Source organism: Typha latifolia, chromosome 10, assembly GCF_019914945.1.
Source record: "Typha latifolia isolate L0001 chromosome 10, TyphaL0001v2, whole genome shotgun sequence".
In the NCBI taxonomy this organism is placed as follows: domain Eukaryota; kingdom Viridiplantae; phylum Streptophyta; class Magnoliopsida; order Poales; family Typhaceae; genus Typha; species Typha latifolia.
Genome location: NC_133095.1, coordinates 11,241,027 through 11,310,316, shown reverse-complemented (window position 1 = coordinate 11,310,316; position 69,290 = coordinate 11,241,027). Strand labels below are relative to the sequence as shown.

At 35.8% G+C, this 69,290-nt stretch overlaps 8 protein-coding genes and 2 long non-coding RNA genes across 15 annotated transcripts in view; 5 read left to right on the top strand and 5 right to left on the bottom strand.

Moving 5' to 3' along the window:
- Positions 1-4,488: 4,488 nt before the first annotated feature.
- LOC140795969 (putative 3'(2'),5'-bisphosphate nucleotidase, mitochondrial) lies at positions 4,489-9,031 on the top strand. The gene is made up of 9 exons (XM_073148802.1): positions 4,489-4,639; positions 4,738-4,834; positions 5,011-5,113; positions 5,188-5,420; positions 5,508-5,567; positions 6,307-6,689; positions 7,859-7,937; positions 8,033-8,083; positions 8,651-9,031. The coding sequence occupies exons 1-9, from the start codon at positions 4,566-4,568 to the stop codon at positions 8,798-8,800; spliced, it is 1,230 nt and encodes a 409-aa protein (XP_073004903.1). The 5' UTR covers positions 4,489-4,565; the 3' UTR covers positions 8,801-9,031.
- Positions 9,032-13,568: 4,537 nt separating this feature from the next.
- On the top strand, positions 13,569-15,107 carry LOC140796170 (transcription factor MYB102-like). The gene is made up of 3 exons (XM_073149078.1): positions 13,569-13,811; positions 13,973-14,102; positions 14,204-15,107. Exons 1-3 carry the CDS (start codon positions 13,679-13,681, stop codon positions 14,844-14,846), a joined length of 906 nt encoding a protein of 301 aa, XP_073005179.1. The 5' UTR covers positions 13,569-13,678; the 3' UTR covers positions 14,847-15,107.
- A 1,522-nt stretch (positions 15,108-16,629) lies between these two features.
- LOC140796168 (uncharacterized) lies at positions 16,630-25,434 on the top strand. The gene is made up of 5 exons (XM_073149072.1): positions 16,630-16,929; positions 17,236-18,586; positions 19,041-19,310; positions 20,354-20,509; positions 24,966-25,434. Exons 1-5 carry the CDS (start codon positions 16,901-16,903, stop codon positions 25,068-25,070), a joined length of 1,911 nt encoding a protein of 636 aa, XP_073005173.1. The 5' UTR covers positions 16,630-16,900; the 3' UTR covers positions 25,071-25,434.
- A 1,313-nt stretch (positions 25,435-26,747) lies between these two features.
- Positions 26,748-33,534, bottom strand: LOC140796169 (E3 ubiquitin-protein ligase JMJ24-like). 4 transcript variants are annotated; one of them, XM_073149074.1, is made up of 8 exons: positions 32,636-33,517; positions 32,409-32,536; positions 30,836-30,944; positions 30,586-30,718; positions 30,455-30,518; positions 29,389-30,129; positions 27,164-27,257; positions 26,748-27,021 (listed from the first exon to the last, which is right to left on the bottom strand). In XM_073149074.1, exons 1-6 carry the CDS (start codon positions 33,332-33,334, stop codon positions 29,619-29,621), a joined length of 1,644 nt encoding a protein of 547 aa, XP_073005175.1. In that variant the 5' UTR covers positions 33,335-33,517; the 3' UTR covers positions 26,748-27,021; positions 27,164-27,257; positions 29,389-29,618. The 4 variants fall into 4 exon arrangements, with proteins under 4 accessions (XP_073005175.1, XP_073005178.1, XP_073005174.1 ...); XM_073149077.1 differs by having other exon boundaries at positions 26,748-27,257; positions 32,409-32,533; positions 32,636-33,534; XM_073149073.1 differs by having other exon boundaries at positions 26,748-27,257.
- Positions 33,535-37,808: 4,274 nt separating this feature from the next.
- On the top strand, positions 37,809-43,388 carry LOC140795891 (equilibrative nucleotide transporter 3-like). 3 transcript variants are annotated; one of them, XM_073148689.1, is made up of 10 exons: positions 37,809-38,231; positions 39,133-39,195; positions 39,290-39,394; positions 40,941-41,096; positions 41,206-41,349; positions 41,494-41,599; positions 41,866-42,038; positions 42,128-42,288; positions 42,628-42,886; positions 42,973-43,388. In XM_073148689.1, the coding sequence occupies exons 2-10, from the start codon at positions 39,154-39,156 to the stop codon at positions 43,078-43,080; spliced, it is 1,254 nt and encodes a 417-aa protein (XP_073004790.1). In that variant the 5' UTR covers positions 37,809-38,231; positions 39,133-39,153; the 3' UTR covers positions 43,081-43,388. The 3 variants fall into 3 exon arrangements, with proteins under 3 accessions (XP_073004790.1, XP_073004788.1, XP_073004789.1); XM_073148687.1 differs by having other exon boundaries at positions 37,937-38,231; positions 41,866-42,056; XM_073148688.1 differs by lacking the exon at positions 37,809-38,231 and adding an exon at positions 38,268-38,325 and having other exon boundaries at positions 41,866-42,056.
- A 3,224-nt stretch (positions 43,389-46,612) lies between these two features.
- Positions 46,613-49,096, bottom strand: LOC140797003 (cytochrome b6-f complex iron-sulfur subunit, chloroplastic). Its single transcript, XM_073150240.1, has 5 exons — positions 48,886-49,096; positions 48,437-48,678; positions 47,635-47,752; positions 47,004-47,186; positions 46,613-46,889 (listed from the first exon to the last, which is right to left on the bottom strand). Exons 1-5 carry the CDS (start codon positions 48,925-48,927, stop codon positions 46,788-46,790), a joined length of 687 nt encoding a protein of 228 aa, XP_073006341.1. The 5' UTR covers positions 48,928-49,096; the 3' UTR covers positions 46,613-46,787.
- A 546-nt stretch (positions 49,097-49,642) lies between these two features.
- Positions 49,643-51,186, bottom strand: LOC140797002 (pentatricopeptide repeat-containing protein At1g28690, mitochondrial). The gene has a single exon (XM_073150239.1). The coding sequence runs from the start codon at positions 51,176-51,178 to the stop codon at positions 49,643-49,645; it is 1,536 nt and encodes a 511-aa protein (XP_073006340.1). The 5' UTR covers positions 51,179-51,186.
- Positions 51,187-53,960: 2,774 nt separating this feature from the next.
- On the bottom strand, positions 53,961-60,297 carry LOC140795922 (uncharacterized). Its single transcript, XR_012110392.1, has 5 exons — positions 60,155-60,297; positions 59,186-60,075; positions 57,359-57,454; positions 54,337-55,405; positions 53,961-54,249 (listed from the first exon to the last, which is right to left on the bottom strand). It is a non-coding gene; the product is annotated as an uncharacterized lncRNA (long non-coding RNA).
- LOC140795921 (cyclin-D6-1) lies at positions 59,775-61,309 on the top strand. The gene is made up of 6 exons (XM_073148743.1): positions 59,775-59,918; positions 60,008-60,094; positions 60,202-60,297; positions 60,376-60,577; positions 60,673-60,803; positions 60,904-61,309. The coding sequence occupies exons 1-6, from the start codon at positions 59,775-59,777 to the stop codon at positions 61,063-61,065; spliced, it is 822 nt and encodes a 273-aa protein (XP_073004844.1). The 3' UTR covers positions 61,066-61,309.
- Positions 61,310-66,848: 5,539 nt separating this feature from the next.
- The window catches only part of LOC140797030 (uncharacterized), an 8,178-nt gene continuing 5,736 nt past the window's right edge, over positions 66,849-69,290 (bottom strand). Inside the window, exon 2 of the long non-coding RNA XR_012110570.1 lies at positions 66,849-67,189. This is a non-coding gene — a long non-coding RNA (uncharacterized lncRNA). The remainder of the gene's footprint in view (positions 67,190-69,290) is intronic.

Here is a 69,290-nt window from a genome sequence, read left to right as displayed (position 1 = left end):
ATAGACGAGGCCGTCATAGTCACACTGAGATATACTTGTACTTAAATAATCTATCTCAAAATAAATTATGATATCATCTAAATAAATATATTAACATATCAATATCCAAATTCACAATAATTATCATTAACTACTATATAATTTGGTAGAACCTACACAGACTACGAGAAACCTTCAAGATATAACAAATATAACTAATACAATATGGACAGCATTTCCTATTATACAAACATAGTATAAAATAGTGGAATACAACAACATAAGTCGGTATAACTCAATTTTTATATAAGTTACCTTATATACTATCTCACATTTAGCACATCTCATTTTTGTTCTAAAATGCCTCTTTACGATATCTCAAATCATTATTATGTGCCTCATCTATCAATCTGAAAAAACTCTTTAGGAGATAAGGGATTACTCTCATCCGTCAATCAGAAGATACAAACCACGTATTCCTTTTATCTTTCAATCAGAAGATGCAAACCACGTATTCCTCTCATCTATCAATAAAACGTCAACTCATCACTAGCAATATCCATGAGGTCTCAATTAAGAAATTTGAGATTTGAAAATATTTAGATAGTATGAAGTTAGTCATTTATCCCATTAAAATTTATTAATATGAGGGTTTAACCTAGAGTAACTCATTTTTATTTTTATTAAATAACTAGATTTACATTGTAGATACAATTCTAATACTATAAATATATTATTATTATTATAAATGCTAGTTGTGATATAATAATAAAAGGATCGTTCTTTTTACATAAAAATATTCTAAGTATATAATTATAAAATAAGAATAAAATGCTAAATACATATATAATTATAAATAAAATATATATGTATAGACAAGATCTAATTATAGTTAATTTTGTAATTCTTACTCTTGTTTAACTAATCATATGTAAAGTAGTTATAATCCAACTTTATAAAATAAATGTGTGAGCTTGGTATTTTATTTTATACAAAATAGTGATGTGATTCAGATCGGATCACCTCGAAAGACATTGGGCTTAATGAATTGAGTCTAGTTATCTTATTTACTTATTTAGTTTAGTTAGAGTCTTAGTAGGTTAGAATTTTATTTAATTAGCTAAATCTAGTTCTGCGCAGTTTTAGGAAAATATTCGCAGAATATTCTACAGATGTAGGAATAATATCAAGCCAGTTGGATAAGATCGCCAACCTCCTCCAAATCTACAACTTTGGTATTCACGACTTCTTAGGAGGTTGGCGATTTTATCCAACTGGCTTGATATTATTCGGACGTCTATAAAATATTCTACAAATATTTTTCTGAAATTGCGCAGAGCTAGATTTAGCTAATTAAATAAAATTTGAACTTAATCTCTAACTAAATCAAATAAGCAAATAAGATAATTAGACTCAATCCATCGAGCCCAATGTCTTTCGAGGTGATCTGATATGGTCCGAATCACATCAAATAATATACAATAATAAGATGCTAAAATAATTATATATAATGTAAACATGAATATTAAGATTATTATCAATATAACATATGTATTAATCTAATAATAATGCATAAACTATAGATACAATTATATGCAAATATTTATAATTATTATTAATCAATTATCATGCTAATCATACTTAGCTAATAACTATGTTAAATGAGTATATATGTATATATCTAAAAATAATTAATTATCAAATTAATCTGATTTACATTAATAAAATAAGCTATTAAAATAGAAGTGGAACAAAACCCCACTATTATAGTGCTAGGCTCGACCCAACACTGTCTACTACAGTGTTGGGCCGAGCCCAACATTGTTGCAACAATGGGAAGGAAAACGAAGAATAAGAAGAAAAGGAGAAGAGAAGGAGAAGAGAAGGAAGAAGAAGAAGAAGAAGAAGAAAAGAAGAGGAAGATGAGAGTAGGAAGGGGAAGGCAAGTATCTGGGCCAGTCGGGAGGGGACCTGCTACTAGTGGCTTGCTAGAGATTGACCTCTCGATGGTGGCTCAATTCCGACAAACCCAAGCCAGAAAGAGAAAGAAAAGAGAGGAGAGGAGGATGAGGCTCACCTCAGTGGCGGTTAAGAGGGAGGGTGAAAGAAAGAGCTTGAGAGAGAGAGAGAGAGAGAGGTGGCAGCTGTGCCAAAGGTAGTAGGGGTGCGTGGCATCCCCATGCATCATGCACATGCATGGGCACAAGGTCGACCACTTGGTGGCTAGAACCTACACAGACTACGAGAAACCTTCAAGATATAACAAATATAACTAATACAATATGGACAACATTTTCTATTATACAAACATAATATAAAATAGTGGAATACAATAACATAAGTCGGTATAACTCATTTTTTATGTAAGTTACCTTATATACTATCTCACATTCCTCAAACACTACCCACCTTCTTTCTCCATGAGTATCCACTCATACGGTCGACCTCTACCATCCCAGGGCCGTTCGCCACCCTCAGACGATTGCCACAATGTCGACATTCATATTTTTATCCAATTTCGATCTTCCTCCACTCTTTTAGCTATATGTTTTCAGTCTGACTTTAGAATCACTTCATTCTAAGGCTATTAGATCTGTGATTCTTAAGACTATCACCCGTAAAATGTGTAGAATTTTCCTATGAACGAATCGTTTCAGATTTGGTTTGTACCACAAGATGATAAATGTTCCTTAAAGATAACTTATTTCTTATAATTTCTAATCTTGATTAATAATAAGTTGCTGATTATTTTTTTATAATAGACTTTATGGAGTTTGGAAAGAACAATCTCATCAAAGAAGTACAATTCTTCAAGATTCTATAAAAAAACAGTGGCAATTGAGAGATCCAGCTTGTTTCCTCCTACCATACTCACAGCCACTAATTAAGATGGGATAAGTTCTGACTAATTTTCTAATTGCCAGCGAAATAAGTGAGCTCCAATAAAAATACCATTCATTCACTTAAACCTAACTATTTATAGTTAAAACCAAATTAAAAAAAAATAATTTTCCCATGTATAAATTATTTAAAATGATTCTAGAAGCTATCTAATGTTAGCAAATATCATAGTATAAGAAAAGAAAATATTTTTAATGTAACCAACAAGTACTTTACACTGTAAATTTAAAGAAAAGATATTAGCTATCTAAGCCCCTTTATTTTTAATAGAAGACCTTTAATATAGAGTGAATTTTATTTTTAAGGAAAATTTATATATAACACCCTACCTTTTAGCTAAATTTGCATTTATACCCTACATTTTTATTATTTACAGATTGAGCCCTATGATTTAATTAATATTTGCTGAAAACACTATATGTTAGATTTTAACCGTTTGGGCAGATGGGAATATTCCGTCAAATTTATAATTAATTTTTTTAAATAATGAAAATACCCTTATACTTCTTCTTCCTCTCATTTAGGGCAGAACCCTATAGCTTCTTTCGATCAAGAAAATATAGGATTTTCTCTTCTAACAACTCTATCTTCTCCTCCTCTATCTTGGGTTTGATATTTTCTTTAGATTTAGCTTTAGATTTGAGAAATGGCATAGCTTCGATTTTTAGAAATGACACAGCTTGGGTTTTATTTTTTACAACAATTTCACTGATCAAATCCTAAACCTACATCCTATTTGAAATGTTAAAGTATGGATTTCAGAAATGGCATAGCTATTAGATAATTAATGAACTCAAATTTACTTTTAATGTAGCTCCCAAGAGGATTAATGTCATTATCAATAAGCTCAAATTTGAGTTGCAATGATGTGGGTGAAAACTTTAGTTGCCTTTTTGGTAGGGGTGTATGCAAAATTTGAGTTTCTAATATGAAGAAGAAAAAAAATAGAAGACTTTAAATTAACAATGATCGCATTTAAGGTTTTTTGAAATCTAAGATAGATTTGGGTATTTGTTGGGTTAAGTTTGGTTAGTTTAAGTTAGGTTAGGTTAGGTTAGGATAGGTTAGGTTGAGTTTGGGTTAAATTGTGTATATGTTGGGTAATTTAGACGAATGTATTTTGATAATCATATTAGTATACTTAATTTAACCGTGGGGTTTGGTTAAGTTAAGCTAAAGAACTAACAACAGGGTGTTTTCTACAAATATTAATTGAATTATAGGATTCGATGTGCAAATAGTGAAAACGTAGGGTGTTATTGCAAATTTAGCTAAAAGGCAGGGTGTTACATACAAATTTCTCTATTTTTAAATTAGATGTACACTTTTTTTTATAGTTAAATGTGCACAATTGAGGCTTTTATATTTTAATTATATTTATTTTTCCAATTTAGTATATAAAAATATGTGCATATATTTTCTATAGTTGATGCATATATTGTTATATCATAATAAATATAATTTATATTTACAATACAAGTTAGAATCTATTATTATATTAAAAAATTTAAATGCAATTAAGTTGTAAAAAGCCACGTGTTTACATTTGATATGTTTTAGAAACTAAAATGTTTTATTTTTCCTTTTTGCAAATTGCTCCAATTTTAAAGGTTCAATAAAAAGTTTAGAAAAGCATACGAACTATATAAATGTGAATTATCCCCAAATTGTTTCCATCTCCCGCCATGGCTATTCTTCACTCCTCATCGCACCTCCCCGTCCGCCGGCTCGCCGTTCCTCTCTTCCGCTCCTCAATCAGGTTATCCAATTTCTCTTTTCAATTACTTCCCCAATTCCTCCCCGGAGAACCGAAACCCTTAAAGGTTTTCCTAAGGAATTCCTCTCGATTCCCTTCAGGTCGAGCCTTCCCTTTCCGGCCGAGAAGGCAAGATTCCACCGGGAGCTCGATGCAGCCGTCAACGTCGTCGAGCGCGCCTGCCGCCTCTGCGTCGATGTAAACCTAATTTCCATCCCAACCTTTGCATAACTGATGCCATTTCTCAAAACAAAAGGCATTTTTTTCCCAGCAAACACTAATTCTTGTCCGAATCTCTGAGAAATTTAGCGTACTTACAAAAAAAAAGTATTTTTTCCTATAAATTTAATTCATTTTTCAATTTTCTTAATCAGGTCAAGAAATCCTTGCTCTCGGATGATCGCCGGATTCTTGAAAAGAACGATCAGACTCCCGTGACGGTGGCGGATTTCGGCGTGCAGGCTCTTGTCAGCTTGGGTGACTTATCTTGAAATTGTTAGCTTTAGTTTCAAAATGGTTTTAGTTGATATAATATTGCATTGGGATCGCAGAGCTGAAGAGATTGTTTCCTTCGATACCATTTGTGGCTGAGGAGGACTCCGGGTTTCTGAGGTCAGGTGATAAGGATAATAATAGTAATGTTCTTGTTAATGCGGTATACAGTGCGATAGTTGATAAGGTGAACAATGGCGATGAGCCTTTGACTTCTGATGATGTGTTGGAAGCTATTGATAGAGGAGGGAAAGACGCAGTCTCTTTTGATTCAAAACCTGCTACCTATTGGGTAAGGTGGAATCCTTACTCTGTTTTATCAAATTTTATGTATACTGTTGGATTAAATAGTGACAGGATATAGTATGTTTGTCTGTAGGTTCTTGATCCAATTGATGGCACTCGAGGATTCTTGAAAGGCAGCAATGCACTATATGTGGTAGGGGTCTCTTTCTTTTACTGTATCCAGTTCGGGATTCATGATAGTACAAAATGACTCATTTGAAGCCATTATTTCTATCTTCTGGTTCGCACTCTTGCGTACTACCATTTATTTCAGTTTCACTCTTTGTTGCCAACACATATTTTTAAGGGAAACCTTGATTCCATGATTCTTGAGTTAAACTGATATATTTAAAATTTTAATTATCATTTTGGGAAAGAGACGTGATTTAGTGCATCAGATTACTTTGTACTAGTGAATCCTTTTGTTAGGCATATCAGTCCTGGAATATCTCATATTCAGAAGGTGAAAATCAGCAGAAGAATCCTATCTATATTTTAGCCTAGGCTTTTTCCATTAAAACAACAGTGATAGCTTTGTATGTTGGTTTCTTGCCAATATTCCAGAAAAGCTCTTCTTGACTTGAGTCTTGTGAATGGTGCAGTTTGAAGTATGCTTATGTCACTTGTGATATTAAGAATGCCGCTTAATTGTTCGATCAATTGCATGTTTAATAAATTGAATTTTCTGACTTTATAATGCATGTGATAAGTTTACATTTCATCAAAAGAACATCAGAAAATGTTGCCCGCGTTTCCATCTTATTCAGGAAGAATATGAAAATCAACCTCTTACCATTATATTCTCTTATTACAACTTGGGTAATCATCCAATTGAACTTGTTTCTGTTTTCTTGTTTCCCTTATGATGCTTAAGCTACACTTGTTTTTTCCAGGTGGGCTTGGCTCTCATAGTGAAAGGAGAAATTGCACTAGGTGTAATGGGATGTCCAAACTGGAATAATGATATCCTACCTACCGAGAAATGTGATGATAAAGTTAGTGCCTCTGGCCTAGGGATCATAATGGTTGCCCATGCAGGCTGTGGAACATGGACAAAGAGCTTTTCTCATGTGATGGGTGACATTGTCGGAGCTCAAAATGTCTGGAAAAGATGCTTTGTTGATAGCTGCTCTCTTCTGCACAGGGCACGATTTTGTATTCCAGACAGCCAAACCTGGGAATTAATACCACTATCTGCTCTCTTCAGCTCAACCGTCAACAAAGATGATCATAGAGATGAAAAAGTAATACTTCTTTTGCCAACTTGTTGTGGCAGGTATGTTCTCTCTCTGTTCTTCGAAGACTCCTTGCACTGACATTTTCAGATATGCTTCCATTTCAACTACTGGTTTAGTATGTTTAGCAAGTTAGACTTTAAAGATGCTGTTGCTGCAGTTTTCAGTTTGATAACTCTAACATCTCTTGTCTATTGGAAACAGGTTGTTTATCACCATCAAACTAAAGTTAAAACCTAAATTGTTGAATTAACTTTGAGAGATTTTTTTTCTCGATGATTATGGCTATCTTTGGTCCTCTTTTTAAGTTTTTTCTTGATTTGACTATTTCATGCTAGTGGAGTCATCTCAATGACTTAACTATCTGCCCTTGTGACAATGGTTACTACTGGATTGATGAGAGCTGTATTTTCCAGGACATGACTCTGTTCTTGTTGGAAGAAGCAATGCAATCATCATACAATTATCACGCTCTTATTAACATGGGTGTATTGTGTATTTTGTCTCTTTTGCTGTTAAACTTCCTAATGAGTTGCTTTAACATTTAAGTGCTTATTTCTCATATGTTTTAAAAAGATTTATGCATGAAGAAATTCAAACCATATTCAAAACCCTGCATGAAAGGTCAGATGATCTTTGATATGAAGAGTTTATTTTTTTTCACCAGACCATTGTTAGACTTGCAGATAAATCCATTATCCAATGTAAATTTTTTTTTTGCATAATAAAGATAAGCAATATTATACAAATACACCTTTTTTGCCCAGTGATTTCTATGAGAAGGGAATAAAACTATGAATTTTGTAACCATTCAGTGTTGAAGAAGAAGGTTTGTTTTTTTCGGAAAAGCTTATTGTTTATCCATATAAATGCCATGTGATAGGTGTTTAAGACTGAAGTTATATAGTCTCATTTTGTTTTCTAGTCATTGCTCAGTTTTTTTGGAGTCATTTGTATTATACTGCTCAAGTTAAGATGCTTTGTAGTTTGTACCTTTTGTTCTTATCTTATGTCATATTTTTTATTACGTGACAAATTATCCAACCTGCGTCACCTGACCACATATCTATGGCTGTTTTGCTTGTTCTTTGTTCCATTTGTACTCTTTTTTTTGTGAGATTGTCTGTATGAATCTTGGTCGATAAAAGCTAGATAGTTTGATTTACAAACCTATAGGGGTATAATATCTTCTTGCTATTGCTTCTTGTAGCTTGTGTAAGTATCTAATGGTAGCTTCTGGTAGAGCTTCGGTTTTTATTCTCCGATCAAGGACTCAAACTGTAATCAAGGTACTGACTTCAGATTCCAGTCAACATAGAGTAGTAAAAGTGTGTCCACTAGTGCAGCAACATGAATTGATTGTCTTATTGTTTTCATTACATAGGTCTGGGATCATGCGGTTGGAGTTATATGTGTACACGAAGCAGGAGGGCAGGTATGTCTTCTGTCCATATTGTGTCATCTTTCTACTTTCATCTTTGGTAATCTTTCTCGGTGATTTTCTATGAACTAATTACTAAGTTACTTATCTTACTGGTTATGACCTTTATGAGTTTTGATAGCATCTTCCATTTCATTGGAGGACAAGCTTCAAGGGATTGTTATTCAGTCACAGTAAGTAAAGTAGAAAAGGTGCAACAGTCTACTGCCAAGATTACAACCACGAAAATCAGGAAACATAAAAATATAAACAGGAGGGCAACCTAAACACCATCCTCTGTTGCACTTTAAGGTGTTAGACTAAATAAAAAGAGTGTCAAGCATCTTTTTTTTTACTTAGAAGGTGCATTTTACAGGGTTTTTGTGGTTTATTGTTGTACGCCCATACTTTTTCTTCATTTATTTTGTCTTAGTGTATCGACCCTTTTGAATCCCTACTTTGTCCACTGTACTTACTATGACTAAAATTGGATGTCTTGTTATGTAATTGATTGTAAGGGATGTGCTTCTTTGATATATGCTGAACCTGATTTTGACATGATAATTATTTACAAATCAACAGGTTAGTGATTGGAGTGGAGATCAGCTGGACCTTGCTGCTGACCAAAGAGAGCGGAGAATCATCTTTCCTTCAGGCGGCGTGCTTGTGACAAATGGCATACTACATGAAGAGATTTTGGACATGATCTCGTCAAATTCTTCAGTAGTTTGATATGCATCGCTTCTTGGACGACATACTGATCAAATTCTTAATGAAGTAATTCTTACCTCTTTTTTTAAAGAAAAATAAATCAACTTTTTGTCGTTATTAAACCACATTCCCTAACTTTTGTCTATGTAATGCTGTTAAAGGAGCAAAATAAGTTTGATGAACATATTCCGAAATTAAAATGTTAGAAAAGGCCCTCAAACATGAGAAATATTCAAACTAAGGTGCTTCGCATGTATCTATGTTTATCTTTTTAATGGGTTATTCATTATCTAGGAGCGGAATGTGGTAATTGATTAATTCATGATTGTTTAGTGTTGCTTTGCCTCATTGAGACACAATGCAGTATTGCACTAAGACAGTAAGACAAGGAGTATACTTAATTTTCTCTAGCAAAGCATATAGGTTTGCACATCATCTTCAATTCTTCATCATTGATGGTTGGTCACCAAAAAGGAGCAGAGCAAATGTCTTCCATGAGGTCATTGGAGTGCAAAAATTAGCATATATTAACTTAAAGCTCTTCTCAGAAGGCATCTATGAATCATTAGTTTCTAGAAGTCAAACCATATATATTTTGAAGCTGTGAATAGGAGAAAGCTTCAAAATGAATCTTCTACTCCTATCTGTGGCTCTTCTATAGCTCCACATTTCTTTTCCATAGATTGGACGCTATTGATATCTTTTTTAAATTTCTTTTCGACAAGCATTGCTGATATAAAAAAAAGTCAATATCTGTAGACTTTTTTGAAAACCAGTAACACGAAAGCTTTTAAAAGGTATATTCTTATCCAGTTGCACATTTACACTAGAAAATGACATAAAATTGTCTCCCTTAAAAAAGAAGAATATGCTAACATGCATATTACCTAATCATCCTCTATCAATAATTTCATTAATTTGCAAGACATAATGGTCAAACCATTACATCCAATAATTCCATATATGGCTATAATAACAAACATAATTTATGGGATTAAGATCTCTTGTAATATCCCTGGCCACTAGAGGACATATGCATGTAGTTTTTCAACACATATAAATTAAATGAAGATGATGTCTCAACTGCATAAGATTGGTCCTAGCAAATGCTGAAACAGGCCCATGTTCAATGTATACTCGCAATAAAAGGACACCACATTTAAACATGGCACTATGAATTAATGCACTTTAATTATACTTGGATTAGGGACACTGTATGATTCTCCTATATTTGTGGAAAATTTAATTAGGGTAAGATTGCAGTAATAGATTATTGGCACTAAATCTTTAAAACTTGGGCAAGCCCTATAAATAAACAATCTAAACGCATCAATCAAATTATTAGTGCTCATACGAACAAGTAACACCTGGGATTAAAATGAGTATAAAATCTTCTTATATTAATGACTTATACTAGATGATGGACAGGTTATGCTAATTTAGTTCATTGTAAGAAACTATTCTATGGATGAAGTCAACTTGAAGATGTGATAATCTACTCCATTTGGGCAAGTAATACGCCATCAAATGCTAAGATGATGCCACATAATCTCACTAAATTCTTCGCTGCTAGTCTAAACAACCTTTGCTTTTGCAAATAAAAAAATAGAAAATTATTCATTGTTTTTCAGGGGCACGAAATCTTGTGATATCATGGTCTTCATTAATGCTTTACTAGCAACTATAAGCTGTAACTTTATCTTAGTTAGCAGTGACATAATTAAGCCACCAGTTAGCCATTTGTCTATGCCTCTAATTTTATATTTACAAGTGATGCTTACTCATTATGCAATTGTACAATACTCTATGATAAGAAATTATACTTTTAACCTACAAAATCTTATGCCTGTGTGGAAGGAAACATGTCCTAGTCTTAGAGCATTTTATATTTATATGCCAGATTAGATAATTGTTATATATATAGAGTATCTCTTCCTTTGGTGATTTTTTTAAAGCTAGCCCAAAAGACAACAAAAAGTGTGGTCAATATTGAAGAGTGCCGTGATAAGTTTTTTTTTTTCCACACCATAAACTATCACTCATTTTTATAATGAATCTCTGAACTTTTTTTTAAGTATACACCGACCTTCGGAACTATTAGAAATATCTCTTTTGACCTTTTTTATTAGAGTTATTTTACTTATTTTCATCCATAAGTTATCATATAGTGATCACGTGACAATAATTTGATAAGAATACCCTCGTATGCATGTGACAACTTAATTTTTTTTTTTATGACTACTTTTAGATAGTCAATTAAAACCCTCTCCCTTTCTCCAATGCTATATAACCTCGATTCCCACTATTTTTCTCCCAAAATCTGCTGCATCCCAAGTCTTCTCCCAAATTTTCCAATCTTAAGGTTGACTATCCAGGCAATTATGAGTAGGAACAACTCACAAGAAAAAAAACTAGCAACTTTCCTACAAGCAAAGACTTAGATAAAATTGTTTCCTAATTGGCAAATTTCTCTTCTTCTCTTCAAGCTATAGGATTCCAAGGAAAGTTTCCTCAACCGCTCTCCAAAAATTTCCTTCCCTTAGTACAAAAAGCTAAAGAGTTGCTACTTTTAGCCTCTTCTCATCTAGACCGAATTCGTTTTTTTTTTCTTTGATAATTTCGAGTCTCTTGCTTTTAGGGATTGGGGTCTCGACAGGGATGGGCATGGAGAAGGGGATGTGGGTCTTCTCCTTTCTCCTTGGTTGTTTTGTTTTTGATGGAATTGTTGTAGAGGATCTAGAGGAATAGAGGAAGAGGAAAGGAGGTGCGCTAGTACTCGAGACAAGAGAGGAGGAGATGTTGGGGTGAGATAGAGAGTAGAGGAATAAAGACATTTTGAAACAAATAGAGATTATGGTAGAGGGTAATGAAGAAATTAAAAAATAATTTTTTTAATATTAGCTAAGCCACTTAATTATCCCGTTGTTATTAGTAGATGATAATTTGGCCAAGTTACCAATTTCGTCAATAATGTAAGGGGTTTAAAGTATTTCTGATACTTTAAGGAAGGGTCCGTGTGTATAAAAAGAGTTAAAAAAATCACTATGAAAATGGGCGATAGTAAAAGAGAATTATCCAAAAAGTTTATATAGGTGTAAACAAGTCTAAATGTTTCATTGCCAACTATATTCTTTAAAATATCAAAATTGCCATAAATATTATATGACTCTTTCAGGATTGCCACATTAATTTTTAATAGAATATTCATAGAAGATTATTATTAAAATTAATAAACCCATACAAATAACTAAAATATCTTTCTTTTTTTAAGTTTAGAACTATAATGACAATTTTTATCTTGTATAAAATAAGATATACTTTGTTGTACTATAGTGTTGAATATAATATTAGATAGCTTTTAAACTATTTTTAATAATTTATGCAAAAACAAAAATAATCTATTTTAGATTGAAATTCTTCTATTTTAATCATAATTAGTTAGATTTAATTAATGAGACTAAAATAGCACAATAGTTTACGGTGATAATTATGATATTGTGAAAGTTTTAAGTAGTAATTATGTACGTAAAAAAAATCACAATTAAATTAGGATACGTATAGGAGGAGTCTCCTCTATCTGTGGAAACCTTTTAGTTGTTTACAAACATCCATATCATTAGATTACCAACTTAATACCAGCTTATGTTATGTGGCGTTGGCTCTCCAAAAATAAATTATGAGAATTTAAGAGCTCCGTATCTTAGTTAGGACACCTAAATAGTAACCTTCATGATTGGGACTAGATTAAAGTAGTCTTATGTAGGCCAAGGGATATATAATATAAATATTTGACCAACAATAATTTGTTGGAGTAGATGATAGACTATTCCACAAAATTAGATCTATTGGAGGACAAAGACATATAGTTCCACGTCAGATAAGATGAACCTACGACACGCGTCACAAGGCACTGATGGGAAGTTGACATCATGCTGAGGTTATATGTGTATATAATGGATTTAACGATCGAAATATAGGGATAGAAAAGATGGAAAGCAATCACTCTAACAATCAAGTCAGGCTAGCTGTAATCAATCTTGTCGTCTGAATAGATGGTAGGGCAAAGCATTAGTCAAAATATTTAATCATTTTTTTTTCTAAGTAGTCTGGCTGCATGAGACCGTGAGCTAGCTTCCATACATATAATGTACGTACTGAATCAAAATGTCAATGCCTCAACAGTAGCGAGAGAGGACCACCGAGTTAGGCTTAATGATTTTAACGGTTTAGAATAATATCTCAATCCATATCGTCTTAAAGTTTAGACTAGACTATCTAATATATTAGTTAAGGTTTTATAGAGCCGTAATCTCTCGTTGTCCCTCTTATATTAAGCCTTTCAACTCTCGAATGATTAAAGAAAGAAATTTTTTCCATGGGAGTTGCTATCGGATCGAGTTCGGATCCTGCATGGATGAATCCGCCATGCATGCAGCGAAGCAAGCCGTGGACGTGAACGTAAAAAACCCGCCCAAAAAGTGGGACCCATCCATCATCACAATGCAAGCAAGGTGGCACGACCTGGGTCCACGTCAACTAATTAATGAGAAACGTGGCATGCTACGGATAATAAAATAAATCTGTGTCCTTTATTTACCAGGTGTTTAGTTGTAAAAAAGAAAATTAAGTGGTGAAAAAATAATTTAACGTTGAAATGACGAGAGATAGAGAGAGAACAAAGAGGAGGGAGACACGTAGCGTTTGCGGGAAACAAAGGCCGGTACCAAATCCTGTTGACTTATCTCTCTCTAGAGCCTCTATTAAAGCCATACATCTACTTGGCTAATCTCCAGCTACTGTTCTCTCATTGAGATATCACTCCTTGATATATCTATCGAGTTCTTAATCTGAAAGCAAAATAACAATATTGGGTCTTCTTTTTTTTTTTTTGCATGCAAGATGGGTAGAGCTCCTTGCTGTGATAAGAATGGATTAAAGAAGGGGCCATGGACACAGGAGGAGGACGAGAAGCTCATCTCATACATCCGCAAGCATGGCCAAGGCAACTGGAGAAACCTCCCAAAGAATGCCGGTAAAGTGATTATTATTAATCTAAAGTAATTCTCTTATATAGTAGCTTCTCTATAATTAAGTTCAATTTCTACATATATATATATATATCTATATATGCTCAATTGCACTACATGTTAATTTTTATGATTCATTTGTATATAAGTTTCTCGATTTTAATAGGTCTGGCGAGGTGCGGGAAGAGTTGCCGTCTCCGGTGGACGAACTACCTGAGGCCAGACATCAAAAGAGGAATGTTCTCAGTTGAAGAGGAGACGACCATCATCCAGTTGCATAGTAATCTGGGGAATAAGTAAGTCCACTAATGCTTCAATGAGTCATATATATGCATACATACACAGTTTTACTTTGTTATATATATATATATATATAATATATATGTGTGTGTTACAGGTGGTCAGCAATAGCTGCTCAATTGCCAGGAAGAACAGACAATGAGATCAAGAACTACTGGAACACCCACATCAGGAAGAAGCTGCTAAGGATGGGAATAGATCCTGTAACTCATCAGCCTCGCCTCGATCTCCTCGGCCTCTCATCTTCGCTGCTGAATCCATCTGCATACAACCCAACTAGTACTGATCAATTCAACCTCAGTAGATTGCTAGGTGCTGAGAGTGTAGTCAATTCTGAACTCTTGAGCATAGCCACGAGTCTCTTCTCATCTCAAGTACTATTCTCACAAGATTCATACATAGACCCTTCACTTCAAGATCAAATGCCACAGAATTCTAATCCATATCCTCAAACTTGGCTTCAGAACAACTTGGGTGAGAATTATGTGGCTGATGCAGGTGTTAGCCATTATGACAATTTGGACACAAATTTATTGCAAATGTTGTCGACCAACAACCAGAATTATAACATGGAATCGATCATATCAACGCCTGTGGCGAGTCCGACCAATTTCAACTCCTCATGGACTAGTGCCTGCATTAATCACAGCAGAACTGAGGACGAGAGAGATGGCTATTGCAGAAACCTGCTCAATATCCAAATCCCTGATGACCTTTTGGATGTGAGCGGCTGCATGTAAACAAAGAGGTTGAGAAGAGAGGAACAAGATTAATGAGAAGATCAAGAATGGAAGAATTAAACAATTTGACAGAGAAAAGAAGAAGTGTTTTATGCTTGCTTTTGTTGATGAACGAAAGAGAGAGATTTTGTATAGATTTCTTGTAATAGTTAATTACCAGGTAATAAATGTTAGAAATTTTCTTAATTTCTCGCAGTTTTATGTAATTTTGTATCAATTGTGAACAATGAAAGCTATATCATCCATATCTAAATTATGCAACCATATGGTTCCAAATGGCAACTCTAGTGATCTCACAGTCCAATAATGTTATTAGTTGGTAGCATTATATATATATATATGTATACTTTTTTCTTTGCTCTATATACTAGCTAATAAAGTATCTTATTATATCTATCTCTAGCTAATTTGGGTACTCACAATACTAAAAAAAATAATTTAGATAAGTGAGGTGACATATATAGGTGGTATCAGTAATTAGGAAAGATAGAGGAATTAATTAAAATTAGGATAAAGACAATGGTAACTGTCATGCTCACATGATACGCAAGAATTTCTCAAGTGGAATTCAATGGAAAAAAGAAATAATCCTTCTTCAGTGGTTACTTGCTTTTCTTATTCTCCAATAATATAGGATTGCCTTGTCTGCAGGTAAGGATAAGAAATGGTAAACTAAAATCTTAAGAACTTTTAATTATCTATGTCAGCTAGATCTCCTATGGTTGTGTTTGATTGTAGAAAATGAAAATAGAGAAAGTAATTATGGAAGTAAAAGTACACCTAGATTCTTTGAATTGTTACACATATCCACATAGATTATTTTATTTATTTTCTGTGAAACATTAACTCCCTTCTTAATTATAAACAAAATCTCTAAAAAAAATTCATTCCATTATTTATCCATTAGATCTTTCGTTAAAAAATGAACTGTGAGTGTCAATGTGATCACTTTTAGGCTCCATTGAAGCTATTTTCTTTATTTTAAGTTGAGTGTAAAATAATCATTTAACATTATTTATTAACATGGTTAATGTTTACAACCAAACATCATAGATGGGTGTGCCTAGTTAATTAACTTGGAAAGTTTGTTTTGACTCCTATGACCACATAAGATAGAAGAAAATAAAATGTTAGGGGTTAAGTTATTTTCTCCGAGAAAAGTGAAAACTTAATGGAGTCCCAATTAAATCGAAATTTGAGGTAAGTATTGAATGAATGAATGAATAATTTGTTTTCGTTTAAAAAGAAAAAAAAAATTGAAAGAGAAGGGGAGGAAAAAGAATATGTACACTTCTAAACTCAGAATGCTACAAACAGTGTCAAGGTGAAAAAATAAATTAGATAATATTCAAGCTGACCTGATTTCTAATCAAAAGGGAACCAAAAGAAAAAAAGGAGAAAAAAAAAAATAGGGTTTGCAACTTTCCAATTAACCCGGATTCAAATAGGGATATATAAATTTCACTCAGATATGGATTTGCATGAGATTGAGATACATATATGAATATTTATTTATCCACAAAGATATATAACTTGAATCTAATAATATTAATATATAAATTCCATATCGATAAATTAAATGAATTCATTAGTATTATATAGATCCTCAAACTTTAGATGTAAATTTTGAATTTGTCTAAATTCCATGTCTTAGTATTTAATTTAAGATCAAATTTGTATTCGATTTGTAATTTTGAGTTTAAATATACGTACCGGAAGCAAGCATTCGAATCCAGTCACGAGTTGACCGCTATCCGACCCGTTCTCGCCCCAATCGTAGAACGAGTCAATGTCGGCGTTCTCTCGTGGACTTGTCCGATTACTTGGGCGGCAGGAATGAACCCTCGTGTTACATTTTGTGCCAATTGCCGTGCTGCTCTATAACGCAAAGTTCTCGCCCACCTCAAATTTGCCGGTCGCTGAGCGCCATCCTTTTGTCGGCGACTCAGATCTTGAAACTCTCTGATCATTGGCATCCTGAATCGGTTGTCTTGCGTTCTCTTTGGTTGATTGTGTCATGAACTCTTGGGAAGAGATCGTGTGAGAGAATATCGATGCTCCGGATGTTGGCATTCCACGGAAGGTACTTTCTTGCAATTGGGTTTCCGTTATTATTGCGAGAAATCGCAGAAAGGAAGAATCTTTTCATCAAATTGAGGTTTTCTATGCAAGAAAGGAGTTGGGTTTTCTTTAACCCTTGTGAAATTTGTATAAAAATTGTTCTTTTCGTGTTATTTATTTTGTGTGCAATGGTGTTTCTCTGCCTGTTTGATTTTAAAACTTGAATTATAGGGTCACCTCATCAATCGATTACTGGCTTTCTTGGAATAACTTGGAGCTTTGCTCAAATTTGTGCTATCTTGTGAAAATGGCAGTAATTTTTATGCAGGTTATTGGCGTTTGGAGCTAATAGGAGGGCTGCCTACTTTTCCCAATCTAATCACAAAGCAATAGGCTACTCACAAGTAAGGGATCATGGCTCAGCTGTCAAGAATAGAATACCTTCGTTCTTGCACAGAATGTTTTCGCATTACAAGAATCACACTAAAGGGAATGGGAATGGGATATGTAAAAGAACCAATATTAAGGATGATGTGCACCAGAATAAGTATTCCAGGAGCTTCTGCAGTCCTTCAGTGAGTAGTTCATCGATGACCCATCATGGTCAATTGGCTTGGAAGAGGTTGAGTCATGTACGTTCTTACAGCGGCGCAAGTTTCACACCCTTGAGTAGGATAGCTTGTGCTGTGAGCTTGTCATTTACGAGATTCCAGTTAGTCCCTGGAATTTTTGCTTTAGCTTTTGGCAAGCTAGCATGGAATCAGAGAGCCCTGGCAGATGGGCAGTGTTTGCTGACAGGAGATGATCTCTACATGAAAGCACAAGATGGCCATCTTCTCATCTCATCCATCATTTTTTCAATCTTAGAGGGCATCGTTTTGATATTCAGAACACTATACTTGACAATCCTGTTCTTTCCTGCCACTGCATTGGCTCCATTTGCAGAGAGTTTTGGTACTGAATTTAGAAAGACATGGCTCCACCTCGTCCATCATACAATTGAAAAGGCAGGCCCAGCATTTATAAAATGGGGTCAGTGGGCAGCGACACGTCCAGATCTCTTCCCAAGTGATTTGTGTGTGGAGCTTGCAAAGCTTCATAGCACCGCACCAGCACATGGCTTTGCCTATACTAAGACTGCCATTGAGAAAGCATTTGGGCGTAAACTTAATGAAATATTTGATACCTTTGAGGAGATACCTGTAGCATCTGGTAGCATCGCCCAAGTACATCGAGCTTCTTTGAGACATCAATATCGTGGTCAGCTGTTGAGCAAGCCCATTGATGTTGCAGTGAAGGTTAGGCATCCTGGTGTGGGTGAATCAATAAAGAGAGATTTTGTAATTATCAATCTTGCTGCAAAAGTTTCTAGCTTCATTCCTGGATTGAGCTGGTTAAGGCTGGATGAAAGTGTACGACAGTTTGCTGTTTTTATGATGTCTCAAGTCGATCTTTCAAGGGAAGCTTCTCATCTGAGTCGTTTTATCTACAACTTTCGTGGATGGAAGCGTGTGTCTTTCCCAAAGCCCCTATACCCCCTTGTGCATCCTTCTGTTCTTGTGGAGACATTTGAGCATGGGGAAAGTGTTTCTCATTATATTGAGGAAATCGAAGGAAGTACTAGGATGAAAAGAGACCTTGCCCATGTTGGTACTCATGCACTTTTGAAGATGCTTCTGGTATGTGTCTATTAAGTTGTATTTTACTGTTAAATATCTGTATTAACCAAAGTAATTTTTTGATTGGATCTATAATTGTTACTATAGTTAAATGAAACTATCATGTACTCATTGTCATTGAACTTCCAAATCTAAAAGACTATTACTTGGGATGTAGATTCTGACCTAGTAGGTTTTGTGGGTGAAAAAGTACCACATTTCAGGTTGAAAAAGTACCACTCGTTAGCTAAATTTCAATAGTTAATATGTCTATTATGAACACATTTCAGGTTGAAGTTGGTTTGTCAATATCTAGACCAGACTTGAAGAGCCATATTTGCATTTTAAGAAAATGACACTTATAAAGTATAGATAAAAGCTGTTCACCTTCACCTGATATACAATGTCAATGTGAATTTTCCAATAGGCATATGCCCTATAGTTCTCAGTCTTCTTTTCTTTTGTGTTGTTTTAGGAGGACAATTTTATTCATGCAGATCTTCATCCTGGAAACATCCTCGTTCGAATACCAGAGAGCAAGCATTCAAGGAAAAAGTTCTTCAGAGACAGGCCTCACATCATCTTTCTTGATGTAGGCATGACAGCAGAGCTCTCTAAAAGTGACCGTGTTAATTTACGGGAATTCTTCAAGGCTGTAGCTATTCGAGATGGCCGTACAGCTGCAGAATGTACGTTAAGATTATCTAAACAACAGAATTGTCCAAATCCAAAGGCCTTTATTGAGGTAAACTTTGCCTTGTAATGTAATATATATTTACCATCAATTATAGGCTTTATTCTTTTACCGCTATGTTAGGAGTTCTTGTACTGTGCCATAGATACCAATCCTTCATTAGGTATGTATTATTGTTCAATAGTCTGTTGATGGAATGGCACATTTACTATGCCATCTTGTATTATAAATGGTAAAGCCTTGCATTCTGATTGCTGTGCACTGCTTTGTAGTGATATGCAAGAGTACAATATAGAATGTGTCCTTGAAATTTCTTGTCCAAATTTACTTTTAAATAATTTAGTTAATGTAAGCTAAACAATATTTTGCTTGAAATGTTTCAACCATGAATTCACATAACATTTAGTAGTTGCAATGTTAAATTTGTACAAAATGTATGTGACTTTCAATTACTACAAGCATAAACACTAGATAGATAAATTATTATGTATTTATGAAGTTCATAGATTAAACTTCTATGGTATCTGTCTTTTCTCAAATTTTTGGAGAAAAGAGCACCTTTCAGTTTGGTGGAACCAAGTTTTTCCCAAACATTTGAATTGAAGCACAAGAGCAACAAGCATGCAACAATCTAGTCTAAAAACATTAGTTGGTTAAATTGCACTATTAAGTGAAAAATGAAAATATGACTAGCAATCGCATGATAAATCTATTACTGTATAAAATTGAAATAAAGGAGAACAATAAACATTGCGGTGCATCTAATTCTAGTCAAATGTGCTTCATATCTGGAAAGCTTTCCTCGCTTTCTCTCTCTAGTCTTGCAGTAGCACAACATCATACAAGTGAGAAAACCCAAAATGTTGCTTAATAAAAAATTTATTGAAGGAGGCTTTAGTTTTTCATCCATCCAGTTTCCACCAAGACAGGTCAATGCAAGCCCATATATAACTGAGGACACAGCATGTTTCAATGGAAACTGTTTTGTGATGATAAAGTCCTATACTTTGTTGACCCATATACAATTTTAATCTTTTTACTAATATTCTTCTTTTCTTTTGATGAAATTAATATCTTCTCTTTGCTATGGGCAGGAGTTGGATAAGACATTCACATTCTGGGGAACTCCTGAAGGTGACAGCTTTCATCCTGTTGAATGCATGCACCAGTTGCTTGAACAAGTTCGGCGCCATAAAGTTAATGTTGATGGGAATGTTTGTACTGTGTTGGTGACCATTTTGGTTCTTGAGGTAAACAGTTTTGTCTTATACAGTTACCTTTTCTTTTTCATTAATAATTTATTGTACTTATTACTACTTGTGGTCAAATATTTGATGCTAATTCCTCATTTCTTCTCCATATATGCATCATAGTTCTAAACCAAATATTTCACTCTGAAAATTTGGCCTGCAGATACTGGTTCCCCATCTAATTTTGTTTCTTTGCATGACAAGTTCTTGTGATATTTTGTCAATTGCATTGAAGTAGTTGATGCAAATTTCTTTGCGACATCTAAAACTTGAACTAGTACCAGCATCTGACAAATTACTGTAGTTACTTACTAGAAGTTACTCCTATATGATTGGGTATATATGTTTGCTTAAAGAATTAATTCATCAGTTCTGTGTCTAAGCATGTCTATGTTTCTATTATGAGTAAATTATTGTATTTTGATTATTGCATGGGTGCTCCAAATCCAAATTTTTATGGTCCGCAAAGTAGTAGTCTTTTTAATTCATGGTAAATGATGTATAAATTTTCTTATAAATGTAGAAATTGATAATAAGAAAATGTGGTTACAAATTGTATATCGTTTAGTATTGGTTTACACTTCATGCATATTGCTTGTACTTTGATGTTTAATTATTATTGATGCTATATTCTTTGACTGGAAGACAAGACTAAGGGTTATGACAATTTTTAATGGAAGCTCTAGTGTGACATCATTTTGTAATTAGCTTTTTTTTTTTGCTTTATTATACTATTGGTCTAATATACAGTGGATGTCCGCACCATTTTGCTTGGCTATTGAATTGGTTATTGGACTAAGTAGTCAATTCAGGCTAGGTTAGGTTAGGTTAGTGGGTCACCTCAACTTTTTGGGAAACCTAAAGAAAACTCTTAGATTTCTTCTCAACTTTTGGACTTCCTAATATAACTTCTTAACTTCTCAATCTTGCAACCTCTCAAAAAAAACATTTGGAATAACTTACCGGCATAACTCCTTATTTTCTCAACCTTTGGACCTCTAGAAAAAAAAAAAAAACCTCTGGTCTTCCTCTCTTCTTTTATAAACCCTATGCAGCCTCGAGAGGGGGATCATTTTGAAAGAAAAAAAAATCCTCTAGTCTTGCTCTCCTCTTTATAAATCCTATGCAGCCTCGAGGTGGGGGGATGATCTTTGAAAGATTATCAAACACTTTTCTTATCCACAGATATCTCTTATCTACTCTTTATTCTATACTACTCCCTCTCACAACCTTTGTGGGTTTCAATCCTTTATTTTCTCTTTACAAATCTCCCATAATGCTTGTGGGTTTCTTGTTAGTCTACCTTATCACTCTGCTTTATTTTTATGTATTTGATACTGTCTTGAGGAATTTCCTACAATAGAATGAAGGTTATTGGTGCTCATGGTTGAAGGGGAAAGCAAAATTTAAGGATAAACACTATTCTTCACATTGGGTGAGATTCAACAATATTCTACAACTGTTTATATACCTTATTCCAATCCTATATCCTGCAGCTATCTATGAGTTCTTGAAGCCTAGACCTATCTTTAGCCCGCTCTTAATTGAAGTAATCTTGCGTATATTTTAATAGAAGGCTTTATGATTATTTACTACTTCAATTCTCTGTATTGCTAAATTCTTTTAGCCTATATGTTCTCCAACATTAGTTCACAATTTTTAGATTGCATTAAGCTCAAGACTAAACAATGCCTCGAGCAACCCTTGATTTGGCCATACTTATACTCTGTTGCCAACATTTCTAAGATTGTTTACTCAACAGCTATTCTACTTCTCCAGTTGTAAAACACTAAAACCTGTAAATGTAACTCCAACATAGAGTGTGGGTAGAATAGATTAAGGGTATTATGAATCTATTATCAGAAGTCCTCAATACTAGATACAAACTGATTTTCAGTAACAAATTGTTGTGGGTTACTAATTAAAAAAAATTCTCTGGTATGATAGTCCAATAAGCATGATCCCTGCCTCAAATCCTGCCAATTCTGATAAATGGCCCATATTATTATGAAGGACAGACAGCTCACATATTTATTCAACTACTCTGGCAAACCCATTTTCCTTTTTAACTTTATGTCACTAGAAGATTAGGTTCTAAATGAAGAAGGGATGACACAGGCAAGGGGAAATAAGAATGTAAATGAAGTCTGATAGAAAATGTTTAAGTATTTATCTGATGGATAGTTGGCTAGAACTTCACAGCAGCTATTGTGGAACCTAATAACCAGATATTTTTCAAGTGAAAAGGTACTATATATCCTGGTTTCAAAGATATTATTGTGTTATGAAGTAAGACCATAACTGTCAAAGCTTGTTCTATAGGTTTGTATATAACTATATATGCACAAGAACTAGTAGAACTACATTTCTTTCACCTGATTGTTTAGTAAGCTCACTAGCAGATCCTACATTAGACTATTGCCATATTGCATGTTGGTAGCGTTCATCCACAATTCTGAATTTACGCCTTGTTCTCCCTTTCTGCTATTATCAAAAGATGCAAGAGAGGTTTCAAATATTATTTTTTCAGCAAAGTGTAAAATATCGGGATCGGGATCAGGATCAGAGATTGATCACCCCCCAAAAAAAAAATGTACATATCCACCATTTTGGCCACCACTATTGACTTTCAATAATGAACTATCTTTTAATTACATAAAAATTCTAAACTTTAAAAGTTAATAATAGGAAAACAGATAATTATATAACTTTCGCATAAAATATAAAAATAAGAATATTACTCTCAATCTCTCTCCATCTCTCCTACCCACTCTCTCTCTTTAACAAATAAAAGATTCCTCTCCCACTTTCTTTCTCTCTCCTTCCTATCTACCATGTCTCCATTTGTCTTTTCTTTCTCTCGGACTCTCTCATTCCCTCCCTCCCTCCTCCCTCGCTCTCTCACAGCAGCTACTCTTGCTCTCACCATTGCTCTCCTCTCCCTCTCACCCTTGCTCTCACTCTCTCTCTCTCTCCCTCTCTTTCTTGGCTACTGTACAGCAAAGATAGCCCTGCACCTGCTGCGACAATGAGGAGAAATAGAGTGATGAAGGGAAAGGGGAGGGGAGTGAGGCAGATAGAGAAAAAAAGAAACCCTGCCCAAAAAAGAGAGAAAAAGAAACACCTCATCGGAGAATTACTCACTGAAGGCCTCTCTATCAAAAAATTATATGTCATCGCTCACCATTGCTTGTCGTCATCGTCATCATACCGAGAGGTAATGAAGCATCAAAAGAGAAAGAGACAAAAGGGTTTTGAGTGTAACAGAGGAGGGAAACTTATTAATTAGGTTTTGAATCTTGGGATGTCAACGAGCTGAGCCTGAGTGAGTCGGCTCTCTAAAGATGTTTAGGCTTGGCTCAGCTCAACTCGAGTAGAGCTCGAGCCGAGCCATATCGAGTTCAAGCAGAGCCCGAGCTTGATTAAAGGAGGAAGAGGAGGGGGCGACAGGGACGACGGCTTGCCGAGGCCAGAGGAGGATGAGGAGGCTGGACGAGAGGGGAAGGCGGCAGCTTGGCGAGTTCGGAGGAGGATGAAGATGCTAGATGAGGAGGAGAATGCGGCGGCGGCTTGTCAATGGAGGACGAGGAGGCCGGATGAGGTGATGGAGGAGGAGGAATATGAGGAGACCGACACTGAGCTAATGACAATAGAGGAGGAGGCCGGAGTAGCCTATCGATAGAGGAGGAAGAGGAAAGGAGGAGATTGACCGATGGGTTTGTTGGGCTATTTTTATTAGACTTAGGGTTAGGGTTAGGGTTAGTATAATTAAAGACCTAATGGTAGCATTAAATAAAGATCTAATTGTTAATTTATATTATATATATAATATTAATAAATATTAAATATTATATTTAAGCCGAGCCTGAGCGAGCCGGCTCCGGCTGTCTCAACTCGAAATTTAAATTGAGCTTTTAAATAAAGCTCAGGCTCGACTCAGCTCAAGCCAAATTGAGCCGAGCTCGAACCGCTCGTTTATTTTGACACCCCTATTTGGATCTGGGTCAGATCCGACCCATTAATAAGTTAATACTAAACTGGTTTCAGCTTGTTTTGGCCGAAACAGGTCTGAAAATCCCAATCTGTTTCGCCCGAAACAGGTCTGAAAATCTCAATCCGTTTTGGCCGATCCGGGTCGAGATCAGCCGAAAATGGGATTCTTGCTTTCCAATGTTTTAGTATTATATTCTGTTATGTCTTGGTTGGTGCAGTATAATGCATATTTGACAGTTTCTCCATATGCAGTTTAAATTGAGAAATTCTGTAACTTCTGGTTTCTTTTTTCTCCTCAACAGTTTTAATTCCACTAATAGTATTATAAGCATGTCAATGTTTTTTTTCTTATCGATAAGCTGAACAGCTGATACTAGCATTGAATTTGAAGCACCCAATAAGTTTCTGCATATATGCAAAAGAATGTACTTTGGGTTAAATTCTGATTCGTGTTCTTTTGTAGGGCTGGCAAAGCAAGCTAGACCCGAACTTCGACATCATGCATACTCTGAAGAGTCTATTAGTCGGAAAGGACATGGCGCAACCTATTGACTGGGTTTTTTCCTAGAAAATTTTGACTTGCAAAGTAAATATCTGCAGATGGATTAATATAGCATTTTCCACGGACTAAATTCAGTTTAGAGATGTATCTTCATCCTCTTTGGCAATCCTATACGTGGTTCTTTTACAGATATTTGTATAATAGAGTTCTGTACAACGAACGGTAGTGTTTTCTTCTTTTTTCTTTCATTCTTTCTTTTCTTTTTGAAAGAAAGGTGGTAGCCACCTGTTTCATTCAGAGTGCTTTCTGATTTAGAAGAAATAGATGTCATCTCGTTTTGAAGTTGTATGAAAGTCTTTGATCATTTTTGAGTGCTGGTAAACAGACAGGAACCGAAGATATTCATGATTTCCAGCCTTCTGCCTGTGTAGATATCTTTTGGCGCCGCCTTGGGAAATTTTTTTAAATGCAATGTTTTGCAGCTATTAAGCATGATTATTAAAGTCAATGTGGTAGTTCATGTTAACTTTGATTCAGCAACTCTTTTGTGGTATACGTAGGTAGTAACTTAGTTTGATTTGTGAATTGTTATCCTATCATGAAAGCCAGATCTAGGCATCATCTTAATAATGGTCCCTTGGAAATTTTATCTCTCTATTGGACGTTCTTTTCAGGCGAAATAGTTTCAGATCTTGTTACTATTTAATCCTTTATCTTATTGCCTACCTAAAAGTCCATTAACTATTGAGGACACATCATTCAAGACTGAGTGGGAATTTGACATATCATGGACTCGGCAAACGTCACTGTCCACTGGGAGATTTCTATCTACTACTTACTACTGCACTGTTCTTGTTTTCTCTCCCCTTTCAAATTATTTGCAACAAGCCACCAGAGTAAGAATATTTATTTTGGTTCAATAGGAATTAATCAAAGAGTAGGTTTCGTGCGACGTGGCTAAGTATGGACGGAAAAGATCTGACCACCTGAGTATAATTCAAGAAATAAAAAGAAAGATCTGACTATCTGAGCAGGCAAACTCAACGCACAGACCAAATAAATATATTTGCTTTGAAACTAATTTTGACAACAGGTACTAGTACTACTTTTGACAATTTTAACAGGTACTAGCAATTAGAAGCTTTACTCATTTAATATTGCTAGCATGTCCAAGCTAGCTATTAACAAGACAAAAAATAGGTTTGCTGCCTGGCGAATATCAAATAATAATTACCTAGAATTGAGAAACCAAGGCAATCATTACAAGTATCACTCAAAGAAATCAAGTTCATGTACTTATTAGTATATTGGTATTTACCAATCAGTTGCATTGCTTTAACCTGCTCCACTATGAAAACTCTCTATAAAAGATGGACACAAAATCCACTAGGTTTTTACAACTACACTGCTTAAAATCGCAACAGGAATTGAAACTATGCTTTACTAACTTAATTTAGCCTTTCAGGAGAAAAAAGTACATTTATTTAGATAATGTTACCAGCAGAAAAATCGCCTACTTTCCTCTTCTAAGATGATCCTAATAGCAAAAACCCAAAACAGATAAATTCTGTTACATGCTAGTAACTGGCATTTTTTACACTGCGAATTAAATGTACTATTGCTACCAATATGCATATCATGTATATCAACATGGATGAACTTCTTGACCTTGAAAGGCACAACCTCTTCAATAAATAAAATCTGAAACAACGATAAAGCTAGCTAGAATATTTCAAGAGATCATTTTCAAGAATTCAGTAGATCCGAATTTATTTCTTACTGAAAATGTACTGTTTACAAATTAGGCCTGCACGAGTTAGTCTGCAATGGATTAGTTTCTTCCCAAAAAAAGTGAGTGAAATCAGTTGAAAAAGAAAAGAAGGGACAACGACATGAGTTAAGGCAATGGTGTAAGAAAGCATGTTTAATAAATGAGAATTACACATGAACAACAAACGGAGAATATCCACTAAGAATGGCATAATCCTCACAGCCACTTTCCTCAAGTTTGTAAGACCTGAAGCAACACAAATCATAAGATGAAGGTTAAGTATGTCTACTCAGATATGTTTCTCACCAGTAAATCAGCTAATATCTACTTGTCAACTTGAAACAAAATTTGCTCCTTGAGGGCAGTTACTCTGACAAATCTTAACAACCTCTATTGTGAGAACGAGGATAATCAGAAGGTAGCAAGAGCAAATAATATGATGAAGATAATTTAGACTTCGTAACAAAGATTCCAACGGTTACCTGAGAAAGATTTACACAATGGAAGATCAGATAGTAACAAGAGTTGCTATAGCAAATTGACAAATAAAATGCAAGTACCAGCTGCCAGGACATATCATTAAGCATATATTTAGTTGTGAAAACTACCTATATCATTAAGCCAGCTTACAGACAATAATATGGAATGTAATTGACAGAAAACTGGAAGACAGCTTCATAAGTGATAAATAGCCTAGACCATATACTGATGAAACCCTGTAAAGGATTGATTCTTGCATATTTTAGAAGTTATTGCTTCAAAAGTTTGGTTGCACGATATAATGCTCAGCAGAAAAGCCTATATGATATTTGAAAAGGAAAGAGTGGCCAATGTACATGCAAGCGACTGCATTACAAGACAGTGACTCATGTCTAATATGCATATATACACACACAACCACCACACACATAAAGACATGAACACATTACACATGCATATCCATGCGCATATGAATTCTTGTGCACAGATGCATTGCATGCAAATACATGCACACTTGCACTCCCACTCACATAAATTGATATTCTTCTAAAGAAAGGAGATTTCCCTGAAAGAATGGCCATTTGGTCTAAAATCTGCTGATCCTATCAATGATACAGAGACAAAGTAAAGCAAAAAACTTATTAAGATAATGGTGATTGGTCTTAATAGCATTTCTGCTCACAGCAATCCTCAATGTAATTGGCATAATAATCAAGTTGCTAAAGGGTGGAAACGTGCAAATGACCATGAGAGACACAAGAGGTTATGTAGTTGGTGTTCTTGAATAAGAAAGCATAAGACAAAAGCAAATGAATCACTGTAAAGTGTAAAGCATAAAAATATATTTTATATTGTAAGATAAAATGTAATCATAAGAGGAAAGCAAATGAATCAATGTAAAGTGTAAAGCATAAAATTATTTTTATATTGTAAGAAACAATGTAATCATAAGAGGAAAGTGAATGAATCACTGTAAAGTGTAAAGCATAAAAATATCTTTTACATTGTAAGAAACAATATCGAAACTCAAGTGAGAAAATACATCAAAAAAGTAGCTGATGAGTGACACCAAAGCTAGATCTGGATAATGGACAACAGAGAAAAGAAAAGGATGATTCTGCTAAGGTTAAGATAATGTTTGATGGCAGTTAACATGATTAAATGAAGCTTAGTCATTCCATTAGCTAACCTGATGGATCAAATCCTGATGTACATTAGTTTAACAAGGGAATTAGTGGTTGCATTTAGGTACTAGGTGGGTTCCTAAGAGGCATTCAGAGGCAAGGCAGTTGGAATGAATCATCGACACTTCACTATTCTGTTGTGTCCATTATTGATATACCAAGAGACAAATCATACAGACTTCACAGCACATGCAGATACATGGATGTTCCTTTCAAGTATGAATTATAATGCTTCCCCAAATAGGAGAGTGATAACAATCAAAATGTTGTCTCCTTGGCTGCTTTGGTGAGAGAGGTTATGATGTTCATTAGTAATAAGTAACCCTTGAAGATAAGTTAAATTGAAGAGATATTACTATATCTTTATCTTCAGTGACATACAACCATTATTTTTGCAGTAAATTTTGATAAGAGAGGATGACTAGATTGAGTTCCTTAAAAAGACAACCCTAAACATTTGGGATCCATGAAATGCAGCACATACAAGATCTCAAACCAGAAATGTAAATATGAGAGAACTCAGAGAAGTAATTAACAAACTCCTTAGTTTGCAGTACTTAGTCAATGATCATATTGAAGCATGAACACTCTGTAGGCAAGTGGTCAACTACATTTATGCTCTTCGAATTTCTCAGAAAAAAAAAAGAAACTAAATTCTGTTGCCACAAGAAACTTATGCACTTAATACAAGATTGTCAAACTGCTGAAGTGTTTGTCTGCCTTTCATGTAACGAAAGCCGGTAAACTTAAGGTTGTAGAAGAAGAAACAAAATGGAAAAACATTTAAAGCAAGTGAAGGGCAATTGCTAATAATTAGTTCTAACATTAATTCCAGCTTACAGTGGGTAGCAGAAACTACAAAACCTATTTGGATTAAAAGAACAGGGAGGAGAAATTTGCTTTAATAAGTCATGGTCAAGACTTATGATAACTAGATGTTGATACTAACCTCCTCTTAGACCAGGCAATCAGTAGCTTCTGCTGCTTTTGCAACATTATTGCACTGAAGATCGCAAGATATAGATTGCACACGACTATTTGTTCGAGGTGAACATTAGATATGCCTCAGTCAACACTAATAAGTATCACATGCAGCTTTATTCCAATAATTTAGAATTGTTTCAGGTCTTCATGGGGAGCACATTCAAGTCTAGGAAAGCCTGTGTCAGCACTGAAATCTCATTTGGCTAGTGCTTCTTGAGGACTAATAGTACACTGCCCATATCTGTCATTATTATCAATCTGAGAGGAGCAGTGAAATGAACCATCAATCCTTTCAGGATAATTATAGCACAAAGCCCTTTGTTCCATACCTATATTGAGTTCTTCAGACCAACCATCTGGAAACAAATATATCAAACTCAGAAGACAGGCACCACAACCACCAAATTCTTTGGGTGGACAAAAGATGTTTTCACTGTTCTTAGCTTTCCATTCAGGTAACATCAGTGAAGGAGACAAAAATGAATTATCAGGAACCAGTGCAGTCGAAAGTTTCTGTCTCATCCTGTTAAGTACAGTACCAGCATGTTTATAGGGTTTTTTCTCATCACAGTGTTTGGAACTTTTTATGTCAACCTTATCAAGCATGTTTCCTCCACGTATTCTCTGACAACAGCTTAAGCAAAGCTTATAAGAGCATTTTGAGCAGCTTCTCAGAAAATCGAGAACCACTTTCTTGCAATAATTGCTGTTTCCAAATAGAGTTTGGTAAAGCACAATCAGAAGCCAGGATATGAGTTTATTAAGTGACACAAAATTTTGCCATATGCAAACATTTTTGGAGATAATCAACAGATCAACTAAGAAAAAACAAATATTATTAGAATACAAGAAAAATCTTAATGAAAAGTCAGGTGGTTATTATAACTTGCTGAGCTGTTTCTTATGATTGTCAGTGTTCAAACACTGGTAAGAAATACAAAGGATAAATAAAGTAACAACAGCCAAGCAACTTATTGCTAAAGGGTTTAACTTTAGTTCATAACATGTTGGCACTAATTATCAGAGTTTACCAGTAAAGTAGCTCTCTCCGGCCATTTTCTGCCACTTTAACACGAACACCAGATAATTTTGTTCCTAAAATAGAAAAACATTTAGCTAAAAGATTGATAAAAGGGGATGAATGCTCAATTAGCATATAAACCTTGTCTTTTTGCTTCTATTTCCAGTTCATCAATCTGTTCCTGGTTGATCTTCTTCAGTACTGGTAGCAGCTGATAGAAGAAATAATCGGCATATTTGATTCTGATAAGCTTAGCTTGACTATTTTCTACTTCCTGAAGATTAAACAAAAGTAGATGAACATAAATTTGCAGATACAACCAAGAAAAGATATTTTGAAGCAGATGGAGGACATTCTTATTTGCGATGGAAAGACCTAATAATAAGCCCACCTTACACACAGCATCCTTTTCTTCACTCAGCAGGCATGTTTTACACTTGCAACAGCCACGACAAGCTGGACAAAGCATCTTTATTTCCATTTTAGACATGTCAGAATACCTAAATCATATTAAAAGTTAGAAACAGTGACCTAGAAAAGAATACTTATTTCACCTTAACTCGTTAAGCATGGATATAAATCTAAATCTCACGAACTCAATTAAAAGAGGATAATTAATATATGAAGTTGCAATATACTAAAGGACGAGGCATCACTTGGTGTAACAGAAAGGCTTTCCTCTTGCATCTTAGGTCATGGATTTAAGTCTAGAAACGGCCTCAAAAAATGAGTGAGGTTGGAAACATTTTCCATCTCAGACAACATATATTTTTCCATCCTAGACCACATGTAGGAGGGCATCCTGTGCACTGGGATGCCAATTATACTGAAAAAATGGGTTATAATAAGTAAATAGAGAAGATGACTTAAAGTTGTGATAAGAGTAGACAATTCTTAGTAGGATTACTTAAGTATATTTAGGTAGTACAAGTACTTGTAGGGAGCTTCACTTAGACTAATTAAAATAAATAAATACAAAAAAGATTGATAAAAAAATAGAGATTCTGGATCCGAAAGTTCTAAGCAATATCAAATTTGATGTTATAACTCTTAAGATACACTCTGGTTTGTAACAGTCCTAATTGACTCCAAGAAACTTAATATGGGAACGAATAGTGAAGATCGAACCATTCTGGCGAAGCATGATTTAAAGTTATGATAAGTGTTGTGACCTTGGCACATTACTTCAGAATATATTCAAGGAGGTAAATGTGTCTAGAGTATTGAACTTACAGACTAGTTAAAAACAAGAAACAACAAGCACAGATTGGATGAAGGAATTGAGACACGAGATCAGAATTCAGAAGTCCAAGAGTGCTTTTAAGGATCTAAAAATGCAAGCAACCATTACCATCATCACTTAAGCCATTTCCCACCAACTTGCGCAAACTCCAGCAGATTGAAGTTCTTAAGATGTGAAACTGACACGAGAGATAATAATTTAAGCCCATGCAATCCAGGGGCAGCTTTGAATTTCTCTTCACATTTTAAAGAGTTGAGACCAGAAGAGAAGAAGATACAAATCATTGTAGGGAAATTAGCCCACTTCTATCATTCTATGTAAGAGCATACTAGAACAGACTCAAAGTGTCTCACACCCTCATTATGGGTAGAAGAGAAAAAAGGGAAAACAAAAGGATTCATGAGTTTTACCCCTATGGAACTTGCTGGAGTCTCTTGTATCTTTAACCATTGTGCTGTTTTACCCTGCAGGTCCAGATAACATATACTATCCAAAATCTACCAATGCTGATCTTTTTCTCAAGGATATGAAATGTAGAGCCAAAGGGAGAAATCATAAGACAGCGTATTTGAACTTCCTAAGCAAGTGAAAATCATTCCAAAAATCCCATCTTGATAAATATTGCTATAACCCTCAAGCAAGAAAAATCCAACATCTAGCACTGTGAGTATTCGCATTCAAAAAAGTGCAAATGAAACGGGTCGTTTAAAGGAAAACCTACCATTTCTTGATGCACTTGGAGCAGAAGCTCTCCTTCCGGCAACTCGAACATAGAACAATGCGCCCTGTCTTACTCTCCCCACACCTATGGCAAGTCCTCTTCCCCGCTCCTCTACCACGAGGAAACTTCTATTCCAACGGAAAAGGGAACAAATTTAGCAAACATTTACCAAAGGAACTCACAGATTTACTAATACACGAAGTAACAGGGAGAGAAAAGTTTGAAACCGTGATTGTTCCAACTGGTAATGGCTCTACATTCTTGGATCGAATGCACCTTCTTAAGACCGGCTCAAACCCTAGCTTCCGGTCCAGAGGCGAAACAGAACCGGCTTCTTGAATCGGATCGCTTCTCGCCTTAGCCGGCGAGGAGATGGTCATCATCCCGTTCGGAAGCTCTCGCGTCATCCCGGCCGCCGCTGATGTCATCTTCCTCTCTTTTTCCCCTCTCTTTTCCGCTGCTGTCTCCTCCTTTCTCCGCCGCTTCCTCACCGTTGGATCGACCGACGATTTGACCTTGACCTGGTTGAGGCGAGCCCTCTCGTAGTGGTACTCACAGAAGCTAACCCCAGGCATGGATCGCTCCGAGCACCGCCATTTCCGGCCGTCAGCCCTCCGGCACCGGAGGTGGTCCGGAACCGGTGACTTCTTCACCCGCCGGATCTTCGCCGGCGTCATCAGTTCTTCCTCCTTCTGAGTCTTCTCCCTCCTTCGCCGCTTCGCCGGCGGCTGCGGTGGGGGAGGTGGAGGCGGTGTCGGCGGAGGAGATTTGATCTTTGCTTGGTTCCGCTGGAGGAGGTGTAAGTGGTGTTGGCAGAAGGTGAACCCTGGCATGGCGCGGTCGGAACACCGCCATCGCCGGCCGTCGGTCCTCCGGCACCGGACCTCGTCGGGCGCGCACTCGCCGGAGAGCCGCCGTCGCGGCATTACTTTCTCCCGAACCACTCTAGTCTAGAGAGAGAGAGAGAGAGAGAGAGAGAGAGAGAGAGAGAGAGGGGGGGGAAGGAAAGGGGAGGGGAGGAGAGGGGAGGGTGTGATTGTGTGAAAGTGGGAAGAGACGAAATAAAGGTATTCCCAAATATTTTGGTAGAGAGAGAGAGAGAGAGGGATAGTAGTTTGGTGAGGGTGGTGATATTTTCCTTAACTATCCCTATTAAAAAAATAAAAATAAAAAACAAAACCATCCCTGGTAATGGGGTCCATTGGCATTAACATCCATATTCCAGTTTCGCAATTTAATTGCGGTGGATATCCAGATCCACTAACCCGCTATAACCATACAGGTGGGACCCAATTCTTCTTTTAAGGTCATTTTATATTTATAATTAATTGAATCCATCTATGTAGTAACTGTATATTAAAAACTTAATATCAGGGCATTTTTAAGGCATTAAAGTAAAAAAAAGAATATATATATATATATTCTTATGATAAATTGTGAATAATAATAAAATACAATAAATATGTTTAGACGCATAGAGAGGCTAACTGTTCAAGCCCAAGCCAAACACTTTTCAAATTAAATTTCAATAATATAATAAAATAATATAGATGTCTTTAATTAAGAATATTTTATAAAAACTACAATAAAGATAAATTCTCATTTTTATTTAAATTATTTCAATTTTAATAATATCTATGCAAAAGATAAAAGAGTTTCAAAAAAATATAGATATAAAAACTTTTTAAAGAGCATACATGTAAATATAAAATTTGACCACCTTTGTCTCATTTCGTAGGGGTCATAAGAGCATATTTAAAAGCAATATTAAATTTTCATCAAAGAAAAATGCAAAAGTAATACTACATTATGCTATGTGGTATCAGATAAGTAAATAAATTAATCATACTGCAATAGAAAACGTAGAGCTTTGTTTAGTAGCTTAATTAGCACGCACTAATAAGTAATGAGTAGTAGAGATCACCTATGTTTCCTCGTCCTATCCACTATTGCCACATCATCGTATGTCTCATGTATCATCAGTTTTTATCTTGCCACGTCAGCAAATAAAAATCTAGATGAATCACAAATTAAAATATTAATTTAATCAGTTATTTTTAAAATAATAAAGCTTATAACCTGCTCTTCTAGGAAAGGAGACGAATAATTTTCAGTTAGATAATTAGTTTTTAAATAGATACTTTAAACAAATTATGAAATTCTTTTGGAGATAATTAATAAAAAATATTTAGAGTGAAAAAAAATAAATATTATATGTGTTAAATACATATAAATTTAGTAAAATTAATCTCTATAAATAATATAGAACACATCATTAGCAATAATATCAATATTTACTATTTAAATAAGTAAATTATAAATTATTTTAAAATATGCGGATAAACTGATATCCGATATCTGTATCTATATCTGAAAAATTATATCTGATCAATTTTTGTATCAATATTCGAGTTTTTCTACCCATAACTGATATCCGCTGTTAATCCATGTTTTACCTATACCTACAAAGAGTGTATACATTAGGTATAGTTATATTATGTATTTATTTTGCTCATCTTATGATTTAGGAATATTTGCATATAACATCATTCCTTTTAACGTAATTGCAGTTTACACCCTTATATTTTTATTATTTATAAATCGAGCCCTATGATTTAGTAATTATGCGTAAAAAAACACCCTGAGTTAGATTTGGACTAACAGCGTGAGAATATTCCTTTAAGTGTAGATATTTTATTTCTAAGATGACTAAATTTCCTTATTTTTAAAATAACTAAAATGCCCTTAGTATGACTTAGTTGAGGATATTTTCTTAAGTTTCTTAGTATAGTTAACTTAACTCAGAGGTTTAGTTAAGTTTAACTAAGTGATCTAACGGTAGGATATTTTCTATATATATTTGCTAAATCATGGCACTCTATTTATAAATAGTGAAAATATAAGGTGTAAACCATAATTTAAAAAAAAAAATACGGTGTTATATGCAAATTTCCCTATAATTTATGTTTTTTTTATTTACATTCACTATCTTGTGATTTTTAGGTTGCTAAGAGATCTTATCATAAAAAAAATATATGGTGTTATTACTCTTATCATAAGATTTCTTGAGGAGTGCATTGTTTTCAAGATTGGCTGCAAAAATATCGACAAGTGTGTCCCTTTAATATCTAACCTATTTAAAATGTTTTTAAAGTTTGGAAATTTTATTAACAGTACCCACCATGAGTTACTTTTAACTAAACAAGACCCAATAAAATAAATAGAGAATTTCTACTTCCGAAACTAAAAGATTAAAAGAATCCAAAATATAGTTTAATTCATCTATACTGTAATTAGGAATGCTAACTTTAAAGTATTTTCGAGGCATTAAAGTAAATATAAATATCCATATGGTAAAGTATAAATAATAATAATAATAATACATAGTGTGTTTATAAAACATAGTTGGACTGTTTGGTTGAGAGTATAGATGCAATATCTAATCTAAAATTATTATTTTTTATGGTGCATTAAATTTGAAAATTAATATTTTGAAAAGTTAATTAGACTCAGATGTAGTCTTTTGGTATCTACTTGGATCAAATGGATACAAAAAGACTATATCTATCCATCCCAATTTAACTCGTTTTTCTTCTCATTTCTTTTCTATAATTTTTATTTAACACTATGGTATTATTTTGAGTAACTATATTAAATAAATTACTAAATACCCTGACCGCCCTCTCCCATCATTTTTATCCTTCCACCATCTTCTTTTATCTTCTCTAACCACCTCTTGTCATCATCATTGCCATCACCTTCCCTTGTCTCCCCCTTCCTCTTCTTCCTCCTCCTCCTCCTTGTCTTCTTCCTCTTCCTACTCGTCCTCCTCTTCTACCTATCCTTACTCCGACTAGTGGTTCATCAAAAAAGATAAAACGAGCTGAGCATCTCAAATGCCTCCAATTTGAGAATCAGAAACTTCAGCTTGGGCGTGATAATGTGATGAGAATGATGGAGAAAAATGGGAAGGAAAAGGCGAAGGAGACATGGGTAATTAAATTTTTTTATAAATTATTTAGTATATTATAATAAAATATTTCTTTGCCAGTGTCGTTCAAGTTAACCTAGGGTGTTAAATAAAAATTATATAAAAAAATAAGAGTCAGATTATAAAATCTTTAAAGACAAGGTGCGAATCACGAAATAGGTAGAACATAATGTGTGATTTATAAAATTCTCTATAAAATATAACTAATAAAATATGTGTTTAACAAATAAGGCATTATGAAATACAACCAACTTATTTAACTAGATATATCTAGAGAAGCATGCATATCTTAATACACATGTATTTCTAGATACAAGAAGCTAAACAATATTATGTTTTTGCTAAATTTTCCCAATAGTCTGATTAGGATACGCTCTTTCTTCTAAAACATTTTATAGGTCGGGTTGCGGGTGAGCATAATGGTTGAGCTTTCGGGTCAAGCTAGGTAGCCAAAGGGATGCCCGTATCACTTGTTACTAAATCGGGCTTGCTTACCCATTCATTTTGAGCAAGTTTGGGCCTTACTTTGAGCCTTTTGCATTAAAAAAACAAAAATAGGAACCTGGTCAAATATATTCTTTTTAATATAATAATAATAATAATAATAATAATAATAATAATAATAATAATAATACAAAGAAGGTGGAGTTTGACTAATTTTATCCTCATTTGGTACTAGGGTCAAAACCATCTCTCAAAGAAATATTAAAATATACTGTGCGACATCAATCAAGTAAATAAATTAATTATAATACCAAACAAAAAAATAGAGCATCGTTAACTAGCTTTAGCTACTTACCCACTATAAACAACTTATTATATATGTCATAATTGATTGAGATCACCCATATCTCCTCGTTCTATCCAATGTTCACCACTTTATCATATGTCTCATCTATACATTATAATATCATTTAAAAAAAATTATTTTTAGTGAAAGTGTTTTTATATTCCTAATAGATTATATACATATTATAGTTAATTTGTATATATTTTTTCGGCACAAAGTGGCTAGAGTTGCATTAGTGCTTTCTTGTGGACTAAAACAATGCCGTTATCCTCAGAAAGCTTTTCTAGTCTGTGCCTCCATTGACAACTATGGAAAGAAGGAATGATGTCTGTTTTAATAGCAGGAAGGTCTAATGGTTTAAAAACTATCACTTTGGAGAATGTTTGGGTCGAGAGACAAGACTGCTTTGGTGATTATTAATCTATAGATTTCAGTCCTTGAAAAACAAAGAAGTGCATTAAGTTTGAGAGACAAAATAGAATAATTCAAGAATTAGCACGTAAAAAAAAGAAGGAAAAAGAGAGGAGATTCCCCAATAATTACTGGCCCATTAATGGGATAAGCAATCCTCCAACCAAGTTGGGCTAATAAATTTGGCGTTTCTCTCGTGAATCGGATCGGGCGCCGCTATCAAAAGATCGCCTCTTTCGTCTTTCCAGTGCTCTACTCTTTATTGGTTCTTTGACCTGCAACCTTCGCCACCCAATACTTTCTATTTAAATGCCTCCGTTTTCTCATCCCCAAATCCTAATTCAAAAGGCATCGCCTTTTTAATCTCATCATCGGTCAGAGAAAAGAAAAAGAGAATTAAGGATTAAAGAAAGATTCCTGAATCCCACATCATTCATTGCAACCCCCACGGAATCTTCACCTCCCCTCCTTTCCATACGATCCAAAAGTATGCTCCTCCTTTTCCACTAGCGAAAGCTTTGGCTTTTCCCACTTGGGTCTTTCGATTTTGTCCTTTTGGAACGGGTTGGGTTCTTAGTGTTCTTCGTGCTATCTCGCGGTGGTCGAGGTTGAGATATATTGGCTCTTCTCTGTGAGTATCCCCTCTGTTCTTGGTAGACTCTGTTCTGTGGGTAAAGATTGTTTCTTTTTTGTCGCTGTTTTGGTGAATTCATGCTTCTTGTGAAGTAAGACATCATTAGACGTAGTGATGCGTTTGAAAAGATAAAAATGCTCTCTCTTTTTTTTTTTTTTCTTTTTCTTTGGTTCTGTATTTTGAATCATTGTCAGAAGGCTATCAGGTTGTTCGTGATATTGATTGGCGACGTAAGGGAAGATCAAAACAAATTTGCTTTTGCTTTTTTACTTGCTGTGGTTCCCTCTCTGGTCCATCGATTATCTTCATGGGTTTTCAATTCCAGTTTCAGCGAGAGTAGAAGTCATTATACCCATTTTAAGTCCTGGTCTTAGGCTACTTAAAGAAGATTTAGATGGGTCCTAGGTTATTTTTCCATTTTGTGATCTGCGAAATCTTCACTATTCTTTCTTTCATGATAAACAACCTTTGATTGCCGAACCTGGCTCTTGCTTTCTCAATCGTTGAGAAAGGGAAGACTAACCAGACAGAGAAGGGTCGGGCACTTGAAATGAATAGGTGTCCAGATTTTTTATGCTTCAGATTTTATTCATCTGACCATATAGGATTTGTTTCAGAGTTCCGTGATTAAAATGTTTCCTTTCCTTTTTCTCTATAAGTTATATACTATCAGATGTTACCGAGCTCGTTAGAATTGCAGTATGTTATCTTTGAGATAACAAAGTCTGTTTTGGAGGGTGAGTCGTGGATGAAATTGTTGATCTATCCAATGTCACAACTCAGAAGTTGGTTGGCTGATGGTGTCTATTATTCCATTTTAATTATACTCACAAACTATGCATTGTTATTTTATTCTACTTCAGGTTTGTTTTTTGACAAAATGTTCTGATTACTTCAGGTTTGTTAAGGCGAACTAGTGATGAGTTACCAGTTAGACACTGGGGAAGTAGTTCGACATGAGGTTTTAATCTATCTGTTCGCCAACATATGTAGTTAATTCATTATTTTATGCAGTTCCTCTTAGAAATTACCATCTGTTTTATGCAATTAAACAGGGGAAGTTCTTTGCGATGATCGTCTGCTGGCTTCTAGGAAATGGATGCCTTTTCTCATGGAATAGCATGTTAACCATTGAAGATTATTATGTCTACCTGTTCCCTGTATGTGCTTGGTTACCATCTTTTTACTCACTTTGCAGAATTATCATTATTTGACTATATTTTAATCGCTTTTCTCCATACAAGTTCTTCTGATATGTGCTAGCTGCAGCAGAAAGTTTTCATTTTTATCTTCCCCTAAAACATTGAGACAATGAGTTTTCCGCTGATGAGGCTTTTTTATTCTGTCATGGACTGTTGTAGGTTTTTCTTTTCCAACTAGTATCAGGCTTCCTCCCATTGGGAAAAAGTTATTTTCAGGGATAAAGAACTGTATATATGTCCAAGAAATGTTTTGACAAAATATTGTCTCCTCTAATTGGACTTTGACATATTCATTTCTGAAACTGTTTTCACTTTGACTAATGACAACCTGAATGCTCTATCCCCATAGGTATTATGTTAAGACTCAAGAATATCTGAATGCTAGATGCCACGGCTGATAACTTCCATATTTTGTTAGGTGCTTTTTGGAAACTGGGATACTATCCTTTTTTTTTTTTAAACTTTAGATGATTATATTACTGTGGATTTGATGCATCGAGTAGTTTTTAAATATTTTATATCCATTTCCTGTTGTTGTGAAATCACATTTAGTATTGGGTTTGCCTATCACTTCTTCCACATTAAACCCTCAAAGCTGCAATCTACCTATTTGGCATTTAGTTAATCTACTGTGCTTGGGGCTACTTTTGGTCCTCTTCAAATGACATTACATAGTCACATGTAGAAATTTCTAAGTTTGCTAACTAAAGCATTTTGGATGATAGTCAAATAGTGCATTACTAAGTCTGCTTCCTTGATAATTGTCAATATTGGAAGTTTTTCATCTTAACTTACCTAGGTTCATGGAGCTAATAATAAGATAACGATAAAATATTCTAGAGAGATTTCCTTTTTGCCTATATTTTCTGGAATATACATTTGTCTATGTACAAAGTTAGTAGTGCCTTGAATTGCAAAGAAATATGAAGAATCATGTCTTGTGGATTAAATCATATGATTTTGAAACTTGTTAATTCATAACAATTAGTTATCTGTTACTGCAATCTATATTTAGTTTCTGATTCAAATGCATTTTAGTTTATATGTTTCTCAGTCCTCTCAGCGGTCATCCTCTAGGATTAATTGCTATTTTGAGTTTGTTATGTACAAATACTGGGAACTCTAATTGACAATACAGGTTGCTATCTAGGTGACCAACTCTTTAATCAATAATCAGACATAGAGGTTGTCACCTATCTCAGCTAGCATATGAATATGTCCGACTGAAATCACATCATTTAAAAATTGTCCTTATGAAGTAGAGCTACTGTTAATTTTCTTATACAGCCATTGATAAACAAATAGCCGATGTTCTTAATGCAGGACTGCCCAACTAAAGTATTTACTTTTGTTTGTCAACCTTTTTCCCTCGGATATAAATGTGTTTAAGTGAAATTACTTCTATTCAAAGCAGAAATTGTTTTTATGAAATAGAGTATAGCTACCATTAATTATCTTATGCAACCTTTAATGAATAAATTGGTGATGTTTCTTCTTACTGCAGAAGTACCACCCAACTAGAGTACTTACTCTTGTATATCAACCTTTTGCCCTTGGAACTATTGCTATATTAGCATATCGTGAAGCAAAGATTAACACTAGAGTCCGCAACCTAACTGGCTACACTCTCTTCTTCTTAGCCTCATTGGCATTAATAATTGTAAGTGTAATTTTCCTCCTTATGACTTGTTCTGAATTTTCCTAATCTCTTTAAATACCTTAACAAATTTAATTAAATCAATCAAGTCCGTGCTGTGGCTATATTGCAGTTGGATGTCGCTACTTCTGGAAGAGGAGGAATTGGAGTCTTTGTTGGTGTATGCATCGTCAGCGGGGCATTTGGAATAGCTGATGCTCATGTTCAAGGGGGCATGGTTGGTGATCTCTCCTTAATGTGTCCAGAGTTTATTCAGGTACTTTTTTGGTGGTCTACTAATCTTTTACTTTTTATTTTATTAGTTTTCTGCATCTGTAAGCTAACCCTTTTTGGTTTAGCCTGGCAGTACCTTTAGTAGTAATTTTGCTTTTGTCCTCCGTTTTTTCTTGTCTATCTGCAGTCCTTCTTGGCTGGCTTAGCTGCATCAGGTGCACTCACCTCTGCTTTGAGGTTGATTACAAAAGCAGCTTTTGAGAATTCCCAAGATGGTCTGCGCAAGGGAGCCAGTATGTGAAACATATTATGCTAATATACACATAGGTTATATATTTGTTGATTACCTTACTATATGCTTGATACTTAAGAAATGAAATAAAATCTTCTGTGGTGTCATATCGACTATTACTATGTCACGAAATGTATGTTGATTGGATTACAATATTCAAATGTGTTCATATCTTCATCTAACTTTCTGTTATGGTAATAAGATTTAGCAAATTTTTTAGAATCATTTTGAACTCTGTAGTAAGTCACTTTGCATTACTTCCTGCAGTGATGTTCTTTTCAATATCATCATTTTTTGAGCTGCTATGCGTTCTTCTATATGCACTCATCTTCCCCAAGCTACCAATTGTCAAATACTACCGCTCAAAAGCCGCTTCTGAAGGATCTATGACAGTTGCTGCTGACCTTGCTGCAGGCGGCATCCAAAGAAGTCAAGATGGAGTCAGTTTCTCCCTGATGGTTGTGCAGTTTTTATAAACAGTGTTTTTTTTTTAGAATTGGTTCCTAATTTTTTTTTCTAAATAGTACAGGCTGAGGAGGATCCAAAACTTCCAGAACGTTTAACCAACAAACAATTGTTTTTAGAGAACATAGACTATGCGATTGATGTGTTTCTGATATATATTTTAACACTATCTATTTTCCCTGGATTTTTGTCTGAAGATACGGGGTCCCACAGCTTGGGCTCATGGTTAGCTCTCATTTCTTGCATTCCTCATTTTATCAACATGATTTAGTTTCTGATAATCGATAGGGAATGTATTGTTTAAACATAATGATAGATCTTGCTGATGTCTTGGTGTGCAGATTGATAAATGATCTTGTTGTATCTCACTGCACAGATGATCGTTATTGTTGAATTCATTAGTAACTCATAATTGCATTGAAGCTTCTGGGTGTATAATATAGCATTACTATAATTCTGCACTGTCTTTCGCTTAATTAATCTTACATGAATAATATGGTAGAAGGAGCTATACTATTTCAAAACTATTGATGTTCTATGTTCTGGATTTTGTGTGCCATTCAGGTACGCGCTTGTCTTGATTGCGATGTATAATGTGTGGGATCTCATTGGGAGATATATACCTCTCATAGAACGGCTCAAGTTGACATCTCGAAAGGGCCTCATGGTTGTGACCCTTTCACGTTTCTTGCTCATTCCAGCATTCTATTTCACCGCTAAATACGGAGACCAGGGATGGATGATTATGTTGACATCAATCCTAGGATTGAGCAATGGTTATCTTACTGTCTGCATTCTTACTGCAGCACCAAAAGGATACAAGGTAAGTGACTATCTTGATCATTTAAATTTCACAGGCCACCTTTACAGTCTGAAATCTGAACAATGAATTGTGTTTGCTTGTTTCAGGGACCTGAGCAAAATGCTCTAGGAAATTTGCTTGTGATGTGCCTTTTAGCAGGTATATTCTCAGGCGTCACGCTTGATTGGCTGTGGCTGATCGGCAAAGGCTGGTGATGCTGAATGAGTAGCCATTCTTCGAGACCATTTGCGAATTTTGTTTAGATTTTCTCTTCGCAGGTAAATTGTGCTTATGTTATTGTGTTGCCTAGTTCTTCTTGATCCTTAACTCTTCTTCTGATACAATTTGATAGAAAGTATCAAATCTACGCTCGCTGAACAGCAGCATTATTTGCTGGAATAACAGAGCTGTAACCTTGTGAAGTGTTGTCAATAGTTCAAGTCTGAATAATTGAAGTTGAGCAAATTCAAGTTTCAACAAAATATTTATGTCAATGAATTAGTATTTCATCTCTCTCATGAAACTTTTCTTTTCTTTTTCTTCTCAAATCTGCATAACAATGGATGTCTGAAGTTACTTATTAGCATCATTTTTTTAATTAGTGGTGTAACCACTGTAATAGAATAAAAGGCCCGAATTATACCTGTTTTTTTACGGAGACCTTCCAAACTTTTTTAGGTTACAATGTTACCCATAAATTTTGGGGTTAAGTAAAACAGGTAAAGCCAGGGACGAAAAAATACATAATGATCAACTATATCTATAAGTAATATATCACAATATTATTAATTTTTAAAAATGAATTAAAATATTAAATATTTTATCATCTTCTCTCTCCGTGCTCTTTTTTCTTTCTCTCTCTTTACTTAAAGACGTTAAAAGTTTTCTAATATTTAGAGATGAACATTATAATCTAAAAATATTTAGGGGGTTTTCATAAAAATCGGGTATCATTCAGGAGTGTGAGTGTAATTAACCATTGAATAAAATAAAGAAAAAGCTATAAAAAGTACCCTATATTTTATTTTTATTATTATTTCCTCCCTGCTATATATATATATATATATATTATCCTTTGACCGCTGTGTTTTGCGTAAACTACCTCCAAAACACTTTATTGTTAGATATATTAAGATAACTATATATCTGAAATGAATGTAATACTATTGAATAAGTTAAAAAAATAAATGGAGAATTAGATTTTAGTCAAACAAGGGAGGTAATTTTAGGTTTTACTTATTTATTATTTTTAAAAATAATAGAAATATTTTCTATTCGGTTAACTTAACTGCTGTTGGAGTAGTAAATTTAATTGCAGGATCTGACTGTAGAATATATACGATAATAAAACCAAAAGACATAGTATTTTTTATTAAATTTCTCCAAGTTAAATTATGCTACATGAACCTACTTTTTTCTTTTTTGTGGAGAAATATGCGACATGAAATAACTAACAAATAATAACTATAATCTCATATAAAAAATTAACTATCGCATTATTTTGTTGTAGTTTTCTCAAACAAGCTACAGGCACGTCAGAACGCACGATAATTTCACAGGCGAGGTAGGCCCCACAACCACGCACACAGATTGCCGTCCATCTCTCGCGACAGCTGGACCTCTTCCTACCCACTTGCGACCTTGTTGTCAAATAGAAGGGTCCCCTTTTAACTATTTAAAATTATCAAATAGGTCCTTCTATTTGATAAGTTTTACATTCCTAGCAGGGAAATAAACTCTATTCCAGGAAGTCAGAATGTGGAACTCAAAATTGAATTAATTTGTACTTTAACTTAATTTAAGCCATTACTGCATCCTATTAAATTATCTATAGATATTGGGATTAGTATTTAATAATTTTTTTTTATATTATAATACTATGTTCATATAGTTTAAGCTCATTATTACAAAAATTATAATCTTATCTCCATGTCACAATGTCCCACGCATGACAGAAGCAGCTTTTGTATCCTTCAATCATTATCAAATAGATTAATAATTCCTATTTGTTTTAGATGATAAGCTATTTCTCACCAACTTGATCATATCATCGTCCAATCATCATACATGGCATGTATGCCACGCTATGTTACTACCATTCATTATCTTTTAAGTTATTTACTGATATACCCCTACGTCATTCTTATAATATTCGCAAATCTTCGTTCGCGCGTGAGTATTGTCCGAAGAAGGATATCTATTATCTTTAGGGAGATTTGCAATTAACACACTATTTTATTTTTTCTCAATTTATGAAAAGAGGAAGGTTCTATTTGTAAATAGAGAAAATTCAGGGTCTGAGTCGAAAATTTCTCTTACCAACCCCACCCCCCTTAACATCCGCATGTTCGTAATATCTCTCTCTCTCTCTCTCTCTCTCTCTCTCTCTCTCATCATTCCACAGAGCCCACAGGCCACAGGGGGTATCCTCTGGAATCCCCTCCTCCGCCTCGGTGCGATGACCACTGCCTCCGCCGCGCACGTGCGCCTCATGTGCAGCTTTGGCGGCCGCATCGTGCCGCGTCCTCACGACCGCCAGCTTCGCTACGTCGGCGGGGAGACCCGCATCGTCTCCGTCCCCCGAGACGTCTCCTTCTCCTCCCTCCTCTCTCTTCTTGCGCGGCTCTCCCCGACACTATTCAACTCCCCCAACGCTCCCCCAGCGCTCAAGTACCAGCTCCCCCACGAGGACCTCGACGCCCTCATCTCCCTCACCTCCGATGACGACGTCGAGATCATGATGGAGGAGCTCGATCGCCTTTCATCCTCCTCCTCCTCCACCACCATCACCAGATCCCCCCGCCTCCGCCTCTTCCTCTTCTCCCCCGCCGCCGCTCCCTTCGCCCGCGACGGCGACCAGTGGTTCCTCGATGCCCTTAATGGCACCGGATCCATCGATCGCGGCCGATCCGAGGCCTCCTCCGTCGTCTCCTCCGAGGTCCCCGACTACCTCTTCGGCCTTGACGCCGTCTCCGACGACCGCACCTCGCAGCCGGCGCACGATAGCGCGGACCGCATGGACCTGAACCGGCTCGATCTCCCCGTCGAGCGAATCGGACCGGGTTATGTTGCGGATGATCCGAACCCGGTTTACTACGTGGCCCAGCCGGTCCCGGTTTACTACGTACCGGCTCCGGTCCAATACTTGCAGCCCTATGGAGGAAGCCACGTGCCGGTCGGACTTGGCGGCCCCGTCTACGAGCCACCGGTAGGTGGAGGTGCAATGAGGGATCCGGGCTCTGCGTACGTATACCCGGCGGGTGGCGGCGGGGAGTACGTTTGGGCGGGGGAGGGAGTCACCGGCAATGACCGGTTTGGGAACGAGGCTAAGTGATTGGGATTTTGTTATTAATGCAAAAGATGTCCTGGAGAGTAATCGTGAATTGTGATTTATAATATGATCTTGGTTTTGTCTGAAATTAATAGGAATTTTCTGGCATTCACTTTTAAATATTTGTACATCGATTCCTATGGATATATTTGCAAAACTCATCTCCTTAGATGTATATGGTCAAAAATGTTTTTGTAGAGATTTATTTGCAAAGGAGGAAAAAGAAGCAGATATTTTTGCCAAAATTATAATATGCTCAGGATAATACTTATCAACTAACCAGAGCTTGTTGTTTATAAATATTTGCAAAAAGAACACCTTTATGATAAAAGGAATTGAATGAAGAATAAGAAGATGAGTGAAGATTTACTAGTTCATACATAAACCACTAGAATAACTCATATACTGATAGTATATACCAGGAAACTCAATTTGATTCCTCATAGCATATGTAATGAGAAAGTAGCAACTGTTTCTTTCATACAAAGTTATACAACTTCCAGTGTAGTAATAACATGAAACCAGGCTCTTCCAGGACGAGAGGAACAAAGCTGTGAACTGGACATGGATGTTGAACTTGTAATGGGAGTTTTAAGACCACCATGGTGCATCACCTGTTCTGAAATCAGTTTCAACCCAGGGTACAAATAGCACCTTGCCATCGTCAATGTCAGCATGAGCTAAAGCCAAGGACTGTTTAGATAGTAAAGGGGTCAATTAGCGCATTACAAAAAGGGCAAAAGATTACAAGATAATGGTGACTTAACAAGCTAAACAAAAGAAGGCAAAATAAACTGAAGGCCTTACCAGAGGTGCAGGTCCCCTCACAACCCTTCCTTGATTGTTGTATTGTGATCCATGACAAGGGCAGATAAATTTGTTCTCAGCAGCATTCCATGGTACGACACAACCAAGATGTGTGCAGACAGCATTGATTCCAAATGTTGCGAGAGTTCTGTCGCTCTCCACAACTAGATAGGTAGGATCTCCCTGCAGGAGTTAAGAAATTCCATCTATCAAGAAGAGTAAATCTTAAGTTCCCTTGAGAAAATAACGACAAAACTCGAAAGATGATTAGAATTCTGTACTTGAGCTTAATAGCAACATCAGTGGTTTTGATTGACTAAAACTTTCAATGGTATCCACAACTAGATTTTGCAATGATGGTTAAAAATGCAGAAAGATGCACATAGCATTGTAGTTGTACAATCTCATGTTTTAGTTAAACGAGCTTGTAGTAGCATAAAAGACAAGATAGTGGATTTCATGAGATTGTAGGCTACAGGGATATTTTGGAGCTCATTTTTCGGATTTTATACTATTACTTGAGATGCTCATGTTCTTCCCGTTATTGACCCGACAATCATATATTAGCACTGGTATCCAATAAACCATAGCAAAATGGGAAAAAAAAAATGTAACTGTATAGATAGTCTACCTTCAATCCTTGAGTAAGTGTTCTATCATTAGGTCCATGAGCCTTAAGCCATTCGGCTGCAACAACGTCATTTCCTAGTGCATCTTTTGCATAAGTTCCACTACCAGCTCCTCCCGTACTGTAGAGAATATTATCACACACTAAGCATAAGTATCGGGACTGAAATTATGAGATTATAAGCAGTGGATGTAACCAAGATCAGGGTACTACATGATTACATAATAATATTTCCAAGTTTAATTATATTCGCTGTGTATGAGGAAGTCTGTACATGATTCATCATGAATGGACACACACATATCCGCGTGCACGCGCACACATGCATGGAAGCATAGATATATATAAAAGGAGGGGAGAGCGAGAGATCATTCACCACCACTACTGTCTCTAAAATAGAATGAAAACAAAAGTGCAAATAATATGCAAATAAGACCTAATTTACATAATTAACAAAAAAACTTAATCTATCAGTAATAGCAATTAACAGCGCATTTTCACTTTCGACATGGGGGATATTCTTCCAAATGGGGAATTAAGTTAGATTTCTACATGAATCAATGGCAGATCTGATAAAAATTGTAACCAATCTACAGGAAAATTTTGAAACATATTGAGCCTCATATAAGATCCCACAAGTTTAAACAGATCAAAGATCAAGTGTTAGCAGGAATCTAATTCTTTAATTTGTGAAAATTCTATATTATATAATGCTAGGAGTGAAGAGCATAAACAAATCAACTAGCATAACACACAAGTACCCAAATCTACAAGCAAAAAGACAAGAAAAGTTCATTGTTCTAACCCTGGAGGAACAAAGAAGGAGGCATAGGGGACCAACATCCCTGCAGTGGGCAGAGACAGAGCTCCCAGCAGCAGAAGATTCATAAGCTCCCTCTTTCCCATATCGGGCACCCGGTCCGCTGGAATACTAGTTGCCTGGCAAGTAATCCTCCCTCTCTTTTCCTTTCCAAGTCCCAGACCTTTGATTGTCTTCCCCATAAGAGCTCGGGAAGGTGAAAATAAGCCATTTTTACCAGCACAAAGCTGCCAAACATAGAACAATCACAATAAGAATTCGACAGATTAAGCATCGAATTCCCTTCCAAAATAATATCTTTCATGTATTTCTCCCCATTTTAAAGCTAGAGAATGCTTAAAACTGTCAACTTGCAGAAGAATAGAGCTACTAATACTAGAAGAAGGGGAGTAGAAGAAGATTGAAGAAGAAAAGATGGGATCTTTCACACTTACCTGAGAAGGGTTGGCAGCGGTGGAGAGAGCTGCGGAAGCCATGGTGGTGAAATGGAGCTGCTTACCTCTTCCACAAGCTTAGAGATGAGTTTCTTTTAAACTGTGAGGTGGAGGGATGGGATAATTGGGTTGGATGGAGGATTTCGCTTGACGGGAAGTGATTGGGCTCAGACAGCCACACGTTTGAGATTGTGGAAGCTATTTGCCACGTCACCACCAGGGAGTTGGGGTTACCAATTTGCGTTTGGCAATGACTCTCGACCCAGTTGGATTCAAACCCAATGACTCGACCCAATTTAACCTGTGGGCTATTGTATTTTGCAGTCCTTCTAGACAAAAATTTTTATAGATAAGAAAAGGGAATGGATTACCACAAAAACAGAAAGAGAACATTTTCCAATATTTTCAAAATAGATACAATAACCATTTTGGATGTGACAACTATTAAATCCAAGCAAAACAAATCTAAGAGTTGTTTTAGAATGGCAAATTGATTAATGAGTGGAATCTAAACAATTACCTGTGGACATCTTGGCAACCAACTTTGATAAATTACAGAGGACCTCTTGTTGATCTTCCCTACTCCTGAAGCAAAAATTTGGTGATCCCATTAGTCCACACCAATCTTCTATCATATTGTAACTGATTCATTGGGTTTATTCTGCATTACCTACATCAATGATCTTGAGCTCATTTGCTTCAAGCGTACTACTTTCATGCAGAAAATATTTATCTATCCTTTCCCAGCAGTTTTACCTCAAATTGAATTGCCAATTTCTGTTCCAACCCAGCTATGACCAGTATTTTTGGAGACTCCTCTCTCCTTCATCAACTCCCTCACTTCATGGACACCTTCCCATTTCCCAGCTGCTGCAAGAGTGTTAGAGAAAGCCATGTAAGCCCCTGGTCTTCCATCTCTGCTCAACTCAAACACCTCTTTAGCTGCAGTGTTTGCCATCTCCACATTGCCATGAAGCCTTGATGCTCCAAGGAGTGCTGCCCATACATCGATGTTCGCCTTCTCAGGCATCCTTTTGATGAAGTTGTAAGCCTCTTCTAGATTTCCCATTCGCCCCAAGAGGTCTACCATGCAAGCATAGTGTTCCATTCGCAGCTTAAGCGCGTAATCCATCTCCATGCTTTGGAAAATCTCCTGGCCTTTTGACACTAATCCAGCATGCCCACAAGCTGATAAAGCACTCAAGAATGTTGCATGATTGGGCTTAACATTCTGAAAACTCTTCATCTCGTTAAAAAGTTTGATAGCATCGTGTGGAAATCCATTTTTCCCATACCCATCAATCATTGACGTCCAAGAAATGACATTCCTCTCCGCCATGCGGTCAAAGATCTTTCTTCCATCCTCAACTCTTCCACACTTGGAATACATGTCGATGAGTGCAGTCTCAGATTTTATGTGAGAAGAGAGATTGGTCTTGACGGTTTGGCAGTGCACCTGCTCTCCAATCTCCAGTGATGACAAGAGAGAGCAAGCTCCAAGCACACTAACAGTAGTTGAAATTGTAGGTCGAAAACTTAGCCTCTGCATCATCTTATAGACTTCAAGTGAATTTCCAGCAGTGTCCAACGTTCTGCTGTACCCTTCAATCATAGCATTAAAAACAACTGTATCCTTGTCTACCATCTTATCAAAAATTTCTTCAGCATCTCTAAATAACCCTTCATTCATATACCCAACGATCAAGGCAGTCGAACACACGAGACTCTTCTCTGGCATCATAGAAAAGACACTCCTGGCATAGCCCACCTTGACATTCTTCACATACGAGTCGATCAACACAGCGAAGAGCACATCATCTGGCTCAAACACCAATTTGACAATGTGGGCGTGAACCTGTCTCGCTAGATTTAGGGAAACCAGCACTGCAGACAACTTCAGGACCATCGACAAGGTGAAACCATCTGGTCTTCCATTAGAAAATGTGAGTTGTCGGACAAATTCCAGCGATTCTTCAGCGAGTCCTGCTTTGACATAGCCAGCAAGTATGTAGTTATAAGCGGAAAGAGTTGGGGTCGGCATTCTATCGAACACATTGCGCGCATTGAGCAAGGAGCCGCATTTAAGGTGGAGGATGAGGAGCTTGATTGATACGTTGGTATTAGGCTCGAAACCGGACTTGAGGATTTGAGCATGGAGGGTTTGGCCTCTGGAGGGGGAATTGGAGTCGATGAAGTGCTGAAGAATTGAAGGTAGACTATGGAAGATATGGGGGTAGTTCGGGAAGTAGTTGGTTCTGGTTGGGAGGGAGAGGTGCTTTAGAATTCGCACCATCTTTCATCTTCTCGTTTGGGATCGAAGTATTTCAACTTTCAAATTCATATATTGATTTATGAAAAATTATCCAACATGATTATTTATCCGAAAATTCAAAGTGATTTATAAATATTTTTCTTATTATTATCTTACTAAGAAAATGTTTCAATTACTTGTAACGTATTTTTCACTTCCATCTATTGGAAATTATCAATGCTATTTTTATTAAACACCTAACATTTATAATTTCTTATTTACTTATATACCAGTCTAAAGTTGATATTAGCATGTAGGTCCCTCAAATATATGCATAACATATTCTAAAGTTCATAAGGTCTTTTTTTTTTGCATAACATATACAAATGAGGCAGCATATATGCAAATAAGGGATTATTTAAGGTTATACATGCACAAAAAAAAAAAAACTTTTTCATGAATTTATATTACTAGGTGAACCGGGCCTGAACGATCTCATATAGGCTTTGCTTTGGCCCACCAAACCCAAGTTCGAGCCCAAACGGATCAGTATATAATATAAGCCATGGGATCCAAATAGATTGTCCAAGGAATTGAATCCGTGAATGTTTTTAATTTTTAATTTTTAATTAGAATTTAATGATGTTCTAGTTAAATAGATATTGTTGGAATCTTATATAATATTTATATGAGCCCCCTTTAACCAGCACTATTTATTAACCAAATAATTTCTGATTTTAAGGGTAGCTTTGGTTATCTCAAATGAACGAAATAATGTTATTTTTAATGTGTTTTTTTTTTCGTGTAATTTAAAGAAACTTCATCTATGCACTTGAACACAAAATTTTACTTTATAGATGTCATAATAATATAATATAGCTTTTCAAGTAATAAGTCAGGCTCGTCTCCACATCAGCGCACCATGATTCCTGAACTTTTGGTGAGAAAGAAAAAGAGAGGAAGGATTCATATTTTTTTTTTGCTCAATGTTGGTTTTTCATTTAGAGTTGTGTTATGGTGGCTTGATAAATAACATGAGTAGGAAAATATGGCGATGATCTTTTAACACAAGTCCATACTTAGGGTTTTACTTCGTTTATATTTGTCATTGTCTTACCCTTAGGCTCATTACCTTTATATATATATATATACCCTTGTATTCAGGTAGGCAGAGATTCAAATCGAAGAACTAATCTCTTCAGAAAGTGAGAGTACGAGTGCGTCATCTTTCCTTCTTAAAACTTAGGCGAGATCCTGGGTACCCTTTTGAGAGTATAATTTGGTGTGACGATAAACTTATCCCAAATGCCATGGATTCAAAATTTAACAACAATTTAATCATAAAATAATGGTACGAATGAATCTTGATGCATCACAACCTGTTATTGGATTACCCTGAGTTTGGATTGGGTCAAATTTAGATCGGATTATAATAATATAAATATGAACATAATTTATTTATTAGATGAGTTAAAATTTCTAAATACGAATATGATTCATTTATCGTGACATATTTTTTTCTTAATTTTATAAACGAGTGATTTAGGTGATAAATATATTACTTGGGTGATAAATAAGTTATTCAAATGATAAATACGTTATTTGGGTGATAAATAAATTATTCAAGACTATGTCATAAATGTATTGGTGGTTTGGATCATAAACAAGTTATATTAATCATAATAGGATTATCATGTCATAAATATGCTGATGGGTTAGGTCGCAAATGAATGCGACTTGATTGGGTTAGATAAACCCATTTATAATCCGAATCCGATTGAACTAACCTCAAACATATTTAAAAGTCGAAAGCCGTAAAACACTAAAGAACTAATGAACTTGTTTTTTATACTAATGACCTAAAGCGATGCCACCTCTATATTAGAGTATGTCTTGTTCTCATGCCACTCTAGTTTTCAAGTTTTGAATTTTGATAAACTATTTGGCAAAAAAAAAAAAAAAGGAACTATTTCATGGGCCTGTTTCAGCCCTACAGATCTTTTGGGCCTCTCCAAGATCCCCTTTCTCTCTCTCTTCCTCTCTCTCTCTCTCTCAGCCTCATTCATTAGTATGGCAGCCATATGGGGACCAATTGATGGTGTAGACAAAAGGTGTAGGACAATAATTATGCTATCTGCATGGGGAGAAAGGCGTGAGAGCTTGCACCCCCCATGCACTCATATGCCAACCTCTAATAGACTTAGCCATGATCACCTTGCCTTCAACTCCTACACTAATAATAACACCACCACCACCATTTGTATCATTCCCAGCGTGCATACCCCCTTTGCCTTTTTATTTGACTGCCAGATCTTGCCCTGCCACCAATTCATCTGCCAAACCCCTAAGCCCATCCATCCCTCAGAGGTGATCAGGAGGATGATGTTAATAAAACCCACACACAAAAGAAGGAGAAAAGAATTACACAAGGGACATAAAGACTTAAAGGAGGAGGAAAAGTTAAAGACCCCCTCCCTCCCTCCCTTCCCATCCCAATGAGTGGAGATGGAGAGTTCCTCTTCCTTGCCCTTTGGCCCCTAGGCCACAATTAGCTTTAGTCTTTCTCTTGCATCCATGCAGTAGAGAATCCATAAAAGAAGTGAGATGCAAAGGAGGAATTGGTTGAGGTGCCTTCTTTCTTTTTCTTTTGTTTTTTAACCCCATTCCATCTTCTAATAGTATTAATAGATGCAATAAAATAAGTGGAGTTGGACAAAACCATGGCAATGCTAAGAGGAACAAGCTCTAGTGTAAGAAGATTATACTTATCGATTGAGAAAAAATAGATGGAATAAAATTCAGAAATAAAGAAGTAGACAACAAGAACAAAAATATTGCTATGTAGTTCCATCAAAGTGACATACTTAGTGCACATAATTGATTATGTTATCAAGTGATAAACAAACAATCAAACAAACAAATGATTGCGAACCTTTACCTTGGCAAATTTTTTTTTGGAAAAGATTAGACAGCCGTGAATGTGATTAAGCTAAGGAAGCTTTTGGAATGTTCTCTGGGGTCTCCTGTGTCTACCCTTGGCACAACAGTACTTGATGGAAATCACAGATGGGTCACCCCATGGAATGCTTCTACACCAACACGTAATTAGTATCCTGTAAAACATTCTCACGGGTATAATCATAGTCTATCATTAATTAGACAAAGCCCTGCAGTTTTTGAAGTCTTTCATATGAACTTACCCCCACTGGATGGGTCCAAACTCCAAAGTTCAATTTCTGAAACTAGAGATTGCTATTGCTTTCACTCCAGAAGTCCAGATAGATGTATTTGCAAACATCTCTATCTGTTTCAATGAGAGAAACTAACAAAAGGTAGAAAAAAATTAGCATGTACCCATCAAATAATCAATCTAAAATTCTAAACTTTTGTTCAAGGTGACAATTTGTACTTGACTTTTTCAAAATTTAGATAATTGACCCCCTATAATTGAATTTGATACTCGTTTGACATGACATGTATGTCAGGTTAAGCTAGCTCATTTGGCACATGCTTTTCTCATAGCCCAGCACGTTATGAACTGCATTTTGATACCATTCGAAACGGTACATGTCATGGTTTAACAGTAACCATAAGCAAAACACAAGGTTAATTACTACTAATGCAAATGCATGAAGCTAGCATATGAATCTAGACAATTATCTAAGGGTTGAGATGGGCAGATGTCAAAGTACTCATCTTTCAATAGGTTGTTCCTTTGGTGGCAAACCTAAAGACTTAAATCAAAAGTCCTGAGAACAAAGCAACATGTGGCACTCCTTTATTCGCCACAATGACCCCTGGCTGCCTCTTTTAGGCATCCTTCCAAAGCAACCTCCCTCACATGGGATGGCTCCTAGTAACCAGCCTTGCTATAGAAGAGGGAGAATGTCTCAAACCAAGCTCTTTTTGCAAGGAAAATCTCTGATGATTTGGGTGACATCCCTTTTGCTCACTCTTGTAGATCCGAATTGGATGCGTGTGATTAGAAGCCATGTTTGCAGTCCCCTTTCCCCACCCAGCCCCCTCCATGGATAGCTTTCCACAGCTGAGGAGAAAAGATTTTGCAGGGATGTGGCATAGGATTTTGCAGGTGAGATCTGCACCAGAAGCCAAAGGGGCTGGGCAATTAGAACAGATCCACTTGTCCTTGTGTCCTGGATCAATGGAACATGACAAAAGAGATGCCCAATGGCCTGTGACAATACAATAGATGGATGCATTCCCATGTTCCACTCGTAAACCACACTGTTTCTTGTTTTCTTCAATAAGCTGGCAATGCATAACCAAACACTGTAAGTCCAGTCAAGAAATTCAAGAAGAAAAACAGCTTCCGTAGGCAAATTCTCTTTCTTGCTTCGGATTTGAACAAAAGAAACTCATGACATGTGCAAGCTCAAGTTGTTAATTGATTCATCTATTCTAAAAGCTTAAGCCCATATTGAATGATAATTTTCTTTTTAATATTCTAACAAATATGCCTCACTTCTAGTTCAAATATTTTAAAAGTCTGATCTAACAAATAAATTAGAATTAAATGGATAGAGATTTTATATTTTAAATAACAGGTAGACGGTAGACCTGATGAAAGTTTTATTCTTTTGCACTATAACATAGATGGGCAAGAGATAACATAGATTAGACGACCATGGTTAGCTGATCGATTTGTAGATTGATCAGCAACTACTCAAGCAATCACTCTTAAGCCTGAGAAGGGTTTGAAAATATTTGAGAGCCTCAAATTAGATAAATCCTAATCGTAGGAAACTTCTACATCAGATGCATGGCATATTTCTACTGATCATATTGAGTACGAAGTCATTTAATCCTATCAATGTTGGTCTAAGTTTTACACAAGGAAGTTGTAGCACAATATTCACAATAATAAGGAAAAGGGGAGAAAAAACATTCTATTCTAAACTCTCATGCTTGGGCCCTAGCTCTGCTATGTTTTGGCATAGACTCTTCTAACCCTCCGCTAGAGATTTCTCCTCACCATTGCCTGCGAGCATTTCCCCTCCCTTCTCCTAGTCTGAGTGGCTAGGAGAGGAAAGTGGCCTTCCTTTTTTTTCTTTCCCATTTCTTCTTGTCCTCTCTCCCTTATAATGTGTTATGAACTAGATTTGGAATGATTTGTTTATAAGAAAATTCTAAAACTTTTATAAATGATACTCTTGTAAGTCACGGATCTAACGGCTTTGGAATGAGATAATTTCGATGTCGGAGTGAAAAAATATTAATAAAATAGTGAAGGAAGGTCCAAACTAAACGAGAATTCTAATGTTGCAACGATCATTGGAGGGTGGCAGATGACCGTGGGAGTTGTGGAGGTTAGTCGTATGAGTATGTAGCTCGTGGAGGAAGATAGTGGCTAGGATTTGAAAGTAATATTAGAGTTTTTATGCTAGATCTACTATTAGAAAAATACACAACTATAATGTTAGTTTTCTATAGATTATGACTAAACTGCTTCAAGATACAATTCATATTGAGAGGAAGCTAAAAATATCTAGCCAATAAAGCGTGTCATGGGTGCTTTCTCTTTCATATCTTATATGTCTGCCTAAAGACTTGATGCTTATTTTTCTTATATCAATGATAGAGGGGTTCTTTAAAATATTTTCTCTTTTCTTTTGTGTATCAAACTTATAAAAACATGATTGAAATCGATAAACTTATCCGCCTAAGTTATTCATTAAAGAAAAAAGAAGTAAAGGAGATGAAAAGCATTCCTTTGTTCTTTTTTTTTTTTTCCTCTCTTTCTTGAGATTAATAAAAAGAAAAAGCTGAAGAGTGACTAGAGTTGCATAAGAGTTATATGCTAGCACTACAAATCGCAACTTCAACTCATAAGGCATTATAAAACTCAACTCCCCCAAGTAGCACATTTAATGTGAGGTTATTGTGAATCAACAGTAAATTCAAGCCGTACGCAACAAGCACAGTGGTTTGGATCAAGACAGGGAGAACAACACTATAACAATTAACAAGAAACAGTACGTACTCCAAAAGTTACCTAGATATATAATTACACACGGACTTAGGCAAGTGTTAGGAGACTAAGGCTTGGTAAACTTAAACTAGTAGGCTGCTTCCTAGTGTGGAAACGCTCTCTAGGAAATAGGCTTGGGAAAATGCAATTGCTAAGTTTTCCATGGTTAGTTTACGGAGCTCAAAAATTGGCACATAAATTTTCACGACTAGAAATTTTAGTTAAAAACTTACGAGGTGCTCCCATGTGAAAGGATCTCCAAATGCCAGTAGAGACTGTAGAGTACTTCCATGGCTTACCTCACTGCTTAATCCGTATGCATCTCTGTGCTGGAAATTAAAAGAAAATCACAAAATTAATATCTACTTTATTGTATAAATTAGAGAAAAAGCTAACAACTTTGCATATATGTTAGTTCACAAAGCTCATGACTCTGGTTGTAGAGCTATCCTCTGTAAATCTTTCTGAAATGATTTACACTGTCTTTTTTTTTAATCTCTTGTCAATATACCTATCTCTTCTCTTCTCTCTCTCTCCTCTCTAGTGGTTCCTCTTTTTACTATACCTGAGAGACCCATGAAGAAACTCAATGACTGCCCGGTCTTTCCTTGCTCTCCTTTCCACTCTCATTGCGCTGCCACTCCTCAGCCACACCATGTCCATGACTAAGTAAATAGTTTTGAACCCTTGTCGCATCCAACGAGCACCTTCTTCTATACCAAACTTGTTACTGATGGTGAATTTGCATTACTCATGTAGTGGGTTCAATTTTTTGGGTGAAATTAATGTAGTGTTCAAATTAGTGGTGAAGTTATATGGCTTAGGTTTGAATTATTACTTGCCGGCTTACAAGATTGATTGCAAGCTTATAAGCCTGTAAGCCTACAAATCAGCTTAAATACAAGTTTTTAAACTCGTTTAAAAACATGCAAACTATAAATAAGTTTAAAACACAATTGCTTGCTGACTTATAAGAGCAGCTGCAGGCTCGTAAGCTCGTAGATCATCTTAAATATAAACCTTTAAACTAGCATAAAAATACACAAGAAAAAATAAAACTCATAAAAGGCACTTTTTTGAGATAATTTATAGTTATTGAAGGTTAATTTTAATAAGAATATTTTTGATACTAACATTTTTAAAAAAGCCAACAGGTATTTTAGTTCTTTTATATCCTTAATTTCTCTCTAAAATTAGTATTTTAGAAGTAATAATTATACTCTTACCCTAGTTCACAATCAGACATCCAATTTTCTTTAATTAATTTAAGATATTTTTAAAAAATAAGTCTAGCTAATCACATTCAAGTACTATACTCATTCCAAATGGATCTAAAGTAATATATTAAGCCACTTTGGAAACAATTAATTCTCAAAAGCAGCAATTTTATATGCATAGCTAACAACTTAAAAACAATACATAACAACACTGAAAAAATATCCAAGAATCACTTAACTTTGATGACAAATCACTTTAATCTAAATAAAATTTTACTTATTTCTCTTCTCTAAAATTTTTTCGCCTCACCTATTTATTAAAGATGACGGACTATAGTTTACTCCCTCATGATTTTGATCAATTTCAACTTATAATTATATAATTTACACTTAAGCACTTAGCCCTTGTGTAGTTCAGATTAAATTACAACCATTAGATTTTTTATTCAAAACTAACATTCAAATGACAACATTTTCTATAAAAACTAAAGATTAAAATGACAAAATTTTGTGTACCATCATTAGCACTAATATTTTCATCATACGCAAATTGTTAAATAGCCAAAATACCACTATCATCATCAAATCAGACTATCGAGGAATAATAAGTTTTTTTTATATCTCTTTATTAACAATTGATTAACACTTATAACTTAAGATATATGTAAACTATACTTGACCCAATTAAATAACATTGTAAACTAACCCAATTTGCAGAATAAGTCAAGCTCTCTCTTTGACAAAAATATTTTACAAAGGGAAGGAAAGGATAAGGATTAAGGATGCATAGCAGTTGTAGAAACAAGGGTATTCCAGTAAAAGTGCAGTTCGCGAGGTACTTACCGTTGGCGGTCCAGGGAGTCAAAACGGAAAGCGTTTCGAAAACGGAATCCAATTTCACGCGCGTCGGATAACAACGATAACCGCCATCTTCTCTTCTCCTCTTCTCTACCGCCTGACTCAAGTACAGACACTCGGATTCGGATCTTGACTTACGGCCCAAGATCCGCTCCGTATGACGCCACTGCCACCTCTGACACCTGCGACATCTCAATGCCTCCTCTCTCTCTCTCTCCCTCTCTCTCAAATCACACAACGCTCTGCTGCTGTTTCTTCTTGCTCTTCTAATATAATCTTAAAAAAGATCTCGAAAGACCAAAGTTTTATACCATTTAAACTCGCATTGGGAGACCCCTAAAGGCAAAAGGATGCTCTGCTCTAAGGACTGTGGAGTGAAGTAGAAGTCTCTTCTCTCAGATCTTTATAAAGCAATCCAATCCCCATCTCCTTTCTCCTCTCTCTCTCTCTTTCTCTCTCTCTCTCTCTCTCCACAACAATGGCTTTCCCTCTCATCTCCTTCTCCTCTACCTGAGCTCCATCTTTCTTAACCCTTGTCATTTCTGGAAGCGTAGATAGAGAAAGAGTGATATCAATGGACTTCGATCTCGAGAACCCTTTCACCAGCTCCGATGACTCGATCACGGCGCTCTTCGCGGCGGAGTCCGACCACTGCCTCGTCGTCGGCGATGGCGCCGATCTCCCCATTCGCCGCGATGCCGTAGCCTTGATCCTCCAGGTAATCGAAGGGAAGAAATCCGAACACCATTATGTAACAATCAAATCGATTTGATTTATTTCTCGCCCTGTTCCATTGGATCTGCACAGGCTCAGTTTAGCTGCGGTCTGGATCCCTTCGTGACCTACCTTGCCATCAACTACGTCGATCGGTTCCTCTGCAAGCAAGAAATCCCGGTAAATTTTGCTCACAATGGCAAAAGAAAAAAAAATGTTACGATCTAATCGAGTTTTCACCATCCAAATCGGGCATAACAATTCGATCTTCCGTTGCACTGTAACAGAGGGGAAAGCCATGGGTGGTTCGCCTCCTCGCCGTCTCCTGTCTCTCCCTCGCCTCCAAGATGAAGCGCGCCGGCTTCTGCCTCGCCGATTTCCAGGTCGCTACTTCGATCCCTTGATCTCTATCCCATTTTTATTTATTTTTACTATTTTTCTAATTTTTGATCCGTTTCCAGGGAGACGAGGGTTTAATCTTCGACTCCCAGACGATCCATCGCATGGAGCTTCTCGTGCTCGGCGCTCTCGACTGGAGGATGCGATCCATCACTCCTTTCTCCTTCCTCCGCTTCTTCCTCGGCTTCTTCTCCCCTCCCCAACCCCATCTCCTCCACGCCCTCAAGTCTCGCGCCTCGGAGATCGTGTTCAAGGCCCAAAGCGGTACCAAAACCCCTACAACACTATATCGTTTCCTCGAATTTTTGGCGATTTTTTCAGCAACTCTTGTCGAATAATCTGTTTGAAAATTGGAACAGAGATAAAGATGCTCGAATTCGAGCCTTCGTTGATCGCCGCGTCGGCTCTCCTCTCCGCCGCCTACGAGCTCTTTCCGATCCAATTCCCCGCCTTCCGCTCCAAAATCTCCTCCTGTGAATTTGTAAATAAAGTAAACATTTCTATTTTCGCTTCTTCCTCATCCGTTGTTTGAAATTTTAAATTACTAATTTTGGTGCGTTTTTGGGGGGGTTGTTTTGGTCATTGCGAAGGAGAGGTTCTTCCAGTGCTGCAATGCGATCGGGGAGATGGCGATGGGCTGCTGCTTCGATCCGACGGCCGAGATGGTCTCCAGCACCGACACCCCGGTAACTGTATTCGGCCTCCACTCCACGAGTTCCGAGAGCGAGAGGACCGTCGGATCCACCGATTGAAACAAAAAACGAAATGAGATCCGACGGTGGAAAAATGGTTGGTTCCTCTTTTTGTTCTTTTCTTTTCTTTTCCTTTTCTTTTTAATTTCCTATCGCGGGATATGGTCATATGGAGGCCAAGAGCTAAAAGGGGCCAAAAGTAGTTATGGTGGCTATTTTCTCTTTATTGTCATGCAATATATGAGTTATATGATAATAAATAAATTTAAAAAGGAGCGAAAAAGAAAATTACTTTTGTTTCTAATACATCGTATACGACCTACAGTATTTGTTTTTTGAGTTAGTATGATTTTAGTTATAAATTATCTTAATATAAGGTCCTAAGCGAAAATTTCTCGAGTTCGTTACTTATTAGTGAGAAAAAGGACGCATGGGGTCAACGAAATGGTACGGGGACCGATACGTGTCGAACTGGGGAGAAGTCGACAGAGGCGTACAAATCCTCCGATGGTCGGACGTGTTGGCTCAGTGGACCTGTCCTTCGGCGACGCGTGTACTAATGGTTTAATGTGCTTGGTCGGGAAGTACGTATACATATATATATATCAACGAGTATTGGCATGCATTGCTGCATGGGGATTCTGCTTCTTTGCGTGTGGGAAGTATGAAGATATCTCATACACATCTATATGACTTGAAAACATAATTACCGAGCTGGATTTTGTGGATTTCCACAAACACACTCAGTCTATATATCTATAAAGCAAGAGAAATTATTGATCATTGGAAAAGAGAGAATTTTTAGATATATAGCCAGCCATACATGGGCAATAATTGATGCGTCTGCCATACTCCACTCCCCATTTTGGATAGAATACTGCTATGGTTTTCTTAATTAGTTTCCATAGCATTCATGCACAAGTTATATACGTATATTAAAGTATGCTACCATTATTGTTTATATCTATATATATATATATTCCATACGTTACGAGTCATTTGAACATCCGGAGTCCAATTCAAACTTCGTAGTACCAGGTCCTCTCTCTCTCTCTCTCTCTCTCTCTCTCTCTCTCTCTCTCTCTCTCTCTCTCTCTCTCTCTATATATATATATAGATAGATATGTGAAACATTATTAGAAGTATGAATAGTAGAAGTATGAATAGTAGTGACGGCTTTCTCATTTATTTATTTTTGGTTGCGAGAAGTGTTAATGTGTGACATAATTAATTTAATCTACGGTGTGTGAAATGTAATCAGCCCGGAATCGAGCAAAGTAGTTAAGAAATTAATGTTGTAGGCCACCACACGCAAATTAAAGGCTGTTGAGAGAACGTTAATGCTCTTAAAGATGTGGTCGTAGATTATGAAAAGCCCGCAGGGCTTTTAATTCCTTGTAGAGCTTTCTTTACTCCACTTGGCTTATTAATTGCTACCAAGGTGTCAGAACATTCTAAACACCAACAAGCTTCTTATTAAAACCTATACCAAATACACTGTAGTAAATTCTAATTTACTCAGACAGTTACCTTAACTAACAATATATATATTATTTAAATAATATAAGGGTGTGGTTCAAACTTGGCTCGATAAGCAATCGTAATCGATTTGTTGGTTTAGACTCGAAATTATTTTCAAAGCTTGATAGTAGGTTGTGCTTGCTCAAGCTCGGATTGATAAGGCTCAAAAGTACAAACATAAAGTTAAGAATTATCTATCTAAAGTTTCCCACTTACTCTTCTAATCAATTTTATTTAATTCAAGACATAGCTTAACCAGAGCTTGGCTCAATCAATCTCGGTTCAGGTACACTCCAATTAAGAGTATAGCCTCGTCGATATTCTCTATTCACAATGACATCCTCTCTCTCTCTCTAAAAAGAAAAGAAAAAAAAGAAAAGAAAAGAAAAGAAAAGAAAATTTTACAAAAAGTCAAAACTATGCACACGATGGTCATGTGGTTTTGTTTCCATAGATCGGCTATAAGCTCAAGAATCGAACCCACAATTTTTGAGTTTAGGGTTTATGCTGATGCGAACTGAGTTAGATCGAATCGCATCAAAGGGAGATTGGGCTCAATGGATTGAGTCTAATTATCTTATTTAATTATTTGGTTTAGTTAGAGTTTTAGCAAGTTAAGATTTTATTTAATTAACTAAATCCAACTATGCGCAATTTTGGGAAAATATTTGCAGAATATTCTACATATATCCAAATAATATCAAACTAGTTCGATAAGTTCATAAACCTCCAGATCTACGACTTTGATATTCATGACTTCTCCAGATTCAGAATTTATCTGCGAACAAACAAATGGTTAATCCAAGAAGATAAGAAAGACTAGTTTAGTTGGTTTGTTAGGGTTTTAACTTAATTGTTGATTTGTTAAGATTTGTTAGAGTTGTTTAATTTAGTTGATGAGTCCTAGAGTGAGCCTCTATATATATGTAGAGAAAACCCTAATTGGAATATGATGATGATATTATTAGAATTGACTTTAGCCTTATCTCCTTCTCTACTTGACTTTAGCCATTGGCGTCCTCACCGCCCAAGTCTTTCGTCAGCCTTTTCCAACCTCTAACTATCCTCTTCCATAACAACTTCTCCCCATTCACACCAAGAACTAAACCTAGCATCCATCTAGCCATTGGAGGGCTATCAAGTACCTTCGACCACTGTTTAGTCGATATCTTGAGCTCTAACCGTCCGAATCCCGTGATCTTAGATTCGTTGGAAAACATATGCACGGTCACCTGTAACATTTGGTGAAAGTTTTATGCACTTGGATGCCTTTTTTCTTGATAATTGAATAATTGATGAGCACCTAATTTAGAGGCTAAATGTTAGAATTATGATTCTCTATCTCCCTCCTATGTGGAGAGAAAGAGGTAATAATTGTAGGAAAAATACATGAGTAATTTTCTTACTCTTGAGTTAGGTATCTTAAATTAGGCTAAGAAAATATAGTGTTTAGTTATAAACTCTGCTAAAATATAATTATTACTTTCGATGTGATGTAAAAAAGTAAAAAATATATTAGTTTTAGAAGAAAATAAATATTAAATAAAATTAGTAGACCAAAATATAATTTGACTCTGATAGATTTAAATCATGCAAAGGATATATTCAACATCAATTTAAAATATATTAGAATTTATATTTATTTTTATTTTATTTATTGGGGATGAACTTGGTTAGAGATTAAAAAAAATGAAAAAGATGTTTGGTCAGGGACTCCCTGAACTCAAAGTAAACAAGGGCTAAATATTTGATAAAAGAGAGTTGAGAATTAGCTTGTTACATTTCTTAGTTGACAAGCGTTAGATATATTAAAAAAAGGAGACAATATGCTACACCATTTTATTGGCGGAAGATATGTGAGAAGAGAATTTGCTCAAAATCGATGAGCAAGTCAAAAAATTTCCTAGTAATGTTATGAATCCTCCGAATAGATTCTTTCTTGTTAAGCACCACCAAAGGAAACGAGTCACTCACTCTCAAACAGATGTGCAAAGAAAACCTCTTGGCCGCAAGCAATCCATAGTAGATTGCGAAGCTTCAGAAATGAAGGCGAAAACCATAAGGTTTTTGCACCTGCACAGAGGAGACCATAAGATTTAACATTCTATCATTAATAGTCCAAGGACCACCGGTAAGGGCAAAGACAAGATCCTCTCCTTTGCTAAAACCTCTCGTTCTTGTTTGAAACCATGGACCTTTTTAGTACCACTATATAACTTCACAATATTGGCCTTTAATCTTTCTAGATCCATGACTTTACCCACGAACATTTTAAACACAGAGAATTTTCATCTAGTACGACATCTATCAGCAACATCGAGTCCAATATCATCACACAATCCTCAGTTCGTTCTTTTGAGATTTTTTTAGGTTCCCTTGTAAATCTTCCTAGCAACATGGGAGTTCTCTCTACTATACACCACAGATGCCCAAGATTTTATCTTGGGAGTCTCCAAAGCCTCACCCTGTGAGCTAGGGTCGTTGGAGAGAGACTCCTAGGACTACGAAGAAGGGGGCTTAGCAAGAGGAACTATGGGGACAGAAGTATTAAGCACACAAAGAACTGTATTACCAGGTAGGTAAACACTGGACTTAATTGGTAAAATCTAATAGGTAAGATCAGGTCTAAATTATGCCATAGAAGAAGAGCATCATAAAATTGTGGAGGCAAGGGTTGTACATTAAAAAGGGAGATGACAATATGCAGCATACATGCCAACTTTTTAAGACCTGACATTTTCCTGGATCACATCATATTTGATGGTACACAGTGCCCACACAACTACCCCCCTCACATTTATTAGTTAATTTTGAGTTTTTTTTTTTTAACCTCTTCCTATCATTGTGGCCCCACATATTATCTTTTCCCCAGTAATGATTTTTTCGAGAGAAATACATAATTTCATTACAATATGTCTAAAAATTATAATTTTCATTGGCTAGTGAAAGAAGAAATCGATTAGATATTTTCGTTTTGGATGCATTCTTTTTCGGACCCTATTGGGTTAGATCTTACCTAGACGCAATTCCTAATATCTAAATAGAGAAATAATAGGGTGTGAAGTGTAAAATTGTTAAACTGAAAGATGTTTATCTGTTGAGATACCTAAGACATTTTTGCAAACTTTTTATTTATATTAAATTAATAAATAGTTTTCTTCCACAAAGAAGTTTAAGAAGAAGAAGAAAAGAGTAAGATGCTAATTTTATTAGTCAAAAGTAGGGGAGAATTGATTCCCTTCTCCTCCTTCCATTGTCTTTTCTCTCTTTTTCTAACTCCTCTATTCTTCTCCTCTTCCCTGACTTTAAAATACTCTATAGACTCTGAGACTTTTGGGCACCTTCCAATGACTTTGGGAACTCAAACACCTCACCAAACCATTCAATCTTTACCTCTTGTTTGTATTTAGAGAGCCCTCAGTTTGAGAGCAGGATCTTTGACCCTCCTTTAATTTACCCCATCTATCATAACATGAGTAATAACCCCAACTTTACTTTCTACTGCACCAGCTAACCCTGTCCTTTTTATTTGGCTTCTATATATATGCCATTCTATAGCTAATTGAGATGTAATTAGGAGGCTATTAGGCACTGCTACAAGGCTCTCATGTTGTGAATTTACTGCATGCAATTGTTGCTATGTGTGCCCCTTCTCTATGCCCTTGTGTAGGTTTCTCTCACATTCTTTCTTTGATCCAATGTTGTAAATCTAGCCAGACAAAGAGGAAAAGTTGTGATCAAGAGAGGAGAGAAGAAGTCATACAAAAACTATTAAAATAGTGTGATCTCTCTGTATCATGGACTGCCTCTACTCAAACAGAGAATAGTCCTAAGCAAATAAACTAGGAGTCTAACCTAAATACAAAACTAACAACTATAATAAACATCTAGAGGTAGAACCATTGAGATTAGGGATCTTGTGCAAATTAGTAAACGCATGGTGCTAAATATGTCATTCATGTCTGGGAAGAAGTAGTCCTTGAGTCAAAAAATGGACTTGTTTTTAAAAAGAATAATAATACTCTAGAAAGTATTGCACATTAAATGAAATTCTCTGATCCAAGAGACCTACTTCTTTTTTGGGAGAAGATCCAACTTTACGAGTGCAATATTGCAAGTAGGACAACAATATTTTTGACATTTTCATGGCATTATTTGTTAACACAGACAAGTTTATGTAAAAGATGAAAATACTTTACAAAGTAGCATTGGCCATATGGACTAGACTTGGCAAAAGAAAAGGATAAGACAAAGACATTTTGTCATTTACTGTCTCTGATGCCCCCTCATCATTTTCTCTTGCTATAATTACTACCCATTCATAAATGCATGGTATCAAAAGCTATATTCTTGAGACTAGTAGTTACATGTACGTATCTATATATATATATACACCAAGAATCCAGCAAGTTGCAAAGTGTTCAGTGAACCAGTGCAAATAAGCAAGCATCAATTCACTATTCACATTTCAATCCTTTTAAATTGTTACTCCCCAATGAACAAACTTTATTATAAATGTGGCACCACATTACCTAGTGTTTGTTCTTGAGCAAGGCTGCAAGGGAGTGCAGTTGGGGCTTCTGGTGAGAGAAAGGACAAGAGTAATTGGCAATGGCTTCTTACATCCAATTGAGAGAAACTAGGCTTTTTGGGCAACTCCAACCTGCATAGGATTTAGTCAGCACAGTAGAAGATCTTGTGAGCTGTCTCCTGCTTTACCTCCCAATAGAAAAATCTTCCACAAGAAAAAAGTATCATGTGAGGCCAACCTTGATAAGTACATATGAGTCTTGGATGGATCAAACCTACTCAAAACTTAAGGGGTAAAAACCAAGTACAGTTCATCCCTCTTAAGTTAAGAGATGTTCTGTTTGTCAGCAATGTGAGACTATTGTATTCTTCCTTAGGTTGCAATGTGAGTGTAAAGATGAATCAGATGATGCTTAGCTTCTCTATGGATTCCTTTTGTCTTCTAGGAGCTATTTCGTGACAAAAGTGTCATGTCCTTACATAGTTGGCACAGAGTGCAACTGTTTAGTACTTGCGAACCTCTATACAGTTGAGACACTATCTAAGAAATCATTAAAATTACTAAGTCGTACCACGGTTATTTTTCTTTCCCCCTTAATCAACTATGCAACTTGCATATCAACTCTTATTTAACACTAGAATGTAATGAACAGTTAATTTCCATCAGTGCTTTGCTATTAAGGTCAAATGTGCACGGTTGATTCGATGAAACTCTAGAATAGAAATGCTTGTAAAGTTCTATGACTAGCATTTATCCACAGATTATAGAGAGCAAATCTTGAGACATATATGTCCTAATGCTATTTTCTCTGTATTTTCCACAAAAAGTTCCTTATTTCGAATGAAAGATATTTCCTATTGAACAACCCCAGAATGGGTGCAAAGTTCAATCAGTGAAGTTGTTCTGATCATTATCAAATTTTATAAGAAGCCACTAAGACGACAAATGTTCTAAGTCTCCATATTGCCTAAGTTGATTGAGAATTCACTGCTTGTCCTGGCCAAGGAGGAGGCACCATAAAGGCTAAAGAGAAAAGACTGCTAAGCCCCATATTTCTTTATATCATGCACTTTAGACCCAGCCCATCACCTGCTTCTTTGTTGCTTATCGTATCAAAATAAGAGATCCTTACTTCGGATTTTGCCAATGCCTATTTATAATCTTGAAAGAAGGAAAGAAAAAAAAATTACAATAAGTTATTGAGAAGCTAAACAAATAATCTTGACTGTAAGTTACAAATGGAGTAGCAAAATCAGTATATGGCCTTGAATTCTCATTTCAGGTCTTTGTAAATTTCTTATGCAAGCAGAAACAGATTAACAACATATGGGAAACTCAAAAGATTGACACAGCAGTCATTGGTTTTGAATCAGCTTAGCAGTCAAGTTATACAAAAGAATTCAACATATCTCACTTTTATAACTCTAAATTTGTAAGCAGAATAGAAACAAATATTTATTGTTATCAAATATGACATTGTAGGTTTTAGTTTCATAAATATAATCTACCAAAACTTATGTAGCAAAATAAATTGAAGGTTAAAATGAAAGTAGATCGAGTAAAAGGCACCAACTGTTTTCAAGTATAGCCATAGACAGCACATGAGTGTTAATAGGTTCAGTTTTGAACATCTAGATTAATTCTACTAGTAGATTTCTTAAAAAATCATATAGTGATTGATATTTGTAAAGGTCATTTGAGGCAAATAGGCAATCCAACCATCAAGTGCACTTACAAGAATGTCTCATAATTCATGAATCATCCATGATAAATAACATTTATCCGTACCATTTCATGCCAATTTCACCAGCACAGTAGAAGCAATGTGGAGAGAATAATGAGACATAGGTAATGAGGGTTATTAAATAAAATTACTGATTACGCAACACACCATGACTTATATGTCAGACAAAATGAAATCAGCACCAACAGTTGCACTACACTAGCAGAAAAAGCAATTTATAAGGATACCGTTGAAATTAAAGAAAAGAACAAACAGAGGCATGGTAAGGTTATCAATGTAGGATAAGTAAATGACATTAATTGAAGCTGTTCATTTAGAGTGACATCATTGAGGAAAGTCCTCTATAGTACTAAATTTTGGCCTCACAAAGTGCGTCCTGAGCAAGATATAAGCAATGTAGTTCAAATTATGATCACTCAAAAGGACCATTAGAGGTAAGACTATTCTTACCTTGAACAGATTCACTAATCTTCCATTAATCCAAGACAA

Coding starts and splice junctions, on each gene's coding strand:
- LOC140795921 (XM_073148743.1), top strand. CDS start 59,775: ATGGACTTCGATCTCGAGAACCCTTTCACCAGCTCCGATGACTCGATC. Junction 60,298..60,375: donor TCTGCCTCGCCGATTTCCAG/GTCGCTACTTCG, acceptor ATCCGTTTCCAG/GGAGACGAGGGTTTAATCTT. Junction 60,804..60,903: donor CCTGTGAATTTGTAAATAAA/GTAAACATTTCT, acceptor GTCATTGCGAAG/GAGAGGTTCTTCCAGTGCTG.
- LOC140796170 (XM_073149078.1), top strand. CDS start 13,679: ATGGGTAGAGCTCCTTGCTGTGATAAGAATGGATTAAAGAAGGGGCCA. Junction 13,812..13,972: donor AAACCTCCCAAAGAATGCCG/GTAAAGTGATTA, acceptor CGATTTTAATAG/GTCTGGCGAGGTGCGGGAAG. Junction 14,103..14,203: donor CATAGTAATCTGGGGAATAA/GTAAGTCCACTA, acceptor TGTGTGTTACAG/GTGGTCAGCAATAGCTGCTC.
- LOC140796168 (XM_073149072.1), top strand. CDS start 16,901: ATGCTCCGGATGTTGGCATTCCACGGAAG. Junction 16,930..17,235: donor ATGTTGGCATTCCACGGAAG/GTACTTTCTTGC, acceptor ATTTTTATGCAG/GTTATTGGCGTTTGGAGCTA. Junction 20,510..24,965: donor TGACCATTTTGGTTCTTGAG/GTAAACAGTTTT, acceptor GTTCTTTTGTAG/GGCTGGCAAAGCAAGCTAGA.
- LOC140797002 (XM_073150239.1), bottom strand. CDS start 51,178: ATGGTGCGAATTCTAAAGCACCTCTCCCTCCCAACCAGAACCAACTAC.
- LOC140797003 (XM_073150240.1), bottom strand. CDS start 48,927: ATGGCTTCCGCAGCTCTCTCCACCGCTGCCAACCCTTCTCAG. Junction 48,679..48,885: donor CCGCTGCCAACCCTTCTCAG/GTAAGTGTGAAA, acceptor TATGTTTGGCAG/CTTTGTGCTGGTAAAAATGG. Junction 47,187..47,634: donor CACTTACTCAAGGATTGAAG/GTAGACTATCTA, acceptor TAACTCCTGCAG/GGAGATCCTACCTATCTAGT.
- LOC140795969 (XM_073148802.1), top strand. CDS start 4,566: ATGGCTATTCTTCACTCCTCATCGCACCTCCCCGTCCGCCGGCTCGCC. Junction 6,690..7,858: donor TTGCCAACTTGTTGTGGCAG/GTATGTTCTCTC, acceptor TGCTTCTTGTAG/CTTGTGTAAGTATCTAATGG. Junction 8,084..8,650: donor TACACGAAGCAGGAGGGCAG/GTATGTCTTCTG, acceptor ACAAATCAACAG/GTTAGTGATTGGAGTGGAGA.
- LOC140795891 (XM_073148687.1), top strand. CDS start 39,154: ATGAGTTACCAGTTAGACACTGGGGAAGTAGTTCGACATGAG. Junction 41,600..41,865: donor TGGTCTGCGCAAGGGAGCCA/GTATGTGAAACA, acceptor TACTTCCTGCAG/TGATGTTCTTTTCAATATCA. Junction 42,887..42,972: donor CAGCACCAAAAGGATACAAG/GTAAGTGACTAT, acceptor TGCTTGTTTCAG/GGACCTGAGCAAAATGCTCT.
- LOC140796169 (XM_073149073.1), bottom strand. CDS start 33,334: ATGCCGCGACGGCGGCTCTCCGGCGAGTGCGCGCCCGACGAGGTCCGG. Junction 30,945..32,408: donor TCCAAGTGCATCAAGAAATG/GTAGGTTTTCCT, acceptor AATATGATTTAG/GTATTCTGACATGTCTAAAA. Junction 30,130..30,454: donor CGGAGAGAGCTACTTTACTG/GTAAACTCTGAT, acceptor ATTTGGAAACAG/CAATTATTGCAAGAAAGTGG.